At 37.1% G+C, this 72,089-nt stretch overlaps 3 protein-coding genes and 1 pseudogene across 8 annotated transcripts in view; 1 reads left to right on the forward strand and 3 right to left on the reverse strand.

The window, feature by feature from the left end:
• LOC137730918 (bZIP transcription factor 16) overlaps positions 1–809 on the reverse strand; it is an 8,472-nt gene extending 7,663 nt beyond the window's left edge. For 2 of the 4 annotated variants that reach the window (XM_088687579.1, XM_088687580.1), the window contains exon 1: positions 502–728. The gene's annotated coding sequence lies outside the window, so the exon portion shown is untranslated. Of the gene's footprint in view, positions 1–501 lie in introns of all 4 variants that reach the window. The other 2 variants (XM_068469920.2, XM_088687578.1) reach the window with 2 other exon arrangements.
• Positions 810–27,960: 27,151 nt separating this feature from the next.
• LOC137732446 (glycerol-3-phosphate acyltransferase, chloroplastic) lies at positions 27,961–39,731 on the forward strand. 2 transcript variants are annotated; one of them, XM_068471754.2, is made up of 13 exons: positions 27,961–28,494; positions 31,391–31,488; positions 32,697–32,783; positions 32,942–33,039; positions 34,703–34,760; positions 35,282–35,383; positions 35,469–35,551; positions 35,649–35,759; positions 37,124–37,202; positions 37,958–38,077; positions 38,146–38,259; positions 38,928–39,107; positions 39,417–39,731. In XM_068471754.2, exons 1-12 carry the CDS (start codon positions 28,191–28,193, stop codon positions 39,060–39,062), a joined length of 1,389 nt encoding a protein of 462 aa, XP_068327855.2. In that variant the 5' UTR covers positions 27,961–28,190; the 3' UTR covers positions 39,063–39,107; positions 39,417–39,731. The 2 variants fall into 2 exon arrangements, with proteins under 2 accessions (XP_068327855.2, XP_068327856.2); XM_068471755.2 differs by having other exon boundaries at positions 28,037–28,494; positions 35,490–35,551.
• A 3,600-nt stretch (positions 39,732–43,331) lies between these two features.
• LOC137732509 (uncharacterized) lies at positions 43,332–48,988 on the reverse strand. Of its 2 annotated transcripts, none has more exons than XM_068471828.2 (7): positions 48,746–48,988; positions 48,443–48,513; positions 47,636–47,757; positions 46,593–46,741; positions 45,291–45,438; positions 45,055–45,214; positions 43,332–43,673 (listed from the first exon to the last, which is right to left on the reverse strand). In XM_068471828.2, the coding sequence occupies exons 2-7, from the start codon at positions 48,453–48,455 to the stop codon at positions 43,582–43,584; spliced, it is 684 nt and encodes a 227-aa protein (XP_068327929.2). In that variant the 5' UTR covers positions 48,456–48,513; positions 48,746–48,988; the 3' UTR covers positions 43,332–43,581. The 2 variants fall into 2 exon arrangements, with proteins under 2 accessions (XP_068327929.2, XP_068327928.2); XM_068471827.2 differs by having other exon boundaries at positions 47,636–47,799; positions 48,746–48,884.
• A 16,621-nt stretch (positions 48,989–65,609) lies between these two features.
• LOC148690240 (uncharacterized) lies at positions 65,610–66,898 on the reverse strand (annotated as a pseudogene).
• Between the last annotated feature and the right edge of the window lie 5,191 nt (positions 66,899–72,089).

The raw sequence follows: 72,089 nt of genomic DNA on the forward strand, positions 1-72,089 counted from the left end.
TAGAGGGCATACCAAATTCAGATACATCAAACTGGTAGATCTACTATCATTTTTTTCTTACCAAGTTCGTTCCGAAACCAAGCATGAAACCCAGATAAGCGTATCATATGAAAATTACATGAATAAAAACTTACATGCTTAAACAACAACAAAAATGCATGCCGTGTAACACCTTATGGATATAATAGACATATACTAAGAAGACTATATCTACTATCATATCATTGACATATCAATTTAATTTTTCTCATCGTCAAAAACAATCCTTTCAACGTTCGGGCCAAAATATAAAAAATTCTAGCAAATCCTACATCAATTGACCCAAAACATGAATCCCAAAATTATAACAAATACACAAACCCTAAGATCAATTGAGGAACAGAGAAATTGATTAATTAAAACCTCATTACTCCTAACCTTAAATTTGAAATTCCATAACCATAATCCTATCAACGAAACAAATAGAGGAAAATATTCAGAGAAATCAGTTTGGATACTTACTCATCACCGTGAGGTGGAGGCAGAGGCAGAGGGAGAGGTGGCGGCAAAGGAACGAGCTGAAGAAATAAGAAGATGAAATGGAGGTGGAGAAATTCGAAAGGAAAAACAAGAGAGTGGCTGACGGCGGCGGGCCGATGATGGAGGGAGCTTCTCTTCGTATTCAGTCTTCCTCAATTTGAGAGTGAAATAGTGTCTTTCTTTCTTTCGGGTTGTTCCTCGTTCCCTTCTTTTTTTTTTTTTTTTTTTTTTTCATTTAACTTATTTTTTTCTTTACAATAATTTTTTTTTGTTATAAACTTCTAGTGTTTAAGTATGATTGTGTAAATCCTACATTATATTTGATTTTAGTTATTCTTTATTCTTTGGAAGAAAATGATTTCTTCTCTCTTATTACTATAAATAAAGGCATTGTATAAGGGGAATAAGACATCTCTCTACAAATTCCTCTACAATTCTACAAACACATCTCTCTATTTTCTTTCTCTGAGCCGCCGGCCCCTCTTCCCCTGTCAGCTAAATATAGGCTCTTCCCCTGTCAGTTAAATATAGGCCATAACACATTATCAGCACGCTTATACCGCTGTACTTAGGACTCTAACGTGGAAGCTTTCTACATCAAACCAGTTCATCAATATCATCACACAATCAGGTTCTTCCAAATACAACGATTTTTATCTCAATATTTTTTCTGCCGCGATAGCATGAACATTCACCATAATGCATAACCCAACTTTACGTTTTTCAAATTTTAGATTCTACATAAATTGTGTATGCATTATATTCATAATTGTTGAATTATGTGAATTTGATGTTTGCCATGAATTGCATCAAATATATGTTCATTCATTAAAATTACTTGCCAATATGCATTGAATTATAAAAATATAAAAATATAAAAAAATCGGAAACTCTTAGGGTTCTTCAAACCCATGACATGTGACACAACCCAAGCTCAAGCGAGCATCTCTAGGCTGTGATGCACCGGAGCCGAACCCATGCTCCATCTAAGACGACACCGTTTTGGCATCAAACCCACGACCCAGCGCCGCCCGTAGTCGGTCACGGCCTCATCGCCATTTTCCATAGGAAATCACAACCTGCAGTCGTGCTTCGGACCAAACCATCGTCGACGACGATGAGTTTTTCTCAGAAAAACATATAGAAATCGTTGAATTTCTCGACGGATTCTTCGAATCCTCAAAGGTTTCTCAGACCCCCCCCCCCAATGTTGAAACTTGATTTTTCCGTCCAAACCTAGGGTTCCCAATTAAATCCCCGTGCATCGCCGTGCCGTGACCACCCGAGGAAAGTCACCTAAAGCAATGCCGGAGCTTTTTCTGGTTCAAAACCAACACCCTGCGCCGCTAGGGTGTTTTGGGTTTCCAGACCCAAGCCCTAGTAGGCCTCGAACCCTCAGGCCTGCATCGCACAGCACCTTTTTTGGGCTTGCTGTTTGCCTTTGCTACCACTATCCAACTCCAAACAGCCTATTGAGCTGAATTAGACTCTAGGCCCGCAAACGACACCAACCCGTAACTATGATGTCCCCGTGTCCTGCGACGCACTGGATTGCATCCTCCTGGGATCATCTGCTCGCGCCACACACAATCCCAGCCTGTAGCTGGTGCATCGGTGCACGTGCACCGTGCCACATTGGATTAGTGCCCTTGCCTGGGCCTATTTTGGGCCCCATTTTTTCCTTGGTAGGCCGTTTACTACATTGGGCCTGAACCCCCTTGGCCTGATCCGCCCATTCCAGCCCAAGTTTGGGCTTGGACCGCACAGTTCCAATTTGCTCAACCCACATGTGGGCTTTGGCCCATGTTTTCGGGCCCTGAGCTTAATTGTTTATTTTTTTTAGACAATTTGGGTTTTATAATTTTTCACCCACACTTTAAATTTGACCCGAAGTCCAAATAATTAATTCAATTATAATTATAGACCTGAAGTTCTATTTGCATATTTTCTTGTTACATATTTTTGTATATATATTTGTGTTTGTTTGCAGGAACATATGAACCTAAAGTTCATACTTATTTCGAAACCTGAAGTTTCTAGAAACATGTCTTGTTTGAAAACCTAAAGTTTTCCTTAAAAACATCACCCATGAAAACCCGAAGTTTTTCATGCGAATTTAAACCAATACATGTCTATTAAAACCTGAATGTTCTACTCCTATGTGAATGGATTGATTTTTTCTCCATTACACCAACCACATCTAGTCCATCTATTTTGTAATAGGAACATGTTGAATTTGAACAAACTCGACTTCACCGCTTTAGAGGTCTCTGGAAGAAACTATCTCAAGTGGGTCTAAGATATGAAGCTCCACCTCACTGCAAAGAATTTGTGTCCCGCCATTGAAGATGAGATGGACAACCCAGTTGGTGAAGCTGAGAAAGTCATTGTCATGATCTTCATCTGAAGACATATTCATGACGCACTGCAAACCAAGTATCTTGCTAAGGAGGATTCACGAGCACTATGGGCCGCTTTGGCTGATCATTTTGATCACCAAAAGGACATCTTCTTGCCTGAAGCAAGACATGACTGGCAGCATTTGTGCTTCCAAGACTTTAAGTTTGTGAATGAATATAATTTTGAAGTTTGTCAAATCCAATCACTTCTCAAGTTTTGTAACGAAACTTTGACTGAAAAAGATCTTCTAGAGAATACCTATTCAACATTCTCTGCTACTAATATTTTCTTTCAGCAATAATATAGAGCTAAAAAGTTCACTAAGTTTTTCAGATTTGATTTCTGTTTTACTTCTTGCTAAAAAGCAGAATCAGCTATTGATGAAAAATCATCAAGCTCGACCTACTGGGGCAACTGATGTGCCTGAAGCACACTATAGCATAAACCAACGCCCAAAACATCAAAAGAGGTGTGGTAGGGTCGTCCAGAAGCCACACTGACAAGGTCAACAGAGCCAAGGCCCATCTAAAGGAGGAAACAAAGCCCAGAAATGCCTTAACCTCGCTACCAATGCCCCAAACTTCAAGAATAAGGGCAAAGCACCTGAAACCATGGATGTGGATATGTGTTATCACTGTGGTTTAAAGGACCATTGGTCCCGTGTTTAACGAACTCCCCAAAAGGTTGTAGCTGAATATCATTGTCGTCTCAAGAAGTTTGAATCAAACTTTATGAAAGTGGACGAACCGAAGAGTGCCAAGCTGGAGGTTTCTGACTTTCAAGAGGCCGTTACCCTTATGGAAGATTAGAATCTTAGATATAAACTATTTTTCTAGTTGAAATTTAGACATTACGGCCAAATTCCACCTAGTGGCTGAACCCCCCTTGTGTTTTTGGTTAAATTTTGAACAATTTTCCTTTATGTTTGGATTATTTGTTGGAGATTTGTTTTTTGGATATTAAGTTTTTATTAATTAGCATCCTTGAATACTTAAAATTATTTTGAATAGATATTTGTTTTTAGAACTTTTATGCATGTGACCGATTCAAATTAATTTTTATTCTAGGTATGACTAGTGGGAAATTTAGTTGTCTGGCAGATAGTTTAACCATGCACATTGTTTTGCATGAATGCATCTATTTCACTAACTTCATACCTAACAATGCACCTCTGACAACCTTCTCAGGCCCATCCAACTTGATCGAATGATACAGTAAGGCACGTATAATGTTGTCCAATGGTTCAATTTTGACCATTGAGGAGGCACTTTATTCTCTACATTCCAAAAGAACGTTGTTGAGTTTCAAGGACATTAGAGATAATAATTACCATGTTGAAACCTATGTAGAAAACGGAGTTGAATTTCTGTTCATAACTTCGTACGAATATGGCCAAAAATGTATTCTAAAGAAGATGGAGCCTATCCCAAGTGGTCTGTATACTACGACCATATGCCCTGTAGGAAACCACTATATGGCCAACCCTACTTCTGGGACCGAATAAGAAATTACACTTTGGCATGATTATTTGGGACACCCTGAATGAATAGCGATGCGCTGTATCCTTAAATCATCACACATGCATCCATTAACTCGAAGTTTAGGTTCGATTCAAGGAATCGCATGTCAAACTTGTTATATGGGAAAACTTATTATTAAGCCTTCTTATGACTCAGGTTGATTTGAATCCTCCTATTTTTCTACAAAAGATTCAGGAGGACATTTGTGGACTGATTCACCCTCCTTGCAGACCATTTAGATATTTTATGGTTTTGGTTTACGCTTCCACACGTTGGTCACACGTATGCTTGTTGTCCACAAGGAACGTTGCATTCTCCAAATTATTGGCTCATGTTATCAAGCTTAGGGCTCACTACCCTAATTATCCGATCAAATCTATTCGATTGGGTAATGTTGGAGAATTTACATCCAAAACTTTTGATGATTATTGCATGTCAGTTGAGATTGAAGTTGAACATCCAGTACCCCATATTCACATCCAGAACGCCCTGGTAAAGGCATTCATTAAGCGCTTACAAATGATTGCTTGATCGTTGGTCATATGTACCAAGCTCTCGATTGCTGCTTAGGGCCATGCAATATTGCACGCAGCCATGTTAGTCCGCCTGAGGCCTGTTGCGACATAATCATATATCACCCTTCAATTAGTTATCGGATACGAACCCGACTATCGCATCTGCATATTTTTGGTTATGCGGTCTATGTGTCGATTTCGTAGCGCTTACGTACATAAATGGGGCCTCAGCAAATAATGGGAATCTATATCGGATATGATTCTCTTTCGATTACTCGCTACTTAGAACCTTTGATAGACGATTTGTTTACCAATCATTTTGTGGATTGTCATTTCTATGAGACAATCTTCCCGTCGCTAGTCAGAAGAATGTGGTATAACCATCTGAGTGAGTATTTGACTAGTCAGGGATATGTGAACAACGAACTATGCCCTTATGTGTTCATTAAGAAGTCACATTCCAATTTTGTGATAGTTGCCGATGTCGATGACATGAATCTCATCAAAACTCCTGAAGAGCTTGCGAGAACTACCGCACACCTAAAGTCGAAATTTAAGATGAAAGATTTAGGAAAAACTCGATACTGTCTCAGTCTCAAGATAAAGCAATGTTCGGATGGAATCTTAGTATATCAATCGAACTACACCCAGAAGGTTGCGTCATTTTAACGAGGATAAAACGAAGCCTTCGAGTACTTCTATTGTCGTTCGAGTACTTCTATTGTCATTCAATCGCTAGATGCAAAATGAGATCCCTTCCGTCCGAAGGAAAATGATGAAGAGATTTTGGAGCCTAAAGTTCCTTATCTAAGTGTTATAGGTGCTTTATTGTACTTAGCTTAATGCACTAGCCTCGACATCTTCTTTGCTGTTAATTTTTTGACAAGATACAGTAATGCACCAACATGCAGACACTAAGACATCTTCCGTTACCTTAAGGGTACCACGAATTTAGGCTTAGGCTTTTTCTATCCCTACGGATCCTCGAGTGATGTCGCACCTCCTTATCTCGAGTCGATTCTCGCCTTGTTGGTTATACCGACACAGGATACTTATCTGATCCGCACAAGGCACGTTCTTAAATGGGTTATGTCTTTATCATTGGAAGCACCACAATCTCTTGGAGGTCAACTAAACAGATCTTAGTTGCCACTTCGTCTAACCATGCTGAAATTCTCGCCTTACATGAAGCAACTCGAGAATGCTTTTGGTTGAGAGCAGTTGTAGGCTGTATTTAAAGCTCCTGCAATCTTCACCCCGTCATTGACATCCTAATGACGATCTATGAAGACAACGCAACATCCATCAAACGACTCAAGAAGGGTTACATCAAAGGAGACAACACTAAGCACATTATGCCAAAGTTTTTCTTCTCACATCAACAACAAGAACATCAGAAGCTTGAAGTCACACAAATCCATTCACAAGACAATCTGGCCGACCTCTTCACCAAATCACTGCCGAATGTGACGTTTCAAAAGCTTGTTCAAGGAATTGATATGCGTAAACTTTCTTAGTTGTAACATTGCTAGTTCTCTTTGGAATTGTGTCAAACGCAGGGGGAGTATCCTGAAGTATACTTGCTTAATCTTAATATACTTTTTTTCCCTACGATTAGGAGCATTTTTTCTAGTGGGTTTTTGCTACCTAACTAGGTTTTGATGAGGCACCCACCTTAGGTTGATCATATCCCTGATGACATCCCGTAGACGTTTCATTTGACTTTGCATTACTCACGCATTTTTCCTTAGACTATGGGTTTTATCCCTACTTGGGTTTTTACCATAGCCATAGGGTTTTTTTGTGAGACTTACTTCTTTATGCAAGTTCCTACCTTATTGAGAATAGAGTGTTCCCAGAATCAGTGCCGACGAGTCGACTTCCTCAACCTCTACATGATGCTTAATCTACTTGAGTATTTACACACTCAAGGGAGAGTGTTATAAACTTCTAGTTTAAGTGTGATTGTGTAAATCCTAGATTATGTTTGATTCTAGTTATTCTTTCCTATATGGACTTGTATTCCTTGGAGGAGAAAGATTTCTTCTCTCTCTTATTACTATAAATAAAGGCACTGCGTAGGGAGAATAAGACATCATCTACACACATCCCTCTACAACCTTACAAACACATCTCTATCTCTATTTTCTTTCTCTAAGCCGCCAGCCCCCTTCCCTTGTCAGTTAAATATAGGCCACAACATTTTTTTCTTTTTAGATCAAGTGCAAAAAATGAGTGTAGTGAAGATGGAAAAACTTAGGATATGTGGGCACCAAAGAAAAGATTAGATTAAGAATGAAATATCCAAGATACAATAAGAGTGGCTGCAATTTTAGATAATATGATAGAAAATTAGTTAAGATAGGTTGAACACATGAACCGAAGACTTACAAATGCTTCGATTAGAAGATGTGACTACGAGACAAAGGCTCATGGCAAAAAGGGTAGAGAAAGACCTAGGAAAAAACTACAAGAAATGATATGGTGTACTTGGAGCTAAAGAAGGACTTGGCGCAAAACCAAGTGTAATGGTGTTTTAGGATTCATTAGGGTTGGTTGTTGTTGTTGTAGATCACATGGAATGGTGTAGGTTAAAACTTAACCATGTTTTGGCCTATTTTACTGAAAGGAAGAGGAAGTGGGGCAAAGAGAGATGGAGAGAACCTTGAGTAATTATCTATGTTATTCCTCATGTCTTGTACATTTATTTATAGTAAATTGGAGAGGACTCATTGCCTTGCAAGTAATACAATCATAAAAGGATAGGATCTTTTATTATCCTAAATACAATCTATTTATACATATTCACACATGTGCTATTAATATCAAAACACTCCCTCTTGAGTGTGTAAATACTCAAGTAGATAATGCATCAGATCTTCAGGCAAATGTAAAAGCTATGAAGTAGCAAATGTGAGTCTCAAATGTGAAATACATGTACGAGTAAGTCTCTTCAAAACTTGGATATGGTCAAACCCAATCGATAAATCTTCAACAAGTAATAGAAAAAGCACACAAGGGTATGACCATCCTGATGTAACTGTCTCACAAAAACCTCGTCAAGTAGCAAAAATCTAGTGGGAAGAGCTTTTTGTTTAATGAAAAAATAGTATATTAACATCAAGTGAGTACACTTCAGGACTCTCCTTGAGTTCGACAAAACTCCCCCTGAGAACTATAAGCATTGCAAATGAGATAGTTATACATACAAATTCCTCGGACAAGATGAAAGTATAGTAGGACAAAAGGCGAAAATGTACTCTGGAAGAACAAGTGAACGTGCCAAGGGAAAATAAAGTTCCCAAAGCTCAAGCACATGCATTTGAAGCCTAAGATTTTAACATGGGAATAGTTTCCCTACATGCTATCACTCATATACATATACATTTCCCCACCCACACCATGCTAACAAGCCGATAAAAGAAAGTAACTCTAGCCAAAGGAAAACATGATATCCAAACATTCATACAAAATGCAAGCTATATACAACTAAACAATCATGCCAAGCTAAACACTGCATGTAACGACTTGTCCTAAAATTTTACAAATTTTAGAACAATAAGAGTAATTTTGTAATTTCACTTTGGTCGGGATATTTATTTTAAATGTTGTGTTTAGGGGATCATGTAGTGTGAGTTACTGGGGCCCACAAGTTATCCCGTGTCCCTTTTCTGTCTCCCTATCCCCGTCACTTCTCTCATCTTGGACTCTCTCTCAGCTATCTCTCTCTACCTCTCTCTGTGTAAATGCTGAGACACTGAACCCAATCACCACCCTTGCCGGAACGGTGAACACCACCACCACAAACCTAGGCTAGTCACGAACCACCTCTTATTGCCTTAACTTCATCTCCCTTACTCCTTACCTTTATCTCTCTCTCTTTCCCTATGAAGCACAGAGACACCGAACCTAGCACACCCACCACACCGGTGAGTTCCACCTTTTCCAACTAGGTAAGGCTCGGAACACCCTCGATCCTTCTTTCTTTTTAGCGTCTTGGGTTGATTTAAAAACTATATGCATGTTTTGATGACGTTTTATGACAAAAAACACCTTGGGGAGACTTCCCCAAATTTAGGCAAGAAACTGAGCCCTTTCAGGCCATTTTCCAGCCAACTTTAACCACGACACATCTCTAAATTGGTACGAACCTTTTCTTCTCATTCTAAGCTTCATTTTTATAGCTAGAACGTCGAAAATGGTGAAAAAATAAGCTCGAACGGAGCTCTAAAACCTCTGTTCAGATTTTGGCCGACCCACAGCCTGAAACTGAGTCGACCCAACTCGCAACCCAAAACTGGATCCACAACTCAGCAACCAGGTCCAACCTAGTAACTAGCCCAACCCAGCAACCTAAAACCCAAATCCGACACATACCCGATTCCAGATTTCGAAGGTCAGTGAGTGGGTACGCATGGAGGGTTGTCATGGTGGGCATGTGGAGCACACGCGCCTTGGTCGGAGGTACTATGCTTCGCTGTCGTCTACGGTGGTGCCGGAAACTTTTCGGCAACCCATCTCGGCGTATGTTGTGACGTGTAGCCTTTCGGGTCCCTGTCCTGTGGAGGCGCGTGGGCGAACCTGAGGTCCCCTATAGGTTTTTCGACGTCCTGAATCCGATTATGACATCAATTTTCTCAAACTTAATCATTTTAGTATAGTTTTATTAATTGGTCCCTTTATGTGCTTAGGTGCATTTGTTGTGATGACCCCGTCCTTGCTAGTTTGAGTAGCTCTTCGGTGACGGAGTATTTGTGAGTGGGCCCCTTCCAAAATGCATGATTTTATTACTAGAAATGCATACATGAAAAGTATGATTTTATGACTATGTTTTATGAAACATTTATGAGTAAATCGAATTATGAAATATCATGCTTTATCGAATTTATGTTTATTAAGATATTTATGATATGATGTTTGAGCTATTAAGCTCTAATGAGATATATTTTGGAAAGACTATTTTCATGATTTTCTATGCTTACTTAGTGGTTATTGACATATATATATATATATATATATTACTGTATTCTTGATTAGTTGTATGCTCTGAACACATTCCCACATTTGCATATTCTTTATTAGTAAAATTTACGTGTTTTATTTACGTTCGTTCTTTCTTCATAACCTACATGCATGTTAATATGGCTTCGTCACCTTTGAGCTGTTGGCCATCACGTGCCTACCCTGGTGTTTGGAGAATATCGGGGTCACGTGTGTCACTACACTTAAATTAAGCCTACTCAAGAAAGCACCAACAAGCAATCAAGGCAGGCTTCGAAACAATCACACGACACGCTTGAAAAGCAAGAAGAAAAGTCACAAAGGGTAGGCACACAGAGTTCCCAAGCCAAAAACCATTGAGGAATGCGAGTTCAGTTTCTCGAGGGAAAAATCACTCTTTGCCTATGAAATCTGAAACCTTAGAGTTTCTCAAATGTGCAAGTGAAAGAAAAAGAGGGAATTGTGCTTGGATTCACCACTGGCGTCGATAAAATGAGACAAAGAACATGGAGAAATTCAAAATCTTTAAAGAGAATAGCTTTTCTTACTTGTGGAAAGTCTCGGTGCAAAGTCTGGAAGAACGCAAATAGGGAGCACAACTTAAGAATGAAGATTTCATAAGGCAATGGAGTAAAGAAGAAGGAAAAACAAATTAAAAGCTTGTCCTAAGAAGGATAAGGATTTAAAACAGTTGTCGTGAGAAGGTAGAGGAATACCCAGAGTTAGGTTCAAGTGATGGGACATGCACGGGAAACAAGGGCACACATCAGCACTAAGTCAAAAGCTACGACACGGGAAAGGAAAATGTCATATAAGGAAACCCACATTCAAAAAATTTCTTGGGCCTGGGGTTTTATTATTTAACACATTCAAGATCTCTCAAGGCCTAAATAATCAAGGGGGCTAATGTTGAAGCCCAAAAATGTCACATGCGAGGCTAAGCTTAAGCACAAGCAAAAACGCAAATCGAGAAAGGAAAATAATCACAATCATGCCATGAAATTAAAATAATGATGAACATATTGAACATTTGTCTAATCACGCCATGCCCATGCAAATCCATGCATATTCACCATGCCAAGCTTTATCACATTAACTACGATACACGTTAAAATAAACCCAAGCCACGTGCTTGGGCTTGCCAAGTGAATCATAGTGTGGATAGTTACAAAAGTATATCAGGCCTACACAAAGTTGAGATTACGGTAGACTTTAGGCTGTTTAGGAGCTTAAAGATCCAAGCCCACAATCTTTGAAGTGTATGTAGGTGAATTTGAGAGAGAACAAACCTAGTTTCCCCTTTTCCCTAGTAAACCAACCAATTCAGTTATAAAAGAACCAAACTCAAAGCCTTAAGTTCATGTGAAGACCCATTGCAAACCCCATATCTAATGAAGAGAAAGATGGATTTTCCCCTCCTAGGTCACGCAAGAGAACAATGAATGCAAGCGAGAAGGCGCGTTACTAGAATTAACGCCTGCGCAAAATGACGTACGAAAAGGCAATGGTGCTAATATGTTTTAAACCAAAAAGGAAGGTTGCAATTGTGCTAGGAAAAAAGAAGAATGAAGACTTAGCTATAATGGGATAAGGCATAAAAGCCTAAAGAAGCCTGGAAAGAGAACCTTTCACCCATAAAAAGGCAGGTTCAACTCAATGCAAGAGGGACAACATAATGTTAGAGAGAGAGAGAGAAAGGAATTCAAGGTTGTATTGCACCAAGCAAGGGACATCATTCTCTAAGTGCAAGCAATCTTGAATTCTTAAGGGAGTTATCTTCCTACAATCTTAGTGGTTCCTCCAAGGCTTCTTTTGATCTTTCTCAGTCAATAGAAGCTCTCTTAAAACCCTAGGAAACCCAGATCACCCAACTCTAAACATCATGCAATCATGCAAAGTTCTCTCCCGCTAAACCGACAAGTTTTAAGCTTCCCTACTATGCTTTGCTTAAGCAAGTCATTATTTGTCTAATCGTGCTCTTTCGAGCCATTAATCTAACCAAGATACTTCATAAGAAAAAATTCTTTTGAGGTATCATAGGACTTGGTATTCAAATGAACTAGGGGAGGTAAACGGTGTCCTCCAAAGCCCAAGTCTAGTTCGACCTAAAAACCCGCAACAAATGTTAATGGTCCAAAGGAAAAACATATTGGATCATAATTTTAAAAAGTGGATTGCGGGCTAAAAATATGTTTTTTTTGTTGAATTTATGGATTGTTGGTCACTAATTTAGTTCAATAAGCCCGGTCCCAAACAAGGGTTGACAGTAGATGTAAAAAAATATAGTGGTTTACATGGGTTAATGTTAGTTGCAAGCCAATCAAAGAGTAGGCCCAAAAGAGGGCTCAAGTCAAGTGTGGCAACCACAACGTAAGCTAGGTTGGGAGCCGAAGCAAAGAGAAAGCCCAAATTGGGTTTGGGTTATGAAGAAAAACACCTTAACAATAGTTGGGTGGGGTTGAATGGGCAGTGGGCCCAAAAAAAACGTAGGTGGCTTGAGAACATGCTCGATGTCTAGGTCATGGTGGTGATGGGGTCCAAAACTATTGAGATTCACAAAGAATCTCAAGGAAATCATCGAGATTTCGACTCGAATCTCGAATTCTAGGTATTAGGAATGATTTCCAATCATCATGGATGGTTTGGTTCCCCAAAAAACGACAAATTAATGGTGGTGGGTTCGATTTCAGGTGAGCCCAGGGGCTGGTGATAGGGATAATATAAAACAATGATGTTTCTTGGTTTTGGGATAGAAAAGGCTCAACTTTGTGTGTGGCTCAGCTCAGCTTAACGACTCCAAGCTACGGCTCGGCTCAAGCCAGGATTTTTTTTTTCCTAATTTTCTGAAAAAAAAAAGAGTTGAATTTTACTTTTATTTTCTTGTTTTTCTTTGTACTCACACAATTCATAACAATATCGGATAATTAAACGTAATATTGCATAGCAAAATCAACAAAATAAAATATTGCGTATGAATGAACAATACATATATATATATATATTTATATATAAAATTGAGCAATTTATATAGCATAGGCCACATATAAAGCAACAATAAATTTGAGGTTCATGCATCACGGTGAATTTTTCATATGATCATGCTTATAAAGTATCAATTATGTGTTTTAGAAAACTTGGATTGGATGGAAACAAAGAAAGCCTTTAAATGTTGGTTGTAAAAGATCATTCTTTAAAATCTAGATCTTCATCACTAATGCGTTCTATCACGTCCATCATAGATATTGAAACAAAAAGAAATTGGATTAATAGTGGGTAGTTCACTGTCACTTAGTACTATGGTCTGATGGTATTCCTTTTTACTGGTAAGTGAGAGGTCTTAATTTCGATTCTTGCAGCTTAGCCCACACCTCTACCCCCTTACTGTAGATAATATCGTTTGTAGAAAAAAATAGTAAGTAGATGAGTTTGCTGATAACATGTTGTAGACCTATTTTACAAAGGGAAAAAAGAGGAAGAAAATCGATGGTAGACAGAGAGAAGATAATGGAGAGAAGGCGTTTGAAGAATTGTGTGGGCGTTGTAGAGGTGCAACTTGGTCGAGTTGGAAGGTTAACCCAATCTTAAGCCAACTTTTACAATTCGAGCTCAGGTTCGGGTTGGGTTTCATTCGGGTTCATTTAGGCTTGGGTTTACTTGGGTTGGGTTTGGGTTGCCCAACTTTTTCATGTTTAATCTTGTAACAACTTAATTTCCAAGAATTCCTAAAAAAATTAAGTCAAGTAGCATCATAGCTAGCTTACTCTAATTTCATAAATCAATCTATTATAAAGCTTTAGGATTTAGGGACTACGAATATGGGTTGACTAATCAAAGCCTCTTATTCCCTAAAAGCTTAAGTAATTATAAAGGGTAATTTATTTTAAAAAAAATTATTGGAAAGGGCGTTGATTTTTGGAATTGGTATACTTGGGTGTAGTATGAGCATTAATTGGTATGGGTTACAATCTGGTTAGATTGGGTTTGGTTAGTCGGGTGAGGTTAGGCTGGGGATGGAATGGCAAATGATCAACCAAACTCAAGCCAATCAATGAACGGGTTGAAATTGGGTTGGGTTGGGTTCGGGGCTGGTTATAACTTAAAAAAAATACCCGCTTGTTCGAGTTTTAAGTCGGGTTGGACATGGGCGGGTTCAGATTGGCCCAACCCAAGTTGCACCCCTAGCACCTTGTATCTTTATTTTATACTAATAAAGTAAATTACAATTACAACTAGAAAACTATCAGATATCGTAGTTATCTACACATAATCAACTATAATTTATACAATCACACTCCTAGTAAATATAGAATTGCAACAAGAGATAATTATTTTTTTAAATATGATCGACCCAAGAAAAAGAGTCATTTCGTATTTCCAAACCCAAAGCAAATGACACCACCCACATTGTCGGGCTACCTCAACACGAGAGATTTTTCAGTGTGACTGAAACATGGGAGCATGGAGTGGTACACCACGTGTCACTATACAAATTGTGAGATATGTGTGTTAAAAAGTTAATAACTAAATATTAAAATTTTCCACCACTTATATAAAAATATGTGATGTACCATCTGTATTCCTGTCACAATAAAAAATAGGAAATTTTATTTGGACCCAGTTATCTTATCTTTACACCCAACTAAAAAGTTTTATGAGAAAATTAGAATTAGATGCCTCATTTTAGACTTTTGTAGACTAACCATTTATGCTTTTTGAGTTTTTGATTAAGCTTTTGAAACATTTGATTAAGATACTTAGACTTGAACTACTTCAGATTAATTGAAATTAATTTACATTTAAATATTTGTTATATATTTTAAATAATTTCAACTATATTTAAATCTAAAAATTTAAACTTTTCGAATCTAAATGTGACAACCCGTCCCGAAATACAATCTATTTTATCTTTGCTAGTGGGGAATGACAATTTTGCCCTTGAACGTTGTGGTGTTGTATAGTTTAATCTTTGGATGTGGACCAAATATGTCAAGTCCTAATGGTTTAGACCAAATTAGAACTTAGATTTTCTTTGTTTTTGGTTGGCTGCAACCTGGACCACACACTCACACACACACATCAACCCGTTGACCCTCTCTTTCCCCTTCCTTCTCGGATTTTCTTCCATTTCGGTAAAACAGTACGGACAACTCTTAAACTAACCCTTGCATGCACGGATCGACATCGATGAGGTTGTTTTTATGTTCCCTGTGAGCCCAAGAGCTCATCCATATAGTTAGTTAGACATGAAGACTTCATTTACTCGAGAACCAGTAAACCTCGATGAGGTCCATTGTTCATCCATCGTGATCGAAGAGGTTTTGTCGAGTTTGGAAATGTTAGAGAGCCTTAGAACTTCTTCTCGAAGCTTAGGGAAGAATTTTGGAAGGACGTTAGGAAGCTCGGGTTTGACAAGTTGCAAAAGTGGGCGGATTAGTGTGATTTTTCCGACAAGATCCGGTGAGTTTTAGGACCTAAAAGTGGTAAGGTTTTGTCCTTCTCAACCTAAGCTGCATTTTGGTTTAAATTTCATGAAGTTTGGTTGAAAAATGAAGAAGATATGATGATTAGAACTTTTTCCAGTTTCAGGCGACGCAGACGACGACCGGCAGGGGCTCCGGCGAGGATCATTGGAGAAGACGAAGAATATTCCGTCAAATTTGACGGAATATACTAACAGCATCAGGTATATTTAACGGTATATTCCATTTTTGGATGGAATATTCCCCAACGCCGTTAGGGTTTCTGTACATGTGCTAGGCATGTGCCTGCGCGTGGCCGATGTGTGTGGCCGTGCCTTGGCTGGCACGTGGTGGCGCGTGGGTGGTAGGAAATTTTTTCTAAAAAAATGGGGATGTTCGTGGTGTTGAGTAGATCGCGTTGGTATATATTCAAACACCCCATTTGAGCATTGTATGAGAAATTATTAGCTAGTTTCGTTTATATGCTTTAAATTAACGTTTATATAGTTGTTTCGCATATAGGTGAGACCTATCCTCAGGACGAGCGCAGTCAATCGAGGCTTGGGAGCTACGACCCTTCCACATACCAGTGAGTGGGCTTTTGCTTTTCCGTATATACCTATATACTTGAGATTTTTCCCAAAAAATCGATTTAAATGAAATTATGTTTAGAAATGCCATGCATATTGATTTATATGTAGATCATTATTGAATTAATATAGCATGCATAAATGTGATTTGACACTGTTGACACTCAGGTGAGTTGTAGATTGTTTATGTAAATTAATGATTATGTGAGATGTGTTGAGAGCTCATAAATCTGCACCCCAGTGTTAATGCTCCCACCCGTGGTTAGGGCACAGTCCTTCACGTGATGTTCACCTCCCGTACTATACGCTTACCTTGGATCCAAGTTAGGTGCACAATCCTATCGTATAGACCACTATAGGTGGTTCCGACTCGTAGGTGACCCGTGATTATTCGCACAGTCTTCACGTGATCGTAGCACTTGAGCGTATTTATTTACAACTAGTCCTGTCGTACAGACCACTTTAGGTGGTTCCGACTCGTGTGCAAATATATTTTTAAGATGTGGATTTAAGCCGTACAGGTCATGTTAGGTGACTTCGGCTATATGGATGAGCTCTAGATTCAGCCATACAGTCAGGTTAGGTGACTCCAGCTGACATATCATTTTGCATTGATTTATATCACCTGGCCTACATATTTTTATGCTGAGATATCCAACATGGCATATTTGTGAATTGTGCTACTTTGAGTATGGTTGTGGTATAGATATGTATTCTATTTTTTAGGAAATTATCCAGGTTTTACGACGAGAGATTACTATCTTTGATAATTGAAATAGTTTTGAAAAGCTTTGTTTTTGCCCACTCACACTTTCTGTTTTGCACCTCTCCAGGTTCTAGTTAGGAGTGCTTTTTGGTGGCTTGCGAAGAATCCACGACAGCTTTGACAGATTATCACCATTGTAGGATTACCTTTGGTGTTTATAATTAGTATTCGTTCTGCTAGACTGCACTTAGCCTACTTATGCTCTGGTTATGAATTCACACTTAGTTTGTCTTGCACTTATTCTTATCTAGTGCTCTAGTTAGTTTGGTTTTTATTTATTCACATTTCTATTATTATTATTGCTTTTGCACTGTGCACATGGCTACATCACCCTCGCGTGATGGCCAGGACGCCTTGATTTCGGTCGGGGTGTGTCAGTTTGGTATCAGAGCCTGGGTTTGGTAGTCTTGCATATTTTGTGAATATTCTAATTATTTGGGTGTCTTCTGTCAGAACTATGTCGCCTCGTAGAGAGCCACGTCATTCACCTGAGCCTAGTTCCTCGATATAGCTCAGTTAGGGGAAGTTATAGCTTATGTTATTTAGTTTTCGCTTTGATATCCTCAGAGGACTCCCCTGGAGATTATTTATAACTTGAAGTTGGATAAGTTTGAGGGTCATGATTAACATGAAGAAGCAGAACGGTGGCTCGATCATCTTGAAAAAACTTTCCAAGTGATGCAAAGTCAAGGGAATCTTCCTCCTGAAAGGTATGGTCGAGATGACTACATGGTTCTTAGGTAAAAAACCAACATCCTGGTGGGAACATAAGGCTTGTCAGTTGACCCCAGAGGAAATTGCTGACTGGGAATTGTTTAAATAGTTGTTTCAGAAAAGGTTTATTACCCCTAAGTATATTGATCGTAAAAAGCAAGAATTTACTCAATTGAGATAGGGGAAGATGACGGCGAATAAGTATTACAGGAGATTCACTGACTTGTCTCGTTATCATCCGGATGTTACTGCTAATCTGGTTGAGATGCTCCGTCGTTTCAGATTGGGTACTAAGAAGAAGTGGCGTTCTATGGTGACCACAACTCATTGTGCTTCTTACCAAGAGTTCTATAAGATTTTGTTGAGGATTGAGGATTCAGAGGATATACCTAGTGAGAGTGAAAAGGAAGAAGAAAATGACGGGAATCAGAAGATAGATGATAATGGTAAAGGTCAATCATCTCAAGGACCTTGCAAGACTAAGAGCTTTAAGCGAAGTGGAGCTAGTTTTAGTTCTTCCAGCGGGGGTTTTAGTGCCACTGATCAGAGAAGAGGTGGTAGATTTCCTGGGGGTCTTAGATTCCAGAGACAGGGGGATGCTAGTAGAGGAAGTGCTCCGTTGTGCCATAGATGTAACAATAAACATTTTGGGGAGTGTAGGAGAGGCAGCAGTGGATGTTTCACTTATGGTCAAATAGGGCATAAAGCTATAAATTGTCCTCATAATCAGCAGAGGACCCAACAACCTTCTTTGCCACCACCAGTGTTGATCCAGCAAGTTCCAGGGTCTGGTAGTTATGGTCAGATGTGTCGTGGTAGTGCTTACCATTATCAGGGTGACGCTGTTCCTTATGCTTCAGGGCAGTATTAGTATTTCCAGGATCCTTATTATCAGAGTGAGTATCCTCAATATTCTGGAGGTTATACGCCGTATCCTCCCATTCCAGCTGGTGGATCTCAGCGGTACCAAGGAGAACAGCCCCAGTAAATAGAGATTGCTTCCAGTAGTGCAGGATTTTCGAGGCAACTTGGTCAACCAAGTCAAGGCTGTGGTGTGCAGGGGCGAAATAATCAAGCTAGTAGAGGTCGTAGGGGACGACAACAAGCCTAGGGACGTATTAACAATATCTCTCTGTAAGATGCTCAGAATCATCTGGACTTGATCATGGGTACGTTAAACATTCTTGGTCACTTTGCTAGAGTTTTAATTGATTGTGGTGCTACGTATTCTGTCATTTCTCATACATTTGCTCAAGTGACGCAACCTCATCCTACACCTCTAGGGTATGATTTAGAGTTTGCTATGCCTAAAGAGGAGAGATGTTATGTTGATTGTGTATATCCAGGATGTCCAGTGATTGTGGAAGATATAGTTATACCAGTTAACCTTATCCCGTTAGATATTGTTGATTTTGATGTGATTTTGGGCACAGATTGTTTACATTATAATCGTGCCAATATAGATTGCTACGGGAAAACAATTACTTTCCATCGTCCTGGATTACCTGAGGTTACTTTTGTGGGTGAGCAAAGTGGGGTGACGCATGGCGTTATTTCTGCTGTGAGAGCAAAAAGGTTATTATCAAAAGGTTACCAGGGATATATAGCTCATGTGGTGTTGAATGATGTTGCTCCTAGTAGTGTGGAGGATGTAAAAATAGTCAGGCATTTTCCTAATGTATTCCTTGATGATTTACCTGGATTGCCACTAGACCGAGATGTGGAATTCACTATTGATTTGCTTCTAGGTACGGATCTTATATCTTTAACTCCTTATCGAATGGCTCCTGCTGAATTGAGGGAATTGAAGATTCAGTTGTAAGAATTAGTTGATAAATGTTTTATTTGGCCTAGTACTTCACCCTAGGGAGCTCCAGTGTTATTTGTGATGAAGAAAGACGGGACTTTGAGGCTATGCATTGATTATAGGCAATTGAATCGAGTAACAATTAAAAACCGTTATCCATTGCCGCGTATAGATGATTTATTTGATCAGCTTCAAGGTGCCTATGTATTTTCTAAGATTGATTTGAGGTCTGGTCACTATCAGTTGAAGATTAAAAGTGAGGATGTTCCTAAGACGGCTTTTAGGACTCGATATAGTCATTATGAGTTTCTTGTGATACCATTCGGATTAACTAATGCACCTGCAGCTTTTATGGATTTGATAAATCAAGTATTCCAGCCATATTTAAACAGGTTTGTCATTGTCTTTATTGATGATATTCTGGTATACTCTAAGTCTAAATCAGAGCATGTTCGACATCCCAATTTGGTGTTGAAGAGATTGAGGGAACACCAATTGTATGCTAAGTTTAGCAAATGCCAATTTTGGTTAGATCAAGTGGCATTTTTGGGACATGTTATATCTGTCTAAGGTATTCTGGTAGATCTTCAAAAGGTAGCAGCCATTGAGAATTGTGAGCAGCCACGAACCGTCACGGAGGTACGGACTTTCCTTGGTCTAGCAGGTTATTATCGACAATTTGTTAAAGATTTTTCAGTTATTGCATTACCACTAACGAGATTGACAAGGAAAGATATTAAATCTGACTAGGATGATAATTGTGAGTGGAGCTTTCAGCAGTTGAAGTATTGTCTCACTCATGCACCTATTTTGGCGCTCCCAAATGATAGCTGTAATTTCAAAATCTACAGTGACACTTCCTTGAATTGTCTGGGTTGTGTGTTGATGCAGCATGGTAGGGTGATTGCTAATGCTTCACGACAATTAAAGCCTCATGAGATGAATTATCCTACTCATGATCTGGAATTAGCAGCCATTATCTTTGCTTTGAAGATTTGAAGACATTATCTTTATGGTGAAAAATGTAAGATTTATACGGATCATAAAAGTCTCTAGTATCTTTTTACTTAGAAAGATCTTAATCTTTGACAGCAAAGGTGGATTAAGTTGCTAAGTGATTATGATTGCACAATTTAGTATCACCCTGGTTGTGCAAATGTGGTGGATGATGCACTTAGTAAGAAGACTTCAGTTAGACTTAATGCTTTATATGCTTGTCATATTCCTCTTTTTGCTGATTTAAGGTTCACTGGAATAAAGTTAGGGGTGGAAGCTTGAGAAGAAGCTTTACTTGCTAATTTCCAAGTTAGACCAATTTTAATTGATCGTGTGCTCAAGGCTCAGATGAATGATGAAGAAATCCAGGTGTTAATTGAAGCAAGAAGTCAAGGGAAAAAGAAAGATCTCAAAGTTCGGGAGACTGATGGCATGCTTATGTAGGAGAACAGAATGTACGTGCCGAATAATGCAGAATTAAAGAAAGAAATTTTGGACGAAGCGCACTGTTCGACTTATGCAATGCATCCTGGAGGTATTAAAATGTATCATACCATTCAACCATTTTATTATTGAGGGTATGAAAAGAGAAATTGCTGAGTATGTGAGTAGGTGTGCCATTTGTCAACAAGTTAAAGCTGAAAGGAAGAAGCCTTTTGGGTTGATGTAGCCACTTCCCGTTCCACAGTGGAAATGGGAAAACATTACTATGGATTTTGTGTACAAGCTTCCTCGTACACATAATGGTTATGACGGCATTTGGGTGATAGTTGATCGGCTTACTAAGTCAACACATTTTATTTCAGTGAGGGAGAAGTATTCTTTAAGCCGATTAGCTGAATTATTTATATCGACGATTGTGAAGTATCATGGAGTTCCAGTTAGTATTGTCTCGGATCGTGATCCCAGGTTTACTTCTAAGTTCTGGGTAGCATTTTAAGAAGCTCTTGGTTCGAGATTACTTTATAGTACATCAAATCATCCTCAGACAGATGGATAATCAAAGATGACTATTCAAACGTTAGAGGATATGCTGAGATCTTCAGTTTTACTGTTTAGTGACCCTTGGCATAAGCGGTTGGATTTGATGGAATTTTCCTATAACAATAGTTTTCATTCAAGTATTGGTATGACACCATTTGAGGCACTTTATGGCAAGTTTTGTCGTGCACCTTTGTGTTGGTTAGAGGTTGGCGAGAGAGTTTTAGAGGGCCCTAAGATAGTGGAGAAGACTACTCAGAATATTCAGATGATTAAATTTAACCTGAAAGCAACCTAGGATCGACAGAAGAGCTTAGCAGATAAACATGCCACTGACAGGGTGTATAAAGTGGGTGATTGGGTATTTTTAAAGCTTTCATCGTGGAGAGGTGTGGTACGGTTCAGGAAGAAAGGTAAGCTAAGTCCTAGGTACATCGGACCATATGTGATTACCGAGAGAGTCGGTGAAATTGCTTACAGGCTTGAGTTGCTTCCAGAGTTGTCTAAAGTGCATGATGTGTTCCATGTTTCCATGCTTCGTCATTATGTTTCAGATCCGTCACATGTGATACCTCCTTAACCTTTGGAAATTAATCCAGATTTGACTTATGATGAAGAGCCAACGACTATTCTGGAATGGAAAGATAAGGTTATGAGAAATAAGACCGTGCGTTTAGTGAAAGTTTTGTGGAGGAATCACTCAGTGGAGGAAGCTACCTAGGAGACAGAGGAGCGTATGAAAGAGATGTATCCACGCTTGTTTTATGATTACTAGTGGTTTGTTTGTTGTTGTTGTGTAATTTCGGCGATGAAATTTTCTTAAGGGGGTATGTTGTGACAACCCGTCCCAAAATACAATCTATTTTATCTTTGCTAGCGTAGAATGATGATTTTGCTCTTGAACGTTGTGTGGTGTTATATAGTTTAATCTTTGGATGTGGACCAAATATGTTAAGTCTTAATGGTTTGGACCCAATTAGAACTTAGATTTTCTTTGTTTTTGGTTGGCTGCAACCTGGACCATACACTCATACACATACATTAACCCATTGACCCTCTCTCTCCCCTTCCCTCTCGGATTTTCTTCCATTTCCGTACAACTGTACATACAACTCTCAAACTAACCCTTGCATGCACGGATCGACGTCGATGAGGTTGTTTTTATGTTCCTTGTGAGCCCATGAGCTCATCCATATAGTTAGTTGGACTTGAAGACTTCATTTACTCGAGAACCAGAAAACCCCGATGAGGTCCACTATTCAACCATCGTGATTGAAGAGGTTTTGTCGAGTTTGGAAGTGTTATAGAGCTTTAGAACTTCTTCTCGAAGCTTAGGGAAGAATTTTGGAAGGTTTTGGACGTTATGAAGCTTGAGTTTGACAAGTTGCAGAGATGGGCGGATTATCGTGATTTTTCCGACGAGATCCCATGAGTTTTAGGACCTAAAAATGGTGAGGTTTTGCCCCTCTCATCCTAAGCTTCATTTTGGTTTAAATTTCGTGAAGTTTGGTTCAAAAATGAAGAAGATATGACACTTAGAAGGTTTTCCAGTTTTCGACAACGCAGACGCCGGCCGGCCACTGCTCCAGCGAGGATCATCGGAGAAGACGAAGAATATTCCGTCAACTTTGATGGAATATACTAACGTCGTCAGGTATATTTCATTTTTGGATGGAATATTCCCTAACGCCGTTAGGGTTTCCGTACGTATGCCAGGCATGTGCCTACGCATGGGCGGCACGTGGGTAGTCGGAAAATTTTTCTAAAAATATAGAGATGTTCGTGGTGTTGAGTAGATCACGTTGGTATATTCAAACGCCTCATTTGAGCATTGTATGAGAAGCTATTATCTAGTTTTGTTTATGTGCTTTAAATTAACATTTATATAGTTGTTTCGCATATAGTGAAACATATCGTCAAGACGAGCGCAGTCAATCAAGGCTTAGGGGCTACGACCCTTCCACATACTAATGAGTGGGCTTTTGCTTTTCCGTATATACCTATATACTTGAGATTTTTCCCAGAAAATCGATTTAAATGAAATTATGTTTAGAAATGCCATGCATATTGAGTTATACGTAGATCATCATTGAATTAATATAGTATGCATAATTATGATTTGACACTGTGGACGCTCAGGTAAGTACCAGGTGAGTTGTAGATTGTTTATGTAAATTGATGATTATGTGAGATGTGTTGAGAGCTCATAAACCTACACCACGGTGTTAGTGCTCCTGTATGTGGTTAGGGCACAGTCATTTACGTGATGTTCACCTCCCGCACTATGCGCTCACCTTGGATCCAAGTTAGGTGCACAGTCCTGTTTTATAAACCACTATAGGTGGTTCCGACTCGTAGGTGACCTGCAATTATTCGCACAATCTTCATGTGATCGTAGCACTTGAGCGTATTTATTTACACCTAGTCCTGTCGTACAGACCACTTTAGGTGGTTCTGACTCGTGTGTGATGTGTTACAAACTAGCACTCAAATTAAACCCTCTTATTGACAATTGTAGTAAAGATGTAAGTAGGGATCATTCTAGGCCGGGGATTAGGAGGGATTGCTAATCTACTCTAAATTGACTTAAAAACACAAAACTTGACTTAAAAATACTTAACTAGACTTATATGACTCAAAACAAACTAAAAAGACTCAAAACAGCACAAAACAATCAAATAGACTCAAACTAGACTCTAAAGGGTGATTTGGACGAATTCTCACTTAACTTCGACTCAAAACACTTAAAAACGCAAGTTTTGATAGATTCTAACTAATTTGACACAACAAAGTAAAGGGGATTGGGTTTTTGACGAATTTAAAGTAAAAACAAGTAACTTAAAGACTTAAACAAAGTTGAAATTGGGTGAATGGATGGGTGCTAGGCTAGCTAGAGGGTTCTTTTCCACACATGACACACTTGCATACAAATCAATTTCCAGTTGCTTTTTCAATAAACCATGAACCTCAACACCCCAGATTAACCGTGAACAACACTAATTAACCCTCAGATTTTCCTTAAGTCATTGAATTGGATGGGATACGCATCGGCAACCAAATTATTCTTCAAAAGTTCCCTACATGAACAACATAATAGAGATACAATCAAAGGTCATTAAGCTTTGTGAAAATCATAAGTATTGACAAGGCATTCGTAACTATGAACAACATGATACTCCTGCTAGGAAGTTACTTAACACGATTGTGACTAACAACCTCCACTACTTATGAATATAAGTTCATAATGATTAGGTGAAACTCCCTTATATTCTAGCATCAAATTCATGCATGCAAACTAAGTACGCATCCTTAATAAACATACACGAATAAGTTATCAATCAAGCATTTAAGTAAATTATATTCACGATTTATGAAATCATAACTGGAAGTAATCAATTCATATTGCAAATATAATCATGGTTTCAAAGTCTCTTCTAGCCAACATGAAATTAGTTCCTCATGTTCACAGCAAAACAAAGAAAACTTAAATTAAACATTGAAAACAAAAGATGGATTACACCTAAGAACGCTCCAACAATCCAATCTTGAATGGAGCACGTCCTAGGGTCCTCCTTCTTTTTTGCTGCGGCACAAGGTGTGGGTAAAGGTTTGAGTGATGAATTGTATGAAAGAATGGTTGCAAGGTTGAATGGTAATGAATGGATCCCCTAAAAGCTACGGCAATGCTCTTATTTATATGGGAAGGAAAGAGCACGGCTGGGAATTAAATTGGGAAAGGTTTAAGATTCCAAATCCTCCAAGAAAAAGGTAATAAATCAAAATCCCAAGAGAAAAGGGAAGGAAATCTGCGGCAAGCCTAGAAAGAAAGGGAAAAGGGGATGCCTTGAACGGCAAGGAAGGGAAAGGAAGGGAAAGGCTGCGGCATCCCTCTTTGACTGGGATTAGGGCTTCTAGAACTTATATTTAAGTGTCCTAAATTAATTAGGAACCCTTCTTGCAGCTGAGAAACAAGTAGGAAAAGATTACGATTGACTAAGTCAAAATAAGGAAGTTTGACTTATGTTTCCTTCTTTGTAGCTAATTCCTTTTCTTCCAAGTCTTGAATTAATTTCTTTCATCTCTTTAGCAGATTCTTAACCTTTCTTGAACTTCAATTTTGTCCATCCACCTTGCTCCATGCATGTGCTATCCATTCCAAGCCCAAAACTGCTACAAAATGCTCCAAATTGCACTTTCTTGCTACTTTAGCCCTTTGGACCTACAAACACATGAAAATAGCTTAAAATACTAAAATAACTAGGAACTAACAATATAAATGCAAGAAAACAAGCTAACTAAATCGCATAAATATGCTCCTATTAGTGTGCAGGTATATTTGTTGAGATGTGGATTTGAGCCGTACAGGTCACGTTAGGTGACTCCGGTTAGATGGATGAGCTCTAGAATTAGCCGTACAGGTCAGGTTAGGTGACTCCGACTGACATATCATTTGGCATTGATTTATATCACCTGGCTTACATATTTTTATGCTGAGATATCCGACATGGCATATTTGTGAATTGTACTATTCTGAGTATGGTTGTGATATAGATATGTATTCTATGTTCTGGGAAATTATATAGGTTTTACGCGTGAGGGGTTACTATCTTTGATAATTGAAATGATTTTGAAAAGCTTTGTTTTTGCCCATCCACACTTTCTGTTTTGCGCCCCTTCAGGTTCTAGTTAGGAGTGCTTTTTGGTGGCTTGCGAGGAATCCACGGCAGCTCTAACAGATTATCACCATTGTAGGATTACCTTGGGTGTTGTATAATTAGTATTCGTCTTGTTGGACTGCAATTAGGCTACTTATGCTCTGGTTGTGAATTCACACTTAGTTCGTCTTGCACTTATTCTTACCTAGTGCTCTAGTTAGTTTGGTTTTTATTTATTCGCATTTCTATTATTATTATTGCTTCCGCACTGTGTACATGGCTATGTCACCCTCGCGTGATGGGCAGTACGCCTTGATTTTAGTCAGTGTGTGTCATAAATTTACACCCACGCCAAATGAAAATGTACCAACATTAAATGAAAACGTATCAACGTCAAACAAAAACGTACCAACCCCGAATTAAAACGTACCCAATTATAAACTATATTAAAATGAATATTCATCTTTATGGAATGTTTAAAAATATGTTTGATTCATACACAATGCTCTAGATAGTCTTGTTCTTTGGTAGATAAGTCTTTGGAATAACTTCTAGTTGATCAAAGATAAATCCTTATTATTGTAGATAATGCTAAATAATAACAATAAATCATATAATTTTGAATTAACAAAAAGACTATTGTCCATTAATTAACGACTCTTTCTATAAAAATAAAATAAATAAAATAAAATAAATTAAAGTAATTTAAACTTTTACATTGTTAACGACTCTTTCTATAAAAAAATAATTAATTAAAGTAATTCCTCATTATTATGACAAAAAGTAATAAAACTTATGTTTTGAAAACAAACGTACCATAAATTCAAATGTACCAAGAAGCTAAATGTACCAAAAATTCAAATGTACGAAGTAACTAAATGTACCATTATAATCAAACGTACCAATATAACCAAACGTACCTAACAACGAGTTTTGTTACATTCTATTTAATTTACTAAAATTAATATTTTAATAAAAATTAAAAAAAAAATCTTAAATCATCATAATAAGAGATGCATAAAAATAGGAGGAAAAAAGGGAATACTAACGTGTATAGACTTCTAATGAAATAAAATTAAAGTACCAAAATTGTAGGGAAAATGTTTAATCAAATTTGCAAGAGGAATAGATGTTTAATCTATAATATTAAAAAACGAGACGTCTATATCAAAACGTCCCAAGTTTTATTCACTAACCTTTCAAGTTTAACCTTAAATAAATAAATAAGAAAATAAAAACCAATGTTTCTATCTCTAACCCAATGATCCAAAATCTAGCGCACCACTCCACCCCTCCATTATTTTAGGCAAAACAAACTGCTATCCCATTGGAATTCTCCTCCGACCTGGAAAACACTTCTTGCAATGTCTCCTTCAATACATCAATCAATAAGCACTCAATAAGCAGACCAAATGGTATCACCAATTTATAGTTTTTAGAGATGGAAAATATGATGTATGATAAGAAGCTGAGGGTGCCCAAAGTAACATATCATATGAATGCTTTTTTTCCAAGCAGAAGCTGCTCCAGTGCTGCATCTATTGCTTTTCTCCATGGAAGCTCCTTCACTGGGGAATGTATGGCTTCCCGTAACTTCTCCTTCACAAAAGTGGTTTTGATTTGCGGCTTTTGGTTTTTTTTTTTTTTTTTTGGTTCTCCAAATTGTGCTGTGGATGAAACTACTTTTACACGACTTGGATTAAAATTATATTACTAGATATGGTCTTGATAATTTATCCCTAAAATTTCCAATAAATAATCCCAATTGAAAATTTTGTAGCCCATGGTCGTTCGTGATCTTGATAGAATTTTTTATTGTCACTTGGGTGGGTTTCGTCGGAAATAATGGAGAAATGCAGTGATGTGCTAGGTTTTGAGTTATTGGGTGCAGAAATAAAAACACTAATGTTTATTTTCTTATTGTTATTTATTTAAAGGCAAATTTGGAAGTTTAATAGAGAAAATTTTTTAGTTGGATGTTAAGATAAAATAATTGGTTCAAATAAAATTTTCCGTTCCTCTTCAATCCACCCTTTTGAATCAGCCACGTGTCCGGATAGCTTCCGCTGGTGTCACTCTTCCCCCAATCCAAAGCCTCCTCCACCATTCTCCCACCATTGGCGTTGTTGGAAAGCACGTGATCGTATATTAGCTTTGCCCATCCCCGTCCAATCCCTCACTCTGCAGAAAACTGAAACTCACAGATCGATCATATCCTCCGCCTCTCTCTCTCTCTCTCTCTCTCTCTCTCTCTCCTCTCTCTTGCTATGTTTACCCTCTCCGCGACGCCATCCACCACATTCCTCTCGCCTAGGGTTTCGCCGTCGTCCCTTTCCTCCTCCTCCCCCTCCGCTGCTTCTTGTTCGTCACTGTCGTCGTCTTCTCAGCTGTGCTTGGTGTCTGTGAGACGGCAGAGCTCTGCCTGTCCTTGCTTGTTTTCCTCCTTGAAGGTCAGTGCCATGGCCGAGCTGGTGAAGGACACGGAGTCGTCGTCTTTGTCGCCCATTCAGAGTGCAGAGAGGACGGAGACTAACCATTCTCGCACCTTTCTCAATGCGACCACTGAACAAGGTGACAGCTCTTCGCCTTTTCTTTGTATGGTTTCTCAGAAAATGCAAGAAAGTGAATACTTTTTTCTTGAATTGAAATGTTGCCTTTCTTGAATTGAAATTGGTTCTCATTTTTGTTTACATGGCTGACTTAAATTCCTAGGGTGAGAACTCTTCTGCATTTTCTCTGTTTGGTTCCTCAGAAAATGCAAGAAAGTGAATGCTCATATTTTTTTTTCTTGAATTGAAATGTTGCCTTTCTTGACTGTTAAAATGAAATTGGTTCTCAATTTGTTTTTTGGCTGACTTTAATTTTTATTTTGATATTTACATGAATTATGGGCTGTTTTTGTTCCATTTTTTGTTTGAATGGTAGTTTATGCGAATCTTGATCTTCACGTTGCATTTCCTTATTCTCAAAATGGAATCCTGAAAGGACTCCCCTTTTTATTACAAAGGGTCGGGTGGGAAGTTGGTCTCTTTTTTCTAGTCATTCATTGCATTTCCTTTTGTTTCCCAGAAAAGAATAGTATGAACGCTTTCCCCTACTTTTCTTTTCACTCTTCTTCTTTTAAGTTTGCCGTAAGAGCTGAGTATTTCACTTGTTAGTCAAAAGAATTTTCTTCTCTCAACTTGGAAGTGATTAAAGTTTCAAATTTTATTCATACTGCAGCCTTCCAATCTAGTAACATGGTCGATACAGAAGCCCATATCGCTGCCCAATACTTGACCTTTTCCTGCACCTTCTCCACTTCCGACCCCCCCAGCATCTTCAAAAATCCGTTGATTTCTTTCTAACCAACTCTAGCCTTAAATGAGTGGAATTCTTGATAGCTTGTTTTCAATTTTTAGGAAATGTTGAGCAAAAAGTTCATGTTGAAGTATTCCTATTTATGTTAAGGGAGCCGATTGTTGTCAGGCATGTCTTTTTTCACAAGGATGTACAGTGTTCATTTTTCGATCCTTAAAATTATGTGGATTTTACTGGTTAGCATTAGCACCCAATATAGAATGCAATATAAAAATATTTAGATACGTTATTTGGGTTTATGAAGTGTACAAATTAGATACCCATCTTTATGTAACTATTGGGCCTCAGTCTGTACTATGCACTAGGGCATGATACTTTAGCCAGGGGTTGGTGTATACAAGACTTATTTCTGTATATATAAGTGAATCTAGTTATATATGGAGCTGTAGACCAAAACGATTACAAGATTGGACAAGCTAGAGAATAAGGACAAGGATGGAAGGTATTTTATTGGATATAGTTGTTACTTTAAGGTTCTAACTTCTGAGTAATGCTTTCCCCAAATGTATATGCCATAAAGTATATTTTGAAATTTTGTTTTAAGCCTTCTCTTTAAAATATCATGTTTTAAGGAAAACTGTTTTCTCTTGAAATGAGTAAAAAATATTAACAAAATTGTCCATTTTCGAAAAGTGACCTACCTAGTGTATTCAAACAACAATAAAAAACAGAGAACAAATGAAGAACAATGAAAGTTATGACAAGTCTATGGAATCTGAGTATGAACCTAAAAGTACACCATACTTTGAATACCTTATTTCTTTATACAAATTTATTAAAAGGTATGGGTTTTCATTAGGTATGAGTTGTCAACATCACGTCGAAGTTGTTCAATGGTTATTGCTCCTTGTTTCTGTGTTAAACACTGTTTTCAGTGTTGTTTTTTTTTATAGATTGTACCCCTCATACCCATTGTTTCAAGTGTCTGCCTTTGGAAGCCAGATTTTTTTTGGACTAGTTATTATGATAAGATCTACTTACTCAACAACTTCATCCGTTCCAAGTCCATGGTAGGTAGGTACCCATCAATGCATGCTACAATAAACGAAATGGGTTCTGTACCTATATAAATTTGTAATAATTCAAAGAATTGTGCAAGGACTTAAAACTGAACTTGGATGCATCAAATGGTTGGCTTTCTCATCATGGGATTGCATTTCATGTAGGTACAATTCTTGCGGGGTATGCGTTATTAACTTTTGATAGTTTAAGAGCACTTTTTGCTTGGTTTATAAGACCTGTCAAGTTGCCCTACCTTTATTGTTGTTCACACTCATTGTAAAGTTCCTATACTTATTGCCCCCCCATGGAAACCAAAAGAGAAACAAAAAATGAAAGAAAAGACAGATTACTATTAGACAAAGCATGGATAAATAGACAGAACATGGTACATAGTGGCGGATAGGACCAATGGTGCAAGAGGTGGTCAAGTTGAAGGACCACATGAACTAAAAAAGGGTTGGAGGACTAAATTGTAACTCATGGACAAGTTCAGGGACCGTTGCTCATAATAACCTTTACTATTATGATAGCTATTTGATTGGATTGCTAATCTTTGTAGGTATGGACCACTGAACCCTGTGGTTGGATAGTGTTTGAGTCCTTCCTATTAGTGGGACCATTACAGTTCCAACTCCTAATAGCCTAAGATTGTCCTCAAATTTACAATGCAATATCACTGGGACTATGGTCCCAATGTCAGTTTTTCTTTTTTTCGTTTTTCCACTGCCCTCGTTATTTTTACTAACCGCTTTATAAACATAACCTCTGATGTCATTGATTGCATGCTCTGATATGTACTTCAAATGTTCTGTGTCTTCTTATTCAAGTTCCTTGAAGGTTATATTTTTGTTTTTCTTGCTTGTATCCTTGTATTGTAGTTGAATAATTCATCTATATTGTTTTCCTGTTCCGTTGAACGAAACTTAAAATTTTTTGTCAACATTGGGAAGGAAATTGCAACTAGACCTAGAGCTAGTTTGTCATTAACTGCAGCTTTCTTAATGAAAAAACACACTATTTTTTAAGCAGCTTTTCTTTACATTATTAATGTTCTCCTGTTTATTGATGCTAGTTTTCTTGACTTGTTTGAAATGTTCATCTGTAGAGCTGTTGTCTGTAATAAGGAAGGAAACAGAAGTTGGCAGGCTTCCCTCAACTATTGCATCACGAATGGAAGAATTATATCAGAATTATAAAAATGCTGTAAACTTTTATTCCTAATCTCGTGTTGTACTGTACATAGTTAGATCTACTTCTTATATTTCTATTTTGAATTTACTTGATATCCGTAAACGTTTTGGCTCAAATCTCATCTGAAAGTAATTTGTGTATCAAATGTGTGCGTCTGTAAATTTAATTTTTTTTTTTTTTTAATGGTTTTAGCATTCAAAATTGCTAAAAGAAGAAGATTTAGTATTTTCTTCTCAAAATAGAATTTTTTTTAGTATGTATAGCTGTAGCCATATTATTTAGAGACGACAAAACTGGTAATAAAATTTCATACATTCGTACAACCTTGAACTTCCTGTTATTTACATATATCCTAATCTTGGCTTTGCTAATGAGTAGGAATTAAAAATCTGTGAGATAGACATTTTGTGGTTCAAGGCCTACATTTTTACTGGAAATGTTGATACTAATTGAGTGGGACCCAATCTTTACTTACTACCACTTAACGTGACCATGGTACTTACAGATAGTGAGTAACTAAGAGAATAACAAAGAGTCAATCACTAGCTAGCACGAGATAAATGTGCCTTAGTTGTTTAAGGTCAAAAGAAAACGTGACTTATTTTTTTATAGGAAATCTGAACCATTTACACGAACAAATAAGCCACAGTGTGACCATTGTGTATGGATCTAGAACTTGTGTCATGGTTATTTTATTACAAGCTTCCATAATAACTCATCTAAGGGTATTTTGAAACTTATATTTGTTATGCTTCACTGGTTAAAACTCATCTAAGGGTATTGATCCTCTTTGACTAAAGTGGATTTTATACACACACACACACACACACACACACTCTTCTGTGTGTGTGTGTGGGAGAATGTTGGGGGGGGGGGGGGGGGGGTGTTCTCTATATATGGATGCCAGGTGCCGTATTTTTCCTTAATTAGCGGACGTGAAATTATGTGTTCATTAAAATGTCAATTGTCTGTCAGTAACGTTGAGCTGTAAGTATATGGGTAGCTTCAGGAAAGCGAGATCACAATCAGCTTTAATTATTCAAGCACATGCCAATCTGCTTTGATTTTCTAGTGTTTTTGTATATCTGGATTTTATTTGCGTATAACGGTCTGAGGACTTCATGTTCAATTATTAGATCGTATATGAATGGCTTGTATGCATTAGATGCCCTAGAAGTAATTTATTTTGTGATCGTATATGAATGGCTATAATTATTCAGATTCTTCAAAGTGGAAATCCCAAGGCAGATGAGATTGTGTTGTCAAATATGACTGCTGTATTGGATCGTGTATTCTTGGATATAGAGGTAAGATTGGGTTTTATATGTGTTATCACACAGCTGCCTTAGTTGCTGATGTGGGTTTGACACAGATAGGAAACCAAATTATCCGTTTGTTTTCTTGTATATTTGATTTGTTTTATTTTATTTTATTTTGCCTATATGATAGACCAATAATTTTTCAGGACCCATTTGTCTTCTCACCATATCACAAAGCAATGCGAGTGCCTTTTGATTACTACATGTTTGGTCAATACTATATCCGTCCTTTAGTTGATTTCAGGTAACTTGGACAACTTCTATCCTATTACCATCATCCGCTACTTTGATGTAAATAAAGTGAAAGCAGATGCATTTATTCTTGTTGTCTATTTTTGCTAAATTTGAATGGACATGCCAAGTATTATTTCATGAAGTTCATTGGAACCTTAAAACTGACAGGGTCATGGGTTATTTGTCTATCTGACGTGCTATCATCGTATCATTCAGCATGAGATTAAAATCATTTATTTTGATTTATGAGAGAATCCTTTATATATTAGTTGTATTGGCAATTTTAAATATTCTGATTTTTAATTGTTAATACAAAAATGTAAAGATCTTTTTAACCGAAACCTTTTTGTATTGAAGACTCTGGAAATGTGAATGGTTCATCAGTCCTCGAGTCCAACTAGCAGTTGGATGGATTGAAAATAACATGACAGTATTTGAGAAAGTAAAAAAAATGTTATTTGTGGAACATTGTAATATTTATATTGTAATTAGAGCATTGGATCAACTGGTTGATAACAATAAAAAAAATGCATAAAGGAATAAGAACCTATGTGTCATTCATTTTCAGAAATGGGTGTGTTAGATTCAGTTGCCTGTATAAATTACATTTGCACAAATAGAGAATGCAAAAGTTGGGATCATTGTTTCTAACACCTTGTAGTTCTGGCTTAAGAATCTTTAGAAATGGAAATGTGAGCATGTGGCATGTTTATGTATTCAGTTTGGATACTTAGTTTTTCCGAAATCCAGTGTGGTTGATCAATGAACTGTCCTTACTTTCAATCCATCGTAATTGATTTGGAAGGATAAGGTACCATGTAAGGTACATGTGTGCCAATTTGGGTAGTTGCTCAAGGGTGGGTGAGTACTACTTATAATGCTCTGTACATGGGGTTGAGTGTTTTCTTTTTCCTGCTAAGCGTATTATTTGTAAAAGCTTGCAAGGATATTGATTATCTATTCCTATATTGCCCCATTGTAAATAGATCCAGCATACACTCTTTGAGGAGCAAGACTGAGCTGACTATTCTGGCTTCTTCCTGTACATGTTGAGAAGCATTGCGCCTTTAGTGGGTTTAAGGAAGAAGTTTTGTAGAATGCTTTATGTTAATATGGAGGACGAGGTGTTAGGAGTTTAGGAGAGGGCAGCTTTTGACTTCTCTGTGGGCATTGGTAAATACAGAGATAATTTTTTTTCCCTTCATCATGGAGAATGGGGATCCATAGTTGGGTGATTATCGCTTGCATTATGATTGGGTAAGGGAAACGTGTAGTACGGTGAACTCTGATTTTATAGCTCTGGAGAGTGATATTTTTTTTTTCTCTCTTTTTTGACAGTTAGACTTCTAATCCGCTGCTGTTTTTATATCTTCCCTTTTCTGGCTTGTTTAATGAAGTAAATAAATGAAATTTATAACTTTTCATTTTGTATTTTTTTATGCTGAATTCTTCGCTGCGTTTTGAAATAAATTTACACCAAGTATTATAATGGACTAGAGAAATGCAATGTTACCATTAAACCATTAAGGGTGTCCATTTATTAGAAAAAGATTTTTCAAAAACTTGTTCACAGAGAATACTCACATGAAGAAACAAAAAAATTGCTGGCGACTCAGCGTTTTCTTTCTTCTGTGCTATTTCTTTATCCTAAATTCTGATGATTATTTGTGCAGAAACTCATATGTTGGCAATCTTTCCATTTTCTATGAAATTGAAGAGAAGCTTCATCAGGTGCCTTTTCTCAGTATTCAGCTTATTTTCTTTGTGGGGTTAACAACTATACATTGCTGAATTGTGGAACACTTTCTTTCTAGAAGCAAAGTTACACTGACTTTCCTCCCTGTTTCGTTGTTACAACTTACAAAGTTATATAGTGGCCTCCGATGTGCATTCATGTAAATGCATGTTTGGCAGCCCAAGTTTAGGATTGGACATATGTATGTTGAAGTATTTTAGAAAACTATGTCAGAGAGGACATGATAACTGATAAGAACTGATGGTCTGAAGGGTTCCTACAAGCCAGTTGCATGGACTATCAAAATAATGACTATTTTATAGTAGAATGCAATACAAATGCTATAACTTTGTCTTGGTGCTGTATATCACAATTTCAGTCGACCAGTAGTTGTCTCGAGCTTTTTCGTATATGATTTTTGTGGTTCTGTGGTAGTACTATGCAGATGCCATATCATCTTGATTGGTTTACACTTGGAGATGACTTGTAATGTAATGCTTTTGGATTATGCATGCAGGGTCACAACATTTTTTTGATATCAAACCACCAAACTGAAGCAGATCCAGCTGTCATTGCCTTGTTGCTTGAATCAACAAACCGACATCTTGCTGAGAAAATGGTGAATTGCAATGTTCTGTCTTCATTCTAACCGTAAATTGGATGCATACACTATTTTGTGCACTTATAACTGTTTGCATAACCAGTTTTTAGACTTGGTACTACAGACCTACATAGCAGGAGATAGGGTTGTGACAGATCCTCTTTGTAAGCCTTTCAGCATGGGGAGGTACTTGTGAATTCTTGAATAATGTTATGCAATTGGTATGCATCTCTATGCTTAAATGATGAAATCCTCACCATTTTTTCTTTTAATATTATCACAGGAATCTGATATGTGTGTACTCCAAAAAGCACATGAATGATGATCCTGAGCTTGCTGATATGAAAAGAAAAGCAAACACCCGGAGTTTGAAGGAAATGGCATTGCTATTGAGGTACCGCAATTATTTTATTTGTCTATGCATGGTCAAAGTTGGTTTGTTATTAATAACAGCTCTTCTTATTTCTGCTCATCAAGGTCTGAGAGTGTTACTACCATGTCAGGTCCTGTGCAGAAAGCTTTTTTCCCCTCCTTTTTCCTTCTGCATTGTTTTTCTGTTCTTGGAAAACCCTGATCTCTTCCTCTTTCATATCTTTTTTTCTGTTTTATTTGCTCTTACCTATTGTTGTTTTCTTGTCTCATTGAACCCTATTAAGCACTACACATCTCAGAACTAACCAATTTGTTTAAAGTGAATTTTGTTTTTGTGAAACGTAGCTAGTAACAAACTGGGGATTGAGGATACTCAAAATGGAGGTGCGTACTTTGGGTCGAGGATACTACTAAAAGCGAGAAACAATTCATTTTAGGTGCTAGACCGAGAGAGAATGGCTCGTTGGTGCCTAGGATTGGAAATTTCACTAGATTCGATGTATGTTGAAGGAAGAAATGGATGCCAACTTCTAAAGCTTGTTGAAGTTGAAGGTAGAAGATGCATTGTCATGAAGGAAGCTTGTTATTTCCAGTTGTACCCTTTATGTGGGGATTTGAAGGGATACGTTTCCTTCTTTACTAATCCATCTTGTACCTTTGAACTTGAACAAAATATGTAAGTTGGCATCTATTTCTTCATTCAACTTCATGAATCTAGTGAGTTAGCCAATCCAGTCCAGTCGTAGAGACAAAATTAGGAGTGAAGGTTCAACATTGTAACAAATGCTTACCTTCAGGTCTCTGCTGGTGGTATATTTGCTAATTGGGGTGGGGGGATGGTTTCTCTAATTTCAGTTAGTGGTAAAGGAATAATCTGCATTTAATCACAATATTAGTGGACTTTCCACTGTTTCTGTAATTTTATTATTTTCTGCAATAAAATTTGTTTCTCTTTAAAAAAAAAAAAGGTCTAAGTGGAATTTCTTATGTCTCTGTTTGTTCTTGTATTATTTTTTTTCTAGGACACATCATGCATGTTTGTTGTGTTTTTGCTAATCAAAATACCAAAGAGGTCGGCATAGGATTCAAAGAGAATCAGTGCTAGTGATTCTCTCAAGAGAGATCACACGGGGACGTAGGAAAAGTTAGCCATCTCGATAATAATTTTCTTGTGATTGTTTGAGGCGATGTTTAGTTTATTGTTTCCTCATACTCACATATCATCATCCAAGCTGTTTGCATAACATTATAGTCCATCGAAAAGCAAGATCAAGTAAGGGATTAAAATTTAACAATTTTCTTTTCTAAATAATAGACTCTTTTAATGTAATGAATTTGTTTATATATGTTTCTTCATACAGCCTTCTAATTGAACATGTTTTATAGGGGCGGATCACAAATTGTATGGATTGCACCTAGTGGTGGAAGGGACCGGCCAGATCCTGCAACAGGAGAGTGGTACCCAGTAAGCTCTTTCAACTTCATCATGTACGAGATGATTGAGAAGGAAATCATGGATTTCATGATCATTGTTTAATATTTTTTAAATTTTTTTTAGCTTTCTTTTTGTAAAATGTTTTGATCCGGATAGAACAGTCAATGTTCAGGTGATGATTTTTATTTTGCAATTGTCCCTATAGTGTTGCCACATGAGGTTTTAAAGTTGCATCTATATGTTCTAGTTGTATTGTGAATTTAGGTTAAGCAAACCTGACAGCATAGATGTAAAATCAAAGGAGTTATTTGGTTCATCATGGATAGAATAGGGACTCGAGTTCTAGAGGAAAGCATAAATAGATTGAGGATGATTTTGAAATATAATCCACCATTTTCTGTCTTTTGAAATAAATTACTGTTCTAATAATTTACTAAATTTGACATAAACTTAGTTGTATTTAATTGAGCAGTTGGGCTTGCCTAAAAACGAAGATAGGCTACAATTTGAGATCACGTTGACATACTGTTCCTATAACCAAGAATTGACCAATATAGATATACATCCACCTATCTTGATAAGGATTTTGAGTTGGTGGTGCAATGACTTCATACTGACAACTAACAAGTCTTAACACATAGACATAACATACATGCAAACACGTAGAGATAAGTACAATTGTTTTCTTCATGATGCAATTAACTTCATACTGATATAAGTTGGTCGGGCACCTTTTGATAGAGATAAGTACAAGTGTTGTCTTCATACTGACATAAATTGGTCAGGCACCTTTTGATGCTGCTTCACTGGACAATCTGAGAAGGCTTGGTGAACATTCTGCTGCTCCAGGGCATATATATCCCTTAGCATTATTGTGTCACAACATCATGCCTCCTCCACCCCAGGTTCGTCGTCTCTGTTTTGGTGGTTCCTGTAGTGCTACTTTTCCGCTTTAGTGACAATTTTTTTTCAGGTAGAAAAAGAAATTGGAGAAAAGAGAATGATCTCCTTCCATGGTACTGGATTATCAGTTGCACCAAAAATCACCTTCTCTGATATTACTGCTTCCTGTCAAAATTCTGAAGAGGTTGGTGCCATATACAATGTCTTTCAACTCCCTGGTTGATTTGGATGGTTCCTGTTATATTCTTCGTGATCTTTAACATTGTTCTGCAATGAAAGCTCGTGTGTAAATATATTCTTGATCTGAGGATTACTACTGCATTTTAAATCATGTCATGTTACCAACTGCTGAGTAGTGTGGAAAAACTTGTTCCGCCTATCTAGTTTGGTGATTAACATTAGCATTTAACTAATACTGTCATTTCCTTGGTCAACAATGATGTAACGACTAGTGCACAGCTGGAATAGATTGGTGAACTGTATCCAAAAGTAGTTTAATGTAGGGGTATAATATATATATATAAAATATGTTCATCCATATGACAAAAAGTCTTGAAAGCTACTGTTCAAGGACCTGGAAAGTCATTTTCATTGATTTCTAATTGTTAGAGTAAAACACCTTTGTTCCCTGAATTTTCATTGATTTCTATAGTTCCGGGAGTTCAAAATGTTTTTGAAACTGGCTAACTGACACGGTTACTATGAGGACCAGACGTTTTGAAGTTCAGGGCTCAAAGTGCCACATTGGTCAAAGTTCTGGGTGCAGATTTGATATCTACTCTAAATGTTCTTTAAACTTCACCATTTTTCTCTTAGATTGTTTCTAAGTATTCTGGCTGTTGTATGTTGCAGGCTAGGGAGGTATACGCACAGGCTCTGTATGATATTGTTACTGAACAGTACAATGTGCTCAAATCTGCTATACATTATGAACAAGGACTAAACGCATCCACTCCAAATATTTCTTTGTCCCAACCATGGAGTTAGTCCGTCTTTAAGCAGATTGCCTTCCTACTTTGCTTTCATAATCAGGTATCTATTTTGATTTTCTGTAGTTACCAGTTGTGTGACTACTTAAACGCTTCTAAAAAGCTTTTCACTCTTAATGTGTAAATTAATTGAATACAGTGAAATAACGTTGTGGCTGGTTTTTAAATGAAAATAAAGGTTGACTGGAAGACGTGTTTTACAGGGTTCAAGTGTATCTTGTGCGTGAAAATCCGAATAAAGAATCTAGAAAACGATAGAAGTGTTTTTGTTACCGGTTGAAAATGATATTTGCGCTCTTGGCACATTGATGATCGTTCTCTTTTGGTAACTAGATTTGATTGAATCTCGCAGGTTAGGACCTTACCTTAATTTTGAAACTCCTGACCGAAGGTTGACTGGGAACTTCAACACAAGTATGCACTGTGCCAACAAGATCTAATTGAAGCTGATGATCAATGTAAGCTCAAAACCATCTGGAATTGATGGATTCTTTTTGTGCATATGGTTTTTCAGCAAGAGCTGATTTCTTCTGGAAACGAAGCTATCTCGCAAGGGTTCAGTTTTAGGTGTATACTGTACAGATGAAGCCAGTTGTTGACTAGCCATGTAAATCGAATCTCAATTCGTTTCTAGTAATAGATGTTACAATCAATTTCTTTTCTCCAACACCTGAGAGAAGTCTTAAATTTTATGGCAGTAACTACTTGAATGTGAAGGATCTAGGGTTGCCCCTCTCCTAGCAGCCAAAGCTTCAACATCTCTTTCCTCAATGACGAAAGTAACATGAGAAAGAAAACACATACCTATCACGGTTTATTTTGTTCAGAAAAAAAAAAACCCTTTTGGATGCTCACTCACTATGCGTTCCTATGTGATGGAATGACCAAATAAAAACAACAAACTCTTATCCTACTAGGTAGGGTCGACCGTATAATCCTAAAATACCACTTTGCTCGCTTTTCGTCAAGTCTTCCATTAGATTCAAGTACTTTATGTCTAGAATCTCTTTCCAATAGGGGTGGGCACGGTTTGGTTCGGTGCAGTTTTGAAGCCAAAATCTAAATGAAACCAAACTGTTTGGTTCGGTTCGGTGCGGTTTCAGTTTGGTTTTTAAGAAAGAAATGTACATTTTAAAATATACACCTATCTACACATAAGACGGTCTCATTTTCTACACAATACATTAATTAATGAACGCATGTTAACAATGAGTACATTGAGTGAGGATGTTTTGATAATCTATTTCTATCTAAAATTAGGACAATATATGCACAAACAAACCTGCAACAACTACATATGCAGCAAGCAAACTTGATGCAAGCAAACATGCAGCAAATGATGAATGATGAATGATGATATTCTAGTGTGGTTGAGTAGATACTAAATGTATGGAACTCTAACAAACAACCAATTAAAACATGACACTTTATATGGACATCTAATTAAATATTTATTAGTATTTGTGGTTTGGTTTCGGTTTCGGTGGGGTTTTCAAAAGCCAAAACCGAAACCAAACCATTCCCTACAATGCGGTTTAATTTCAAAACTGCAAAACTAAACCTTTCAGTGCGGTCCGATTTGGTTTGTGTATTGGTTTTGGTTTTTAGTTCCAAGTGCCGACCCCTACTTTCCAAGTCTTCCTAGGTCTTTCTCTACTCCTTTTGCCCTGAGTCTGTCTCATAATCACATCTTCTTAGGAGGCAGTAAATGCGAAGCTTAACCTTTGGCGGGAAGTGTTGGAATCTAAAGGACTTCGCCTAAGTAGGTCAAAGACTAAGTAGATGGAGTGCAAGCTCAGTGGGAACATAGTATAAATGAGATAGGGTGAGGATTGGAGATCAAGAAGTACCAAAGAGTGAATATTTTTGCTATCTTGGATCTATATTGCAAAAGAACAGGGAATTGGAGGGAGACCTCAGTCATAGAATACAAGCTAGATGGATGAAGTGAAAGAGTGCATCAGGTGTATTGTGCGACGGTCGTATGTCAAAGCTCAAGGAAAATTTGTATAGGACGACAATAAGGCTAGCAATGCTTTATGACACGGAATGTTGGGCTGTGAAGTATTAACACGTACACAAAATGAGTGTAAAAGAGATGAGAATGCTTCGTTGGATGTGTGGGCATACAAGGAAGGACAAGATTTGGAATGAGGATATCTGAGGTAAGTTAGGAGTAGCCGAAATTGAAGATAAGATGAGAGAGAATCGGTTAAGGTGGTTTGGCCATGTGAAACAAAGACTTACAGATGCTCTGGCTAGAAGATTCGATTATGAGACAAAGGCTCAAGGCCAAAAGGGTAGGGGAAGACTTGGAAAGACACTCTAAGAAAACACCTGGACTGCTTGGATCTAACAGAAGACATGACACAAAATTGAGCGCAATGGCCTTCTAGGATTCATATAATCGACCCCATTTGGTGGGATAAGGCTTTGTTGTTGTTGTTCCTTTCAATTGCAACCACTCCTACTTTACCTTGAATATCCTCGTTCTTAATCATGTCATTTCTTGTGCTCCTATGTGTCCAACGAAGCATTCTCACCTCTGCTACAATCATTTTTTGCATGTGTTTTTTATGCTTCACCGTCCAATATTATGTGCCATGAAGCATTAATGATCTTGTTGTCGTCCCATAAAATTTTCTCTTGAGCTTTTGTGACATACATTGATCACATAGCACACCCTATACACTCTTCCACTTCATCCATCTAGCTTGTATCCTATGGTTGAGATCTCCATCAAATTCTCTGTTCTTTTGCAATATAGATCTAATATAACAAAAGAGCTCACTCTTTGGTACTCCCTGTTCTCCAATCCTCACGCCTATCTCATTTGGACCTCCCCCTGAACTGCACTCAATATACTCTATCTTTGACCTATTTAAGTGAAGACCTTTAGATTCCAGTACATCCCACCAAAGATTAAATGCATTTACTCTTGTGTTTCATCTATCAACATTATATCATCTGCAAAAAGCATACACGGATATCATCTTGAATATAAGGCAATAACTCATCCATTACTAATGCGAAAAGGGAACGCCTTAAAACTGAGTCTTGGTGTAACCATATGGTGATGGAAAACTTTCAATTTATCCTTCATGAGTTCTTATTGCAATCCTTGTTCCATCATACATGTCCCTTTATTGTTTGGATATATGTTGCTCGTACTCCTTTCTTCTCTAAAATCATCTGAAGAATTTCTCTTAGAACCCCATCATACACTTTTTCCAAATCTATAATGATCATATGCAAATCCTTTGGCATGTCTCTATATCGTTTCCTTGATCTTAGTAAGAGATAGATTGCCTTGATAATTGAGCGCCATAGCAGAATCCGAATTGATTGTCTGAGATCCGTATTTCTTGCCTCAGTCTATGCTCGGTTACTCTCTCTCAAAGGTTCATTGTATTGACTCATTAACTTAATACCCCTATAGTTCTTGGAATTTTGTTTATCGCCCTTTTTCTTGTAGATAGGCACCAAAGTGCTTTTTTGCCACTCATTTGGCAACTTCTTAGTTTTTAAAATCTTATTGAAAAGGTTTGTGAGCCAAGTTAACCAGTCTCTCCTAAGCCTTTCCATACCCACTGCTTTTCTTTGCTTCTTCTTTTTTAAAGCTACAACCTCTTCCTCTTTCCTAATTTGGCAATAGGAGCAATTTCTACACAGGTAATGCTAAGGAGACTTAAATTTTGTAAACTAAATGGAGGTTGATAATTAGATTATTATTTAAGTTTTGGTTAACGTGTTTATGCCTTATTAGTGACACATCAATTATTTGCAAATTTAGTCAACCTAGTATTACTGTTTTTGCACTCTTCCGAGTTACTCAACTCACCCAAAGAAGTATCCTTTCGTATCCTTCATTGAAAAGATTATGAAAATAAGCTCATTGTCTGTCTTTAACAGCGTTCTCCATATCTATACCATTTCCATTCTCATGCTTGATGCACCTTAGTTGGTTCAAGTCTCTTTGTCTTCCTTTTCCTAGCTCTAGCGAATTTATAGATATCCATCTCTCCCTCTTTGCTATACGATGGAATGACCAAACAAAAACAAAACAAGAGTAAACTTGATATAGCTCCAATTTTGTAAGTGATTATTGCGCGTAAATGGGTACTGCATGGCCTTACACGTGTAAATGGATATTGCTTGTGATAGACCTAACATGATTAACATGGTGGAGACAAAGCTTCAAAACTTTCATCTAGACATTCATGTTTTATACTTACAAGATTTGGATTACCATTACACTTAAAAAGAATGTCATTGTAAGTGTAACCATATATTTGACAAGCCAATGATTCCCATGAGCATGTAGCATCTGTAACCGACAAAATTGACCATCATATAAAAAAAAAGGGCAATCCGAAAACCTCTTATTTGACAAAATACATCACACTTTGTATCAATCACTCTGTGCAGAGGGGCGCCGGAGGAATCTCTCCCTACTTCAATGTTGAAAATACATGTTCTTTACTGCCTTCTGATGAAAACTTGCTACATCGAAACACTCACATAAAATCATAGTCATCCAGCGGATCATAGTCATCAACAGCTATATCATCATTCGGCTTATCAACAAGCAGCTGCTTTTTCTTGGCGCCTGAAAACAAAGAAAGCAATTAACAAACACCAAGGAAAGCTACACCATCAACATAAGTTCACACCTAAAATAATTGATGAAGAGATCATGGTTCCACCCTAAAATAATTTTAACCGGGTGCCGTGAACAAGTTTTGAGGGTCCACGAATGAAGTTAAGCCGAACACAGAAGCAGCCCTAGACTTCATAGTTTTCAAACTGGGTGACTTCGATCAATTTTTTGAGTCGGGCAATTTTAACATGAGGTTTTCAGATTGCTTTTGACCTGTGGCAAATTTTGTGCCTAACAAGCAGACAATTTTAACTGGGTGACGTGCAGCGCGTCTATTGGGCTCCACTCGCAGACCAACCTGCTCTGATAACATAAACAAAGTTGAGGTTCCACCCTAAAACCAATTGGCAATAGCAGGAGTAGCCCAACTCCTTATAATCCCTTGCAAGGTTTCTGAACCCTCTGATGTGGGACAATTTTCACACAAAAGGATGACCACTAGGTAAAGATAAGGGGCATAATTAGATAGCTCTACATAACTATCGAAATAGCACTAACAATATTCCTCTATTCCTTTCTTTTCTTTTTTCAGTTGGATTGATTTTTAGGAAAACTAATGGAAAGGGTTTGAAAACTTTTGAGTTTTAACGATAAGGACAAAATAAAGGGTAAAGTGATTAATACCATGATTGACTTTATAGTGTAAAAATGTGGTTTTTCGTTAAAGTGAACAGTACCATAAGCTTTTCTTTAAAGTTCCCTTGATTTTTTATTAAAGGATACCTTTGAATGGGAAACCATAGGAATTGGTTCGTACCAGACTCTAAAATCTAAAGTGGATGGCATTGCCATACCTTCAACTCTGATTACATAAAACCTCAGCTATTTTAATTATCGGTGACACCTGCACCTAAAAAGGAAAGCACAGTGGCTGATTTGACCAACACTCTAAACGAATTTACTTAGTTTCATTTATTGGTGACACCTACACCTAAACCGGAAAACACGGGCTGTTTTGACCAATACCCTAAACAAGTTTACTGAATCAGACATGCAAGGCATTTTTAACACATTAGTTTCACTTATTTGTGACACCTACACCTAAACCGGAAACCACAGGGGCAGCTTTGACCAATACCATAAACAAGTTTTCTGAATCAAACGTGCAACGCATTTTTTAACACTTAAGTTTCCGAGTTCCACAATACTAAGAGCTTCTGGCTGACGCTCCTCAAAACAAATATAAATATAATTCTTTTTTCTTTGCCTTTCTTCACATATAGGACACTATTTTGGTTTTCAAGAGAATGAGAAATCATAAATAAAACTCAAAATGAAGCATGAGGCATTCTATTCTTATCAAAGAATGAAATTGGCTTAAGAGACTCACCTGTCTTCTTTTTACCAGCATTTGCTTCCTTCTCTGCTTTTATTTTCTCATTTGCAATTGCTGTAATGGAAGATGCAACTTCTTTTGCATCTGCTCCTTTCAATGAAGTCATTGACAGTCTCATTACTGCCTTGAGTAGACCAATATAATGGAAACTTTTCTGCAATTAAATTTCAAAAAATTATGTATCTGAAATTCTCGAAGCTTTGTTAAATGGATATGACAAATTAACACACCTCAAATGGATGAAGTTTATGTGAAATAAGTTCTGCATATTCCAGGAAGTCACTTTCAGATTTAGGAATGAAATTGTCTAAGGTTTTATAATTGCCTCCGCTGGAAAACAATTCTTTAGTGGACTTATAATCTGCTTCTTCCACCAGCCTGTGGCGTAGAGAAAAGCTTCAGTAAGAACCACTAGTGACCAAAAGCTAACCAAACGTTTCGTACTATATATCTTTTTTGTAATATGCTTACAGTTTAGTGCACTCAATATGTAATTGTTAGTCAAATGTAACAAACCATGTTCTCATGGAGAAATAATTAACTCTGAATCAACTGGGTCTATCATCCAGAGGATAGGTATAGACAAAAATGAAGAAAAAAACCTAATGAAGGCCAGTCCCCGCATATCACAATTCTAAAACTTCATCGAACAAAGACATCAAGCGCAGCCCAGGTGCACCATTAACAGATAATATAGTGCATGGCAGACACAATGATCAACAACATTATAAACATCAGAAGTACTGAAAACAATGGTTTTACTCACATAAGCGCTATTCATATCAAGATATTAAAAGAATTCAAAACAAAAACCAAAGAAACAGAATTGCAGGGCTTAATTACATTAGAATGCATGACAACTCACCAAATTTGAACCATCAGTAACACCAATAAAACAATATAACAAAAAACCTAAAGTTGTGTTGAGTGGGCTAATGAGGGTCATTCATCATACACTTACAACAAAACACGAACTGTTTGCTATAAACCAAAGTCGAATACACTCCGTTTGAGAAATATTTATCAACCCCCATGACTGTTTAATTTTACTTCCAAATATCAGTGAAAAACTCGAAGTATTGAGTGATTACATATTACATAGCCACTACTTCCTCCAAACAGTCCCAACAAGTACAATTTAGGAATAAAAGTACCAAAAAAAACCTAGAACAAGGGTGTCAATTAACTGACACAATGAACTATATAGTGAATATGAAATATCCACAACCTAGTTGAGTTCGAATTGGATCTTTCTATTGATGATTCATTTTGACTTATCTTTAATAATTTTACAAATTTCTGTAAATTTTTTGTTATTAAAAAGAGTGATCCTTTTTAAATATGAATTTTAAGTAACAGTTACAAGTTTGTTTTGTTGACATAAAATTTGGTCCGGCTTCTTAATAGGAGGTAGCACCAAACGCCTGACTAAATTCTGTATAATAGTCAGTACCGTAAGACACAGATTAGTAATATCCAACCTAAATTAGTCAGTACCACATACTAAACAAGGCCTAAATGTTTACTCACACCTTTGTTGGCGAAGTTTCTCAGCCACAGGATCCAGTGGCTCTTCCTTTTCTATTTGAACGGTTTTCCCTTTCTTTTCTGTAGCTTTTTCAGCAGGTTTTGTTGCAGGTTTCTTAGGTGCCTTCTCAGAAACAGGCCTTGTTGCAGGTTCCTGCCCACCATAAAAAATAACATATCATAAAGACTAATTGTGATCATAAAATAAATACAGATTTTTTATCAGTAGAATAAGTGTAAAGACAAAACAGCCATCAATATGATGCATGCGGTTTGTGGACAAAGCCTCTAAGGTTAATGACTGCAAAACGGCTTGCTGTGGTTTGTGGACAAATTGAATATATGCACACAACAACAACCAAGGCGAACCCGATGGAAACCAAACCAAACCAATTGTAATGGATCCAGTGCGGTTTGATTCTGTTACAGCAGTTGTTACTGAGCCAACCCGATCGAAACCATTTGATATGTCCGAAGTTGGTAAATCTCACTTTCAATAGTAAAGGAGAATGAATCCAATCACTGAAATGAACTAACATTGTTGCAAAAATGAGGTCAGACTTCACAATAATGTGGAACCCTTTGTCTCAAAACTAGCCATCTCTATTTTCAATTAAGGACAAGGAAGGAACTAGCGCGCAATGAGCTATTTTTAATATGTCTATTTTCAATTAATATGACTATTATACAGAGAAAAAACACAAGTGCAGTACAAAGTGACATTATATGGTGTACCAGTCAAAGACATCCCATAATACCCATATAATATTAAAAAGTCATCTCATGGTGTCAATGCATAAAATTCACCATTTATATGCATATATATTTCCATAAGATACAAAGTTGGGTTTTCACACCAAAAGAAAAATTAATGTTGGCCATGGTCATTTTAAAGATAAATAAGTATGAAACATTTCCCCAGCCAAATTAGCTAGTAAGAAACGCCATCCATCAACCTGTGACAGGGATTCTAAATGATGCGCAGGAAAAAAATTGCTTTCCGAAACTCAACAAAATAATAAGATCACAACTGCATTATTGATCTTACCAAAGGAGCAGGTTCATCTAAATCCTCCCATGACTCTGTAATATCATTTTCATCCACATCTTCATCATCCCATTTATGTACTGGTTGGTCCTTAGAAAGGAGAGTTGGGGCTTTCTCATCTTCTGAAGCATCGAAAAAGAATGCCAGCTTTGTAAACAAAAAAACTCCACTTACAAAGAAAACAAATTGTTATTCAAAGGTTTAAGCAAGCAAGCTTTAGGTGGCAAATATGAAACATAATAATTACTAAAAGAATATTAAAAGATCATTGTTCTACAAATCCCCGTCTAGTGCCATTAATCCCTAGGCATTTAAAAATTAAGAAATGGCGCCGATACCTACTTAGGCGCCCTCCTAGGCCGCCTAGGCACCCGCCTAGGTCGCAACTCTCATTTAGATAGAAGATAGGTAACTTTCATTTTGCATTTTATTATTTTTAATAAATTGTAAGAGAATTGTTGAATACTTAGATTAACACCCCTTATAATCTATATGTCATTCTATTTTGCAGTTTATGTATCCCAATTAAATTATATACTTTTTAATTATAAGCAGACACTAATTTATATAAAAATGCTTAGTCCGCACAGGCCCGCCTACCTGCCTAGGCACTAGGCTCCAACCCACCGCCCGACTAGCGTCTTTTAGAACCTTGAAAAATATTACAAAAATTGCAAGCATATCACCGCTCCTCAACAATAAAACAGTAATTATCTCCATCCTAAATCTTAAACTACCATTAGCAAGCAAAATTTACACAAAATTTCACGGGCATAATTAAGATAGAATTAAAGCAAGCACTATTACCCCAGTCCTCCATCTAATTTGGCGATTCTTTTATCAAATTACCGATTTTTCGACGAAACAAAGAATTAATCCTGCATATCAACACATGTAACCATCCATCATCAGACATTAGAAAAGGAATTGGCAAATTAAGAACAGGGTACTGCTAGAGCATTCGAACCCACAAAATAAATTTAAAAAAACAATTGACCAGAAACAGTTTTCGGGATTTTGCAGAAACTGTCAATATTTTTAGGGTTTGGAAGAGAAAATCCAGAACAAAATTTGGGTTTCGATAAATCGATCTGGAAAAGGGGGAATTACCTTAGCAATGGAAGAAGCGCAATTGATCGATCAGATGCTGAGAAGGGTCTACGACTCTTTCTCTGAAACCCTAATTCCCTCTCTGTATTCTCAGTATTCTTCCTTCTCGGCTGACTGTCAGTGTGCCCAACTCGACCACAACTAAGAAGAGGCCCAGTTTTTTCCCTTTATAGTATTCGCAAATGCTCCTGTGCGGACCGCGGACCAAGGGTGCTGCGTTTTTTTAGCCGTTTGATTTGATGTGGACGGCTCCCAACTAGGGTTGGGCATTTAAAAACACAAAAAACCGATTGAACCGCAACGGGAGCTTGGTTTGGTTTAGTTTTTTATTTTTTTATTTTTAATTTTCGATGGTTAAACTGAATCGCATCAACCTTAATCGATTTGACAATAAGTTCCCAAAATTCTTATGGTGTGATTAATCGAACTGACCCACTTATATTTAATTTTATTTTTTTTAATCATAATTAATACGTATGGTAACATAAATGGTTAGTTATTTATGAGTTACCGTGTTTTCATTACATGAAAACAAAACCTAATTAGTTTAAGTATCTCTTTGGAGAAGAACGGGGGGACCATTTGGAGAAGGCAGTAGTTGCTGCTTTGGTGCTCTCCTTTGGCTACTTCATTTGTGTTGTTCTTTGAACAATCACTCATATTGGTGTTACATACTTGTTTGGACCCAAAATGACGTTTTTGGGCCGAGCCCATGATTGTTCTCAGTCCAATAAGAGGTGTTAGGAATATTCCCACCACGGGCCTAGCTCAGTGGAATTTGGCCGAATCCTATCAGGAAATGGTTTCATTTGGATAAGGGTGAGTGGCTGAATCCTAGTATAATAAGGAATCCTTAAGGGCTAGTTATGCTTTGAATTAGAAAAGATGCCAAGAATCAAGGGTTGAATTTTGGTGATAAAAGAGCTTGATTCATGGTCTTACAAGAGTTAGGATTGGCCGAGACCTATTCGGATTGGGTTAAGGAATTCTAGTTTGAGTGAAACTTTACTTCGGCCATGAGGGAATTACTACTATAAATTGAGAAGGGTGTGCACACATTTAAGCCCCTCCAAATCAACATATAAAACTACCTTGCACAAATTCTCGCTCTATGCAAAACCTCTCAAACATTTTGAGATTTTTATTTTCCTTTTTCCCGCCAACAAACCTTTAGTTTGGATAAACAACACTGTGTTGGCAACCGACATCATCTTTAGTTTGGATAAACAGCACTGGACTTGTAGAATTAGCCGACTGAGGAACACATTCAGTTTGGATAAATAATACTGCTTCGAGACTGATTGGTTATCTATTCAAGTCTCTGTCGGTGATGACTCTTTAGCCTTCTCATTGAAAGATGTCATCTCATCAACCTTCTAGGCGAAGTGAGATGTTATTAGGTTGCTTAATATTCGGCACAATGAAAATCAAATTCGATATTGAACTTCGCATAGTTAGCAGCCTTGTCTTCAGGCTCTAGAATCCGAAGACCGAGACATGTTCCTTCCTCGGCTGCAGTCGCATGATCAAGAAGTCATCAGCGTACCTAACGCCGCATCAACATTCATTCACTCCCCGTCCGAGCTCAGCCGACAAGTTGGCACACCCCCATTTAATCGAAGGACATAGTTAGCTTATTAGCTATTCAGCTTGTACCCACGTAGACTAAGTAGTTTTTAGGGACAACAATATTATAGCTTTTGTGACATAAATTTGTTATGTATCATCACATAAAATAAAAAATCGATCCAAACCAACTCGTCACTGTCGATTAACCAACCTGATCAACTTGGTCAATTTTAGTTTGCAATTTTGGCCCAATCGACTAGGTCAGTTTGATTTTGGTTTTGGCCCAAAACCAACCCACGCCCACGCCTACTCCTACCAAATGAGGCCAATCGAGTTGGTCAGTGGAACGGGGTCATAAATGACTCTAAATGTTATTTTATTTTTGGAATAAACGATATTATCTACACTAAAAAGTAGAGGACTGGGCTAAGCCTACAATGGGCTAGCAATAATGTAGTTCAAATTTGCCTTTGGCCAAAATCGAATCTAAGACCTCTAACTAACTAGTGAAGAGGAATACTTTTTTGGTCAAAGGAGAAACTTTCATAAAAAAGGCAAAGCGGCACAAGGAAATGGTAAAAAAAGGCTACAAACAACACTTCAGGCCTGAGGATGGAAATTAAAACCATTAAACCCTATTTCTGCAAGTAATCGATCCAAACGGTTTGGTTTTAGAGACTAAATTTCAGGTATTTTACAGTTATAGGTAACCAGCGCGTAAAGTTTTCGTTTTCGAGTTTGGTTATGGTCATTAGTTATTTGACCCCAACCCACCCGAAACTGAACTGTTTTCATTTCTAATAAAAAGTATAAATATATATTATATAGAGAAACGAGTTATCAATAATCATGCATTATTAAATATAGAAGTCCATGCTAGTAATTATATGCATTATGTCATTAATAGTATAAATTATATGCTTAGCAATTATCAATAGTATAAGTATTTTCTTAATAATATAAATATCTAATATTATTTATTATATGCATTGTATCAGTTGTATTACTCATGCACTATTTAATATTTAATATTATTTATTATATGCATTGTATCAACAGTAAATTTAATCTCATTTTCATTTAAAATTCACTCTTTAATTAATAATATAAACAAATATAAAATATATAAATATCATAATAGGGAAAACCATTACCAATGAGAAATTTTTTGCTCGACGAGTTTGGTTATGGAAAAATTCGTTCAGGAATTCTACATTTTTAGATTCGGGGAAAATAGACGAGTTTGGGTATGGAAACGGCACATCCGAAATGGAAAAACCCTTTTTAGAAAGTATTTCAACAAACGAGATATTTCGCAACTGACCTAAACTTGATCAGCGCCGTTACCCTCCCTATTCAGGCCCCTGAACATAAGCCATGTGAAAGGACAAAAACATAATTTTATTATGCACCCACTAAACCTACTCAATATACAATGCTTATCTTTGAAAATTGAGTATTCATATCAATTCACTTGAATACTAAGCTGTTTAAGGTTTCAACATCCATTGGTTAGAAAGATAGAGATTGTGGGGTTGTCTACTGAGTTTAGCAACATGTCACACTTGATCCTTGAATTGAACTTATGCCTAGCCCACATGTTTGGATCCCTCTTTATCTACCAATCTCTTTAGCCACCAAAAGCTAAGTCGGCAACCACACAATTTCTAGAATTCTAACCAAATGAATGTTGAAACCTAAATTGATTAGTATTCAAGTGAAAAGAAACAAATCACCAATTTCTAACGATAGGTATCGTATATTGCATAGGTTTAGTGGGTGTATAATAAAATTACATTTTTTTCCTCACGTGCCAAGCTTGTGCCAATTTTAACGATCTTTTAACTGATTGTCTTGAATTGGCTAACGAATGTAAACATATGGCAATTTGGCGAAATTGAAAACACATGGACTAAATTAGCCGATAAAGTAAAAAACAGAAACCATTTTGATATTAATTTTTTTTCTTTGTATAAACCGTTAGCTTCTTATTTTCCCAATTATTTGTTGACGCTATCAGTTTAGACCAACACTTCTTATCCAAGATCGAAGGCTTTCCATTTTCCTTAACTAAAACTCAAATGGTGTCGATGGCCATTTCGACCATGAATTACACCATGGCTTTCAGTTTCTCACAAAACCCCATCAACAACTCCCAGAAGCTCTACAAACCAAAATGGAGGAGGTCTGTTTCACTCACACTCCCCAACCTTTCCTTCCCAACTTCTAACAAAACTAGGCGCCCCTCATACACCTCCACTTCGGCCTCATCCTCCTCCATCCCCGCTACCGTCCAGGACTACCACTACATGAAAACATGGAATAGGTGACCAAATTTTATGTGGCGCCCAAAAATTCGCCACATATTTTTTCTATATGTGATGAATATTTAAACATGTCAGGCATGACTAGTTTGTTAGTTAAAAATGAAATTAAAGAACAGTTATGCGACAATAAATACGTCACATATTCTAGAATTAAGTGACGAATATCATAAGCGTCACCTATTGTACTAATAATGCCTTCCCCTTCAAGAACCTTATCCACAAGGTTTAAAGGTTAAAATCTGGAAACCTCCACTGGAAATCATCGAAATCCTCCCAAATAGCTTCAATTGCTTCCTTGTCAAGCCATTGCACTAGCACTTGAACTCCAGCTGTAACAACCCGTCCTGGTTTTGAAGAATTGAAAAAGGGTAACTTCGTAATTTCACTTTGGGTGGGATATTTTATTGTTGGTTTTGCTTTTTGGGCCTTAATTGGTGAGCCACGTGGGGCCCATCCTATTATTTTGCCCCCTGCCTTTCTCTTATTTGGCTGCCACTTGGCAGCGTTCCCTCACCTTATTTCATTCTCTCATTCTCTTTGTGCCCCCTCTCACTTCATCTCTCTCGCTCTTTCTATTTCCTGAGCACGAACCACCCATATCAACACCCTTTCCCGATTAAATTTAGATCAACCCCACTAGCGTTGAGTGTAACTCGACCATAGGAGTCAATTTATGGGCTTTTATGGACAATCAGACAGCGGCGAAGAAACTGGACTTGATGAACCATGAGTTCCAAATCTCTTTGTCAATCTCCGGCATGATTCGTGTTCAAATTTTTGTAAATTTGGAAGGAGGTAAGCTTTATTAGATAATTATGATGAGTTGGGGTTGAGATTTGGTCTATCTATTTATGCTTGTGTGTGTTCTTCAAATTTCCAGTTTTTCCAGCGAAACACGATGACCTTCGAGCCAAATTCTAGCCAACTTTGACCGTGGTCAACCCTTAAATTGGTAATTTCCTGTTCCCCACTTATTTAGCTTCATTGTGGTTTAAAAATCATCGGAAATGGTGGAGTTTTAACCCCAGATTGGAGTCGGGGATGTTTCCCGACGAAAACCTTGGATTTACGGTGTTCTTCTTTGCGAGGTCCCACAACCTGAGAGTGAAATCGGGTCGATCCGACCCATATCCTAATTAGGAGCCTAACCAGGTGCTGGCCAACCCAATGAACCAGCCTAAACCCTTGGGCCGAGTAACCAGCCCAAATCCAAGCCCAACCCATTTTAAATTAGAACTTAGAAACCCAAAATCCTAATTGAATCCAACCCAACCCATTTGACCTGTTTGAGTGACCCGTTGATTGTTGACTTTGATTGTTGATCGGTCAACGTTGACTTCTCATTGACTTTTTCGAGTTTCGGTCGGGATCGCTTCTAGGCTAATTTCGATGTCTTGAATCCATTTTCAATGTCCGTTTTCTCAAATTCAATCATTTTAGTATAGTTTTATTAATTGGTACCTTTATATACTTAGGTGCAATTGTTTATGATGTTTCCATCCGCCCTTGTTTGCATGGCTCTTCGCCAATAGTGTAAGGTGAGTGGAACCTTTCTAAAATGCATGTTTTAATAATAAGAATGCATACATGAAAAGCATGATTTAATGGTTATGTTTTATGAGTAAATTAAATTTACACTTTATGATTATCATGCTTTACTGAGAATATTTTGGAATACCATACTTTATCGAATTTATGTTCTTTGTAGTATATATGATGGATGACTATATACTATTTATGAACATGTTTTTACACTCTTTGTAGTATATATGATGGATGACTATATATTATGAAGATGTTTTGAGATATATGTACTTATGTGGAAAGGTTATATTCAATGTTTTTGTGCGTATCTAGCGGTCGTTGTCCTACCTATGGGCGTATATCCCGCCTATGGGCGATTGTTTTGGCTACAGGTGTATGTTCTGCCTACAGGCGATGGTTCAGCCTATGGATGCGTGACGGTCTTGCCTCCGGGCGTATGTTCTGCCTACAGGCGTATGTCCTGCCTATAGGCGCATGATAAAGAGCCTCCGGGCAATTTGATTCCACTAGTTAGCAACAATATATGTTTTATGAAAGGTTTTATGGCATGCTAGGGTTTTCAGAAAACCTATCACATATTATGCTATTAGTTTTCATAAACTTTGGGGGTTAGTATGTTGTTGAATAACTGTTTTAGTATTATATATATCAACTTGGTCCACTCATGTTTTGTTTTGCGCCCCCTCAGGACTTAGAATCGAGGCGTACAATCTCGACGTTAAGGCACTCTCGTATTGGCATCTTCGAGTCGTCTCAATGTATGACCCATCTTTTTGCTCATTCAATTTTATATTATTCCTTTTTAGTGTCTCATTTTAGTTGTATACTCTGAAAACATTCCATAATTGCGTCTTCATTATAATTAAATTTACAAGTTTTAGTTTTGTAGGCCAATTGTTTCTAGTTCTTTTGCATCCTTATATGGTTTCGTCACCTTCGGGTGTCGGCCAGCATGTGCCTACCCTGGTGTTTGGAGAATATCAGGATCGGGCATGTCAACAATTGAGTTCCCTTTCTTGTAAATCCTCCGAGCTAAAATCCCCTCAGGTACATGTCATGCTAGACCATCTTCCAATGTGTGGGGAAGCATGGATTGCATTGCAACATTAGGACCTAGTTGTTTCTTGAGGCAACTCACATGAAACCGTAGGTGAATTTTACTTCCTTCAGGTAGATTGAGCTTGTAAGCCATTGCCCAAATTTTATCCAACACTTCATATGGACCATAGTACGTAGGTTGTAGCTTATGATAACTATGGGGTGCCAAAGACTATAGTTGATAAGGAACCATTTAAGTAAACAAGATCACCAACTCCAAATTGTCTCTCACTTGGTTTCTTATCAGCTTGTACCTTCATTCGATTATGAGCTAACTCTAGATTGGCTTGTAGCACATATATCATCTTGTCCGTTTTAATCAAGCTCTGCTGCATTGCATCCACTATAGTAGTTCCCAGTTCATAGGCTACCAAATGAAAATGAGGATACCCATAAACTAGTTTAAATGGGGTAATTTTCGAAGCTATGTGATAAGAGGTACTGAAACACCATTCTACCCAAGCAAGCCATTTAACCCAATTCCTAGGTTAGCCCCCTATAAAACATTGAAGGTAAGTCTCCAAGCACCTGTTTAACACCTCAGTTTAACCATCACTTTATGGGCGATACCCTGAGCTCATACACAGCTTAGAATTCTGCAACTTGAAAAATTCCCGCCAAAAAGGACTTAAGAAGATAGGATCCCTGTCACTCACTATAAACTGAGGCATGCCATGTAGTTTGAAGATGTTATCAACAAGTAATTGAGCAACACTAGTAGTAAAGTAGGGGTGTGAGAGTGCCACAAAATGGGAATATTTGGACAATCAATCAATGACCACCATTATCACTGATTTGCACTTGTATAGAGGTAAACCTATTATAAAGTCCATGGTGATATCAGTCCATACCTTAGTTGGAATAAGTAGTGGCTGCAATAACTCTGCATGGGATGTTGTTTCATACTTATATTTTTGACAAATATGGTAGTTAGAAATGAATTACTTGACATCTTTCTTCATGCCTTGCCAATAGAATAGTTTCCTTAATCTGTGATAGCTCTTTATAACCCCTTGATGACCACCAGCAGGAGTTAAATGAAATTTCTCCATAAGTTTATTCCTTCACTTAGAAGTAGAACTTGAAACAATTCGACCTTTATAACACAAAAACCCATTCATGAAAGAGAACATGGCAAGTGAAGAACTGCCAGTATCAGAGTGCAGATTGTCTAACACCTCTTTAGTTCTCTTAACAACCCATGCATCATGTTCACTATATCTTCGGATCTCATCCAACCAACCTCCATAGGAGTATGAAATGGAGGAGCACTCCAACAAGGAAAGAGCACCTGAACCCTCACTGGTAGATATCCCATGTGCTCTAGATAAAGCATGTGCTACAACATTGTCTTGTCCAACTTTATAGTTAATCTCATAGTCAAATCCCAAGAGTTTAGAGACCCACTTATGTTGAAAATGGGTGGTAGCCCTTTGATTTAAGAAGTATTTAAGACTATGATGATCAGTCTTGATCACAAAGTGCCTACATTGCAGATAATTCTACCACTTTTTAATTGCATAAACTATTACAATTAATCCCTCTCATAGGCTGACAAAGCTTGGTTTCTTGGGCCTAACACTTGGCTAGTAAATGTTATAGGTCTCTTACCTTGTTGTAACACTGCACCAATTCCACACCCTGAAGCATCACACTTAATTTCAAAGGTTTTATTGAAATCTGGTAAGGTTAACACCTGTGGAGAAGCCATGGTAGTTTTAAGTTGTTCAAAAGCTGCAATAGCCTCCTTGCTCCAGTGCAAACCATCATTCTTAGTGAGCTGATACAATGGTTGACAGATCCCACTATATCCAGGAATGAATTTCTTGTAATATCCACTTAATCTCAAGAAACCCTTCAATTGCTTGACTGTTTTGAGTATAGGCCAATCCTTTATAACTTGTAACTTGGCTAGATTAGTCTCCATTCCTTCACTAAAGATGAGGTGTCCCAAATATTCTACCCTTCTTTGCCCCAGATAACATTTGGACTTTTTAAGCTAGAGCTGGTTGTGGTGCAAAATCTCAAAAACATACTTGAGGTGCAATAAGTGGTCATTCCAACTTTTACTATATATTAACACATCATCAAAGAAGACCAACACAAACTTCCTGAGGTGAGACTTAAAAAGATCATTTATTAAACTCTGAAATGTTGTTAAGGCATTAATGAAACCAAAAGGCATCACTAAGAACTCATAGTGGCCTTCATGAGTTCTGAAGGTTGTCTTAGCTACATCCTCAGGGTGCATTAAAATCTGGTGATAACCAGACCTCATATCAGGTTTTGAAAAATAAGTAACACCATGTAACTTATCCAACAAGTCATCAATCAAATGAATGGGGTATTTATCCTTGATTGTCAGTGCATTGAGCTCTCTATAGTTAATGTACATCCTTAAGGTTCCTTCTTCTTTTTAACTAGAAGCACATGACAGGAAAATGGGCTGTGACATAATCTAGTGAACCCTGTAGCAAACAACTCTTGTACAAACTTCTTTATTTCAGTCTTCTACAATGAGCCATAGTGGCAGGGTTGAATATTGGGAGATGTAGAGGTACTAGTGGAATATGATGGTCATGCAGCTTTGAAGGGGGTAACTAAGAGGGTAACACAAACAGTTCATCAAATGCTGCATGGGATGTTGCAGATCCTGAAGTTGAACTGGTGTTAATGCATTTGGTTGCACTTTCTGGTCTTCTATGGAGTATAAAAATAAACCCAAGTAAGTGTTGAGTAGTTCTTTGTCAATATGGTGAAGTGAGACTACTTGTATGAGTGGTTCTGCAGAAGGGTTGTGGCTCAATTTATACTTCTTTTGATTCTTGGTAAACTGCATGGTGAACAATTGGAAGTCCAACAAGACTATACTAACTGTAGAAAGCCAATGAACTCTCAACATAACATCACAACCACCTAATGGAAGGGAATAGAGGTCTACTTTGCAATTATAACCCCTCAAGGAAAGAAAGGCAGACCTGCAACACCCAGAGCTTATTACCATGTCTCCATCAACGATCATAACTTGGAATGGTTGAGTAGATTGAGCATGTTGCCCCCAGTGTTTCAAGAGCTTGGAATCTATAAAGTTGTGAGAACTGCCTGAATCTAGCAAGATCCGAACAACTTGGCTATTTACTGAACCATTAACCTTCATAATATGAATGGTATGCATGTCGTTAGTCCCATAAAATGCACATTCACTTAATTCCATAGATTGTAACTCAAGGTTAATGTCCTCAACACATTCTTCAAGTATCCCTGGATCTAAGTCATCAATCATAAGTAATTGCTTAAGACCACATTTATGACCCTTAATCCATTTGTCTAAACAAAACCAACATTCTCCTCTCTCCCTTTTCTGTTGAATCTTAGCTGGACTTAATTTCTTAATAGGCAAGGTACCCGTGTGAGGCACAGTATGTGGATTAATGCCAATAGTCTGAGGCTTAGTGTTCATAGCTGGTCTAGGGAAATTGGATTTCATTTTAGTGATCTTAGTGTCCAATTGCACAGCAATGGCTATGGCATCATGCACAGTTGTTGGTTTAAGCAATTTCACATCAAATTTTAACTCACGCTTAAGTCCCCCTAAGAAACAACTCTTGAGCAATAGAGGACCCAAATCAGTGGCTCTATTAGCCAAACGTAGAAATTTAACTATATATTCACAAAGAGTACATGTTTACTGGAGTTTAAACAGTGATTCAACGCTATCATCAAACTTCGATGGGCCAAATTTTTTGCAAAAAGCTCTAGTAAAATCCTCCTAGTGTAGAGTGGTGTTGACGCAATCCATGCATTTAAACCACTGCAAAGCTTCACCATCAAGATGGAAGGAGGCTATAAGGACTCTCTGAGCCTGAGGTGTGTTGTAGAACTGGAAGAATTGGTCTGCCTTGTAGATCCAAGCCAATGGCTCTTCACTGTCAACGAAATGAAGGAAGTCCACTTGAGGAGTCTAGGATTGACAAGGAGTTTGACCTCCACAAGTCCAATTTGGGCTTCTCGGCAGTTGAATCGAGTCCAACTAGTACGGTAGTGGATGATCGGGGATCACCGGAGCTGAAGAGCTCTCACTCTCTCGGTGAACAGCAATTTCTCAGCGAAATTATTCAAAATACCACTACTACAAAAGTACCTAGTAGTGTCATTTTAAAAAGCGACAAGAAAAACCCATTCCTGTTGGATATTAAGGAAAAATTCGACAGAAACTTATGTAATGGTGGATAAAAGAACCAATAGTATTGCTAGTGTCACAAAAAAGCTTTTGTCGTTGGTTAGTTCCCTTAATCCGCCAAGAAAAAGGAAAGTGTTTAAAAATAAAAAAATGACAGTAGTGTCAGATAAAAGTGTAATACCCCGTATTTAAATAAAAATGGTTATATATATGTGCGTGTATGTGGGTAATTATTTTGATGTAATGATTTTATTAGATTTATTTTATGCAAGAACCTACTTTCGATATGTAAAATAGTTTCAATGTAAAATCCTTTTTGCTACAAATTATTTCAAAAACTAGCTAGTAGTATTTCATGTTCATATGTAATTAGAGATATTTTTAGTTTGAATTGGAGAAGGGGAATATGATGAGTTTGGCTTTATTTTTCTCACAAAGGCTAAGTAGCGTTTTGCCAAACATTAAAGAATAAAGAGGAGGGGTTAGTCACTACTCTAGATAGGTTGAGGTGGGATTCTATATCTTATAGAGTATGGATGTGGCCTTTGGGTATTTGTCCACTTTGCATGATAATTTTTGTTTATGACTAACTTAAAACATGTTTTGTCATATGAACACATCCTATTGTCAATGATTAACTTCACATTTGGTGTGTTTCTATTAGAACACATAACAGGGCTAATGATTAGCTTAACATTTGTTTTCTTTCCATTGGACCACATGTCATAGTTAATAATTGGTGAGGATTCATCCCCCAAATTTGGAGAGGTGGGATTCTATATCCCTTAGAGTTTGGACGTGGCTTTTGATGCAAGGAACATCTTGCATGATATTCATTAGTTCATGATTAATCTAACACTTGTTGTTTTTCCATTGGAATACATATCATTCTTAATGAATAGGACAACAATTATTACTTTGTTATTGGAACACATTTTATGTCTAATGATTGGCACAACACTTAATTTTTTTCTATTGGCACACTTGTGGAGATTTTTTGGAGAGGAAGATGTCATGCAATCTTTATAAAGGAAGGAGCAAGAACCAACGGAGGACAGGGAGAAAAGAGAGAGGAAGAAGAAGAAGAAAAAAAGAAAAAAGAACAACTCCAAAATGAAAGCCTTTCATATTCCCTCCTTATCTTTCTTTTACATGTTCTTAGGGTTTTAAGCCATCTTTCATTGTGTTTGTAAGTCCCTCATATATAGTGAAATACAATGAAAGCAAACCCTAGTGGATGTAGTCGATTTGGCGAACCACTTAAATCTTGTATTGTTTATGCATTTACATTTTGAGATCATTGTTATGAGAGCACTCCCACTAAACCATCCAAAATCTCCATTTACTTCTCTTGAGAATGTTGTAAAATAAGGAGGACAAATCCCAGAAAATATGGGAGAGCTTGCCCAACAAAATTGCTCTATGGAACTCAGATGGGTTTATGCATCAATATCACTTAGAGAGAGATGGAGTAAAATGGTAAAGTAATATTTCTCAATTAGATTGTTGTGTGTTATCCACACTATATATTATTGATAATATAATACGATTTTGGCTACTAACAATTTGATTAGTGTTGTAGATATAATACAATTTTGGCTACTAACAGTTTGATTAGTGTTGCAGATGTTTTAGAGCATGTGATAATTGATATCCTTGTTACATGGCATATAGATAAGCATTCTTGTAAAGTAAGAAAAATAGTTAAGTTGTGTTTAAGTGGTAAGGATATTCAAGGACTGAAGTTTGCCTTGAATAGAAAATAATGAACCTTGTATACATCAGGTGTTGGGTGCAAGGCTTGAGTATAAGCTGGTTGGTTATAAAATAATGAAATCTTGTATATGTTAGTTGTTGGGGGAAGGGCTTGAATATACAATTGGGCGTCGGAGGAAGTGCCTGTATGATAAAGTGGAAACTGAGAATTTAATTACAAAAATTGGGGTTAAGGGGTGAACGGAAGTTAACTCATATTCTAAGGTATTCAGAGCCAAATGGTATAAGCATGGTATGGGACGTGCAGGTTTGGGTGCCTTAGGTATATGTTAGCGAGATTAGAACGGAGTGAGTACATTCATCATCTCATTTGCATCATGCATTCGAAAGAATTGTTACAATTCAATTATTATTTTGTTGGTACTTTTTGTTGTGAATTAATTTGTGCACTATAGTTATTTCGTTGCGTATTCAATAAATTTTATGTAAGATTTTGTTGATGTATGGTGTAATCATTATAATTTTATTTTATTTTCCACCATATCTTGGTTGTAGAATTTATTTGTATAATTAATATATGGCTCACACCCTAACTTGTGAATAGTCTTTATTCGCGGGTCGGGGTGTGACAAAAAGTAACGTTGAAACTCCTGTTTGATAATAAAAAAAGCATATTTGTGTCGCTCATAACTGACACCACTAATCATTAATAATAATATAAAAAATATAAAAAGCCTATTCCAATTTTTTATTAAATAAAATAAATAATTAACAAAATCTAAAAACACAAACCAATTTAACAGAGTTCAAATTTTTAGTAAATCATAGAATATAAACTGAAAACCAACTATCAAAGTCCAGCTTCGCAATAAATTATGGATTCTAATACAAAAACCAACTAAGAAAATTCAAGACCAGTTAAGTGAATTTGTAGAAAACTATAGATTTTCAAATCAAAAAATTTCACTTTTGCAGTAATTTTCAAATCAAAACAAAACACAATAGAAAAAAAAAATCACTTATGGATTGACTCTAAATCAAAATCTAATGTAAAAGAAAAAAACAAAGAAAAACAAAAGGCAACTATTATTAACACTCCAAAAATTCTTAAAAAAAAAAAAAAAAAAACTCACCTCTCAAATTTACCCGATAGAGGTAAAGAAGGCAGAGATTAGCATTAAACCCATGTATCGATTTGTGAAGAAACCTAAAACAACCAAATTACCAGTCATTCAATTGAAATTAATCAAACCCAAGTATCGATTTCCATCAATAAAGAGACAGAGATAAATACCTGCTCATTGACGTAATTTTTGAGATCGGAAAGGATGTCAGAGTTGTAAGGATTCTTGTAGAGTAGCAGCTCTACTGCGACATCACCTGTTGTTGCTATAGAACCAATCCCCACCTCCTTTGAAAGCCAAAACCTTTTTAAATTCGTGATTGAAGGACCAAATCCAGAAAGAAAATTTAAGGGATGGGCAAGAATTCCAGAGAAAAAATTTAAACATTTTCTGCAAAGATGGTTTTTAATTTTTTTTTTTTTTTTTTGTTCTTTCTTCTGGAAAATAAATAAGGGAAAAAGAGATTGAAAGTTTTGAGGAGTAGTGGAAAGAGAGCCACGAGAATGCTTTGAAGGTAGGGTGAAGGGAGATGAAGAGAGAGCGATGTTGTTTTGAAGGTAGGTGAAGGAGAAAGAAACAAGGAGGGAGAAGCAGTGCTTGAAGGAAATGGTGGAAGAGAAGGCTTTTATTTAGGGTAGAAAACTAGCGTCAGAAAAAACTAACAACATATATTAATTCCGTCGATTAAAATTGACACCATCCTGCGCCCATTGACATCACGCTGCCCAATTTCGCATGCAAAATTAGTGGGAAAATTCCTGCCCTAATATTTCACACGAATTCTGTTGGATAAAACCGACATTACGCTATCCAACGCAAGTTTGAAAATATTTAAAAAAAAAAAAACAAAAAGCTAGTCCTGTAGGTTATAAGCGACAGTACTATCAAGTTTGAAAATATTTAAAAACAAAAAGCAAGTCTTGTCAGTTATAAGCAACAGTAATGCCGACATTAAGCTATCCGACGCAAGTTTGAAAATATTTAAAAAAACAAAAAGCAAGTCCTGCCGGTTATAAGCGACAGTACTACTTTGTCATCCAACATCATCTATATAGGCTGTCGAAAATGTCTTATCCGACAATACATTGTATAAAACCGCCACCATTCTCCGACAATAAGCCACTTTTGTAGTAGTGTGCATTGGAAGACAAGCATCCAAATGTACCGATAGTTTGGCTTCAAGGACCTCAGAAATGGTTGTGTGAACAAAAGTGTTCACTGTCCCAGTGACGATGGTTTGAATGGAAACAAAAGAAGTTTCGAGGGATGATACACGGCTATCCATGGCGCAAGGAGGAGCGGGACGGGGACGGCGGGGAGTACACAGAGGAAGGGAACCAGGAAGATTGGGTGATAACAATGTTAGCACCCAAAATCTTGGTTCAACCTTAACCCTTGGTAATGGAGGTAGAGAGAAGAAGCAAGAAGGACAAAAAGGATTTTCATATTAAATTAAAATCCGATCGTTGCCTTCACTATTGAGAGGTTATAACAACTTTTGCTAGCTCCCCACATACGTGAGTGCCATATCAGCTATATAAGACAAAAACATAATAAAATATTCCCTCAACTTGCTAAAATACTACTAAGTCCCACCCATTTACATTTTTATTTTTAAAAACTACTTTTCCAGTTGCAATTTCGTCCTCTTCCTTGTAATCAAGACAATCACAGAATTGGATCATAACACTTCCTCTAGTCGCAATCGCTGCAACTCCAATCATAAATGGTAAGTCGATCTCTTGAATTTATTTGCATTTTATAAAATTAAGGTCTTGATTTTTACTTTTTACATTCAAATTAGGATTGGGATTGGGGGTTTACTGGAAATTGTTATTGATTTAGAATCTGGGGGTTTAGGTTCACTTGTGCACAAGGTGTTGATTTTTTCGTTTTGAAGTACTGTAAATTAATTGGGGTTTACTGCTATCTCTGTATGTGTGTGTAATATGTGTATGTGCGTAATGTGCATATGTGTATGTGCGTAATCTCAGTGTGTGTGTGCGCGCGCACACGCGTAGTGTGTGTGTGTAATATGTGTATGTGCGTAATGTGTGTGTGTGTGTGTGTGTGTGCGTAATATGTGTATGTGCGTAATGTGTGTATGTGTATGTGCGTAATCTCTATGTGGCTTGCAATTTAATGATTTTTTATTTATTTTTTTGTGAATAATTTATGAATCTATCTGAACAATTTAGGCTTATTCGAAAATTTGTTATATCAAACTCTTTAACAGATGTGAAAGTGTGCAGCTCAATACTAATTTTGAAGTCATGGATTCATAAGAAGCATAAAATATAGGAATGAATTTCTATATATTAACATCAACGGGATTTATAGCTTTATATAAAGGCTAACATGACTTGTTTCCTATTCTATTTCCTACAAATAATGCTAACTGATAACCTAATAGGTAAGTAAATATCAATCTACAATATTTGACAAATCAATCTAAAATTCCTTTCTTAACACTCCCCCTCAAGTTTATAGCCTTTTGTACCATAAGGATACCACGGGGATCAAATTTGGAGGGTTTGTGTGCATGAGTGGATGCAAAACAAAGACATCCAAAGACCTTGAGGTGAGTGTAAGTGGGTGGTTTGTGAAACAACTTTTCATAGGGAGTTTGTCCATGAAGAATGGGAGTAGGTGTGCGATTAATGAGATAAGCAGAAGTAAGGATAGCATCCCCCCAAAATCTTTTAGGTAAATGAGCTTGAAAAAGCAGTGCACGAGCAACATTAAGCAAATGACGGTGCTTGCGTTCAGCAACACCATTTTGCTGGGGTGTGTGAACACAACTAGTTTGATGAATAATTCCTTGGGATGCATAAAAGGTATCAAGTTTAAACTCGGGGCCATTATCACTGCGAATCATTTTAACGTGAGTGTTAAATTGTGTGGCAACCATATGAATGAATCGAGTGAGAAGATCCTTTGTATCAGATTTATGTTTCATCAAATAGATCCATGTGCACCTAGTATGATCATCAACAATGGTAAGAAAGTACTTTGCACCAGAAAGAGAAGGTACTTGATAACCACCCCAAATGTCAACATGAATTAATTCAAAACAAGAAGTAGTAGACATGGAACTTAAAGGGAAAGGTAACCTTGTTTGTTTAGCCAAAGGGCAAATTAAACATTGAGTGAGATCACATGTTTTATTGGAGACAAAGGGAAACAATAGAGTAACTTTAGGTGATGGATGGCCGAGGCGTTGGTGCCAAAGGTTGGGAGAGATGGTTTGGATGGTATTGCATATTCCTTTCTTCGGTGAGTCAAGGTAGTAGAGTCCATCCTGTTCAATTCCCGTCCCTATCATCTTCCCCGATCGTAGGTCCTGGATGACACAAAAATGGTTTAAGAAAAGGGTAATAGCAAATGAATCATAAGCCAATTGACTAATGGATATTAAATTTAACGTAAAGATTGAGACACAAAGAACATTGTCAAGAATAAAATTAGGAGAAAAAATGACTTGGCCAACATGAGTGACCGTGGCAAGGGATCCATTGGGTAATGCAACAGTGTGATTTTGAACAGGCCTAGAGGATGTAAGGGACTCGGGGTTGCAAACTATGTGATCTGTGGCACCACTATCCAAGATCCAAACATTGCGCTTGCCATGATGCATGAATGAAAAGGCCTTACCTGAGAGATCATCGTGGCTAGAAGAATTACCAACATGATTAGCAAAAGAAGATTTGTTTTGATGCAACATTTTAAGGATCTGCTTGCAATCTTCTGGAGAGAACGGGAAGTTGGAGATTTCCTTGTTGGTCACGGTAACGTGATTTCCTTTGGCAGAACGGCTTGGTTCGCTATCTAGGACTGCTTTTCTTTTGCGGCAATACTCGTACGAATGGCCTTCCAACCACAGAAAGTACATTTGATGTGTGCCCGGCAGTTCTTTGTGGTGTGATTCGTCTTATTGCACTTGTCACATCGCAAACCACCATCCTCAGGTTTAGGTTCTCGGCTTCCACCTTTGACAGCGAATACAACAGCTTCTGGTTGGGCAGTACTTCGTCCACTTGAAACTTCGACTTGCCTTTCATGACGAAGAACAAGTAAGTAAGCCTTGTTAACAGTGGGCAAAGGCTCGAGAAGGAGAGTGTTGCTGCGAACAGTAGAATAAGACTCGGTCAAACCCATGAGAAACTTCATCGTCTTCTGGGTTTCAATGTAGGAGGTGATCTCCTTCTTTGTGTCACAGCCACATGTTGGGATAGAACACAACGCATCTCGTTCGTCCCAAAGGCTTTTTAGTTTGGTGAAGTATGTGCTCACGGTCATAGTACCTTGTACGCAGTCGTGAATCTCGTTTTCGATGTGAAACAGTTGGACAATATTCACATGGGAAAACCTTTCTTGCAGGTCAAGCCACATATGCCGTGCATCCTTGCAGTGTATGACGCTCCCGGAAATTTCTTTGGACATGGAACCGAGCAACCACGTTTTTACCAAGTTGTTGCATCGATTCCATTGTTGTAATTCTTCGAGTTGTTCTTCATGAGGTTTCTTGACCGTTCCATCAACAAACCCTAATTTGTTCTTTACTATCAAAGCCATGGTCATGGATTGAACCCATGTGCCATAGTTATCCTCCACGAGAGACTGCGGCACAAGTATTGCACCAGGTTGGTCTGAATGATGGAGGAAAAGTGGGTGATTGGGGTGTTCCCACTTTTGATGCGAAGCCATGCCTGACACGGTTGGCTTTTCTGATGTATCGCCCATAGCGATGACTGGTAGGGTTTATGTTTGTTGTTTTGCCTTTTAGTTTCCCAGATATCGTTCACTCTGGTACCATCATAAGAAGCATAAAATATAGGAATGAATTTCTGTATATTAACATCAACGGGATTTACAGCTTTATATAAAGGCTAACATGACTTGTTTCCTATTCTATTTCCTACAAATAATGCTAACTGATAACCTAATAGGTAAGTAAATATCAATCTACAATATTTGACAAATCAATCTAAGATTCCTTTCTTAACATAAACCTGAATTCTTAGTTGGAATCGCCTTATTTTGGTATACAGATAAGCCTTTTTGGTATGTATTCTATACAATTCTTTTTTATTTAAGTTAGAGACCACTTTTGATGAGTTATCATACGACTACAAGTCTGAAGAACTCCATTGCTGCTCATGAAAATAAGTTCTTTTATAACTAATATGTCTACTTTTGAAAAATTTGTTGGCTCAAGTGTAATCTACTTCTTGTAAGATTTTTTTTATTTTATGGCATTTTGTTCTGTACTTGTGCCATACAATAGTAGATTGGCATTGTTAATTACTCTTAATCATTGTAAAGTAAGACGAATTATTAAACATATTCTTGATTATTCTTAATCATTCTAATTAAGTTCTAATAGAACTTAGAATAAGCAAGAAGACGCCGGATAAACTAGTTTAATTTCTTAATTAAACGACTAGCTAAACCAACTCTCCAGGTTTTCTACACTGCCAGTAAACGACTAGCTAAGCCACCCATCAAGTACAATTCTTTTGAATATATCTTTTGGGGAACTAGATTTGAAGAATGAGTGATTTTATTTGATTTAAGGGGGAGACTCCATTCTAATTCTAGTTTATGAGCTGATTAAGGATTCATTTAGAAAAAGGTTACTCTTCAAAAATGGATCATGAATACTAAAATGTTCAAAAGCTCACCGTGTTCGTTGGACCGCCTCCCGTAGAAAAAGGAAAATTAGCCACACATGTTCTCTCCAAATTACAACACTTTTATTTATCAGATAACTTAGATGGCATTGGTTGAAGGTGAAAGGGATTGAAAGTGACTAGTAGTTTTCTTTTCACCTTTTTCTTTTAGACTCATTAATCTCCCAAAAATTGAATTATGGAGTGGTAATAAACTTAATTAGTTGTGAGAAACTGAAATAAATTATTTGCTTATCTAGTATAACATTTATAAGTTTAGAGCTAGGTATTTCTTTCTCAATGCACCAATGCGCCTGCTATTGTCAGGACAAAAACACAATAATGACTGCATGTTTCATTGCAACTTTGTTAATTGACAATGCTGGAGGCACTGAATTATGAATGATGCAACTTCTTTTTATTGAAGATGGTTGTTTTGGTGTGGTGTACTCATGTGTTTCTATTTTATCATATAAGGATACGATGAAGAAAAAGAAGATGGGGAGTTAAGAGATTAGATCAAGCTTCTGTCAATTGGTTTTCTCTAATTGCAAAAGGAGAATGAAGAGTTGAGAGCGCGATTCGATTTAGCAAAGGAGAATGAAGTTCTAGCATCACAATTGAAGGTTTTTGTGACTACAAGTCACGGCCAGACTAGTAGCAACTTTAGAGGTACCGATGATGATTTTTCAAAAGACGACAATGCTTATGTTGAATTGGAAGACCATAATGTGAACGTATGATTGATTTATATTATGTCTTTTGTTGTTAGTTTCAAACATGCACCTGGTAGACCAGGGATATTTATGTTAGCTTTTGGGACATACATTTGGTGTATGTGCTGGAATGTACTTAAATTGTTGATTAATGAAGTATTCCTTATATTTGTAATTAATTGTACTTTTAGAGTACGAAATGAGGAATGTGGTAATTAGTTTGCCATATATTGTTCCTAAGAAGCATTTGGTTTTGACATGTGACATAAGCTGTGCCACATATCGAAGGATAGGTGATGGTATTAATGTCACTTATCCTCAACCATTGCATATGGGATCATATTGGGTGACGATAAATTCATCACTTATACATCTAATATGTGATGAATTTATAGGTCATTGACCTTTGTGTTTTGTGACGTCTAATTCATCAGACATATAGTTATTAGGTAACGTATGTGGTGTCACATTTGCAGAAAAAAAAAAGTGACAATTTTGAAATTCATCACATAAACTATAGGTGAGTTGTATAGGTGACGCAACTAGTGATGCTGAAAATGCGTCACATATAGTCAAATGTGACGCATAAACTATAGGTGAGTTGTATAAGTCAAATGTGACGCATTTTCATATTTATGTGATGAATGTCTAGTGTCACATAATCCATGTTTTCTTGTAGTGTACGAGGTACTCACTCCTATCCATTGCTTCTCCTCCATCGGTTGGATCTTGTTTCGAATTGCGAAAAGTACAATGCAGTTTGTTGATGCTTCTTCTGAGGTCGAATTAAGATTACAACTCAAAGGTCAAAATTTCGAAAGCTCGAGAGATATATTTGTGGATGCAGATGGCACCTCATTGACAATAAAAGTAGGGCATTATGGGTCTCTTATCATACTTGTGGAAAATAATCATCTGTTTGATAAAATAAAGCCTTCTTAAACAATATGGTTTGTGAAATATATGCAATGTGAAATTGTATAAAAACTGTGCAGTCTGTATGTCACATGTTTAGGTGGACAATTCTTGTCTTTCTCAGGTACATCGATGATGATCTGTTAGTCGTAAACTGAAAAGAAACACGATCCTGAATTGAAATGGCCTGATATTATGTTGTCTTGGGAGTCTCTCTCAGTGGGATACATGCAACTTTTGAAAGAAGCATCAATTTACATTGATGGGGATTCAACTGAAATCAACCAAAAAGTGGCTCAAGAACTTGCAGTTGGTCTCGAGTATTTCTTTACTACCATTTTCTGGTTGCTTGTTCATAACGATTAACTAGCTGCGAGTAGTGGACTAGTTGTTTCTAACGGGAACTGAGATTCAATTGCTTGGTTAAAGACTGCTTATATCTCAAATGCTTTTAAATTTTGATTGTTTTGATTTTTCGAGTCTTCCTACACTCAGTTGTTATCTTTGGTTGATATGGTTATAGATATACACCACTCGATACAAGGGAGTTTATGGAATCGTTTGCAAAGCAGACCATTGAATCATGCGAGTATTTTGCTGGAAACTTTTAAGTGTTTATTGAACCTCAACTCGCTGGGTCTTCTTCTTCCTTCTGCAACCTTATGATGTGCATATTATTGAAACATGAACTCGCTATGATTAGTGTTAGTCTAAACATAGTTTATATGTATTTTTACCACCTGCAAAAGTAGGGATAACAATACACAAAATACTTGTAAGAGAACAAGGTAGTTGTAGTATAAACGGCTCAAGCAAGGTCGTTTCTGCAGGGATTGAATGAATGATTTATGTAAACTAATTCTTAGCTAATTATTTGAAAACAAAGATTGGAAAATGTTGATTTTGAATTTAAAAATAATAAAAACGAATTTAATTAAAATGATTAAAGAAATTAGCAAAAAACAAAAGAAAATAGTTTTGAAAACCAAATTGTAAAAGCCTAGGGTTCCACCGTCCCCATAACAATCCTATGTAGATTTATTAATTAATTACTTATGAATTACTCATGCAACTTTGAAGGTTAGGTTTTCCTAATGCGTATTCTACTCGTGGTATTCAAGCTAGAATGTATATCAAACATGCAATCTGTCCGTGGTATTTAGATCAAATATAAACATGCATGACTCATTACGCTTTGTGAAAACCCTTTGAAAAACCATGCAACCCCTAAGATGTGGTATTCATCCTAGGTGAAATTACAACTATCAACCACAAGAAGCAATACTCAATTCCCCGGGGGTATTCCCACCGAATTGCATCCTATTATTTATCTAAACATCATAATGGTAGCTAAGCATTAAAATATAGAGACAGTTTAAAGCACAGTGATTAATAATTCAAAGCATGCATGCATAATATCATAAGCAATTAAATAAAAACTACATATTCATGCTAAGGCTCAAGGCATCGCCCTAACAAACGAAAATTAGCTACTAACAACTATAAAACAAAATATTATTAAAATCATGGATATAAAACACCTTGAATATAAATTTGAATCTTCAAAACCTAGCAAAGTACTGATGCGTGCGTTCTCCCCCAATGTTGTGTAAAGAACCCTAATGGCTAACAAGCCTTATTTATACTACTCTAATTAAAATCCTCCTAGTAAAAGGTCTTACAAGAAAACTAGGAAACATAATTAAATGATAAAACAGAAAATAAAAGGTTTCCTATTTGACCTAGAATTAGGAGTTCTCAGAAAATCACACTTTTGACTGAACAAATCAACTCTGATTTGGTCCCAAAAGGTCTATTTTGAAAACTGAAGACGTCCCCTACAAATTCTCAGAAGGAATCTTCCTCAAAATACACCATCTTGATCTCTAAATTACCCAAAACATCCAGAAACGTCAATCTAGGAAAGCTATGCGCTGTGCCTTTATTTCATCGTCACGATCAAACGACTTGGTAGAAAAATCTGGAATTTTGACACAATCATCTTGAAAGGCACACAAACATCCTTCAATTGGAATCACTCCAAAATTCATCTGTTTGAATACTTTTTGCTCCAGAGGAAGTCGAATGTGCTACATTGAATGGGCATTGTTGGTGATCTTACTCTGGAGCAAAAAATAATCAAAAAAATTATGGAGGTGTCATGTGAATTTTTGAGTAAAAATGACAAAATTACTCTTGAGACACATCAGAATTCCCACATGCATGCAATGGACAATAACAACTCGATTAAGAAAGAGTCAAAGGTGATCAAAATTATATTTATTCAAATCCCTCTTATCACTCCTCGTCAAATCCTTATTCAAAAGGTAACTCCCAAAATTCTATTTAATTTAGGATTAATTACCATGTTAATTGCAAAATATTATTTGAAAATAACATCTTGCAATTATTCTCCAATTACACCATATATGGCCGGCCACTATTTTCCAAATAGGGCCGGCCACTCCCCTATAAATAGCCC

This window comes from Pyrus communis, chromosome 16 (assembly GCF_041283825.1).
Source record: "Pyrus communis isolate YQ-2024b chromosome 16, ASM4128382v1, whole genome shotgun sequence".
In the NCBI taxonomy this organism is placed as follows: Eukaryota; Viridiplantae; Streptophyta; class Magnoliopsida; order Rosales; family Rosaceae; genus Pyrus; species Pyrus communis.

Excerpts from the sequence above, each read along its gene's own strand:
- LOC137732509 (XM_068471827.2), bottom strand. Across the intron at positions 46,742-47,635 it reads TAGATGAACCTGCTCCTTTG|GAACCTGCAACAAGGCCTGT; the intron begins GTAAGATCAATA and ends TATGGTGGGCAG. Across the intron at positions 45,215-45,290 it reads ATAAACTTCATCCATTTGAG|AAAAGTTTCCATTATATTGG; the intron begins GTGTGTTAATTT and ends ATTTAATTGCAG.
- LOC137732446 (XM_068471754.2), top strand. The coding sequence starts at position 28,191 with ATGTTTACCCTCTCCGCGACGCCATCCACCACATTCCTCTCGCCTAGG. Across the intron at positions 35,760-37,123 it reads GAAATGGCATTGCTATTGAG|GGGCGGATCACAAATTGTAT; the intron begins GTACCGCAATTA and ends CATGTTTTATAG. Across the intron at positions 37,203-37,957 it reads CAACAGGAGAGTGGTACCCA|GCACCTTTTGATGCTGCTTC; the intron begins GTAAGCTCTTTC and ends TAAATTGGTCAG.